The following is a 72089-nucleotide window of genomic DNA, read 5'->3' as shown; positions in this document are numbered from 1 at the left end:
CACAGCACTATTACGAAGCCATCGACTACACTCCCTCTACTGTGCCTTGTATTCCCGCGACTCTTGCAGGCTGTAACTGGAAGCCTGTATCTCCCGCTCCGCTTCACCCATCTGGCCCAACCCCCCACTTCCCAGTGGAGTCTTGATGTAGTGAAGACTGAACAGAAATATGGCCCTTGAACATGTCCGCCCATTGGAGGGGACTTGGGCTTGCCATGAAACACTCCAGCAGGCAGTAAGCGACAGGCCACAGTGGGGGAGAAAATCTGATCCTCAAGTAGGCGTGGGTGACCTTCTGAGGATTCTAAGAAAAGCTTAAAGGTACTTGGAAGGTGAACTGAGATCCCGGTTTAGGCACCGTCAGGGAAATCTGAGCTAGTGAGGTTGAATTATTCCTGATAATGAGAGCTCACACTGGGACCATTCAGCTGAGGAAGTAGAGAAGTGGGTGCTCGAGAAACAAACTTTAAGAGGTCACATGATCTCTTTCCTTGTTAGTGGCAGTGTAGAACATCCAAGACTCTCCTGAAAAATTCCAAGTGATGCCAGATCTTCTGGTCTGTGTACTACACCTTGAGCAACAAGGAATTAGGATGACATGGCCGTAGATCCCTTAAAACGTAGTATTGGGTGAAAAACTGCCCGGACTTCAACTATAATATTTGATCGCACTGCTCCTTGCTGACTTTCCATCTTCTTGAATCCTCTGAAACCTCCCCCTCATTGTGAAAAATGAATCTCTCCCCCCAATATTGTTGCCATATTTGTGTGGCCCCTGAAAACAAAGAGAGAACAGCCGTGTGCAAAGGAAACGTCTGGGAGGCAAAGCGGTCTACTTTGCAGAAGGAGAAGAATCAGCTTTGCTTCAGGAGACATTAAAACTAATCATAGAAACAAGATTTTGAACTTTCATTATGTTTGACCTGATATTTGATGTTCCAGAATGACTAGTAAATGAAAGAAGGTAGAAAATGCTAAGAAGTCATTTTAATATGATTTCTCCGCTCCTTTAATCCCCACACAAACTGCCTAGGGTTCTGTAGAGATTTTAACGCCATCAGATCAAAATGTGTGCCCACAGGAGACACCCTGGTGAGCTCCTAGATCTTCTGATTATTGCCATCGAGGGCCTGTGGCAAGGCTGTGAGGGGTGCGGTGGGAGGGGGGGGCAGAAGCTACAGGAGTAGGTGAGGGGTTAGAGAGAATGGAAATGAGCTCACCCTAATGACAGACCCTGCACTCACTCAGCCTCTGGCCAAGGAGCTCATTTTTCTTCCTTTCAACATTATCAGAGAATCTCCTCCATTCTCCTCCAGCATCACATTCCAAAATCTCACACAGAAAACCCCTCCTGACCACCGACCCTAAACCACAAGGCACTCAGCGACCAGGACGCCCGCAGAAATTTCACATGATGCTCAAGCACAGAGAGATATGCAGACCCACCATCCCCCTTGGAAGGCGGCATCCCAGAGGAACACTACACTGACTCAGGTTCACCCCCCAGGTCAAGCTCTGCCCCCCGCCGCCTGCCTCACCCCTTCTTGCCCCTGCTACAGTCTTCAAGTCCTGGGGCTTCGGCTCTCCAACAGGAGTAGTTTAGTACTCAATTCTGAAAAGTTCAATACTCCTGCCCACTCAGGCTCTAGTAGGTTCTCTTCAACACTGCGTGAAGAGAAGATGTGTGCACACAGCACTTCTCTTCAACAGAGTCCCAAGCCCTGCAGAACAGTATTAACCACAGAGCCAAAATGATGGCCAACTGGCTTCTTTTGGCCAGCCAGGACCAAGCGAGTCCTAGATGAGAGAATGTATGCCTTGCATGTAGGTAGCCGGAAAAGCAGCTGACTTGTGCAAAATGCAGCCCGGTGGGATCTACACTGGGACAGCTGACTGAGAAAGGAATTTTCTATGACCCTTCTGTTTCTGCCTGCCTGACAAGTGGTTCCTGTCTCCTTCCATCTACCAATCTTTCGTCCCTCATCTATTAAACAAAAACGAGGAAGTTTATGACAAAAGCCAAAAATCCAACTGACCCATCAAAACAAAAATGAGATGACAAGGGTCTGGATGGGAAAACACTGAACTAGACTATGGGACAGTCATTGGAATCAGCTTAGCTCTGTGCTCCTGGTAGCCAAGGCAGAAAAGGTGATCTTATTAATTTTAAAACCCTTTTTTACAAAACGTGTTTATTTGAGAGGCAGCATGAGGGAGAGACAGAGAGAGAGAGTGAGCACGAGAACACAAGGTGGGGGGAGGGGCAGAGGGAGCAGCAGACTCCCTGCTGAGCAGGGAGCCCGGGGGCAGGACTCCATCCCAGAACCCTGAGATCAAGACCTGAGCCTAAGGCAGCTGCTTAACTGAGCCACCCAGGCGCCCCAATTTTAAAAGTCTTATAAAAGGAGTCACATTTGTTCACAAACAGAAACAAAAATGCCCCTTACCTCTAAAAGGATCTGTCTGTACCGTTGGTTTTCCCAACTTGATTAAATCAGAGACAGAGACGTCCTACTGTCCCTGGAAAGTGGTAGCAGCAACACGGAGGATCAGAAGGCCACTGTCCTGGTTCTGGACTTTACAGACACCTCTGTGATGACAGTCAAGTCTACAAAATCATACTTCTGGAATAAAAATGAATTAGTGGGTATGAGCCGTCAAACAACCCTAACCATGGACATCTCCAAAAATGGCAATTATTTCAGTATTAGCGTCCCAACCCGATGGTGGGAGCGTCCATGTTTGTTAGATATGGGGTCGGCGAACCTCACGTCCTGAAATCCTCCCCTTCCATTTCTTCTTTTTCCTTTTCCCCGAATCAGGACAAGGTTTGCTTGTTTGTTAATGGTAACTATTGAAACTTGGGCTTTGGGGACATTTTAAAAACACAGGTAACATAAAAAGAGCCACTTGAACCATTTTTTGAAAAGATTTTATCTATTTGAGAGCGAAAGAACAGGAGCGGAGGGAAGGGGCAGAGGCAGAGGGAAAGCAGCAGACTTCCCGCTGAGCGGGGGGTGGGGGGGTGGGGGGGGGGCTTGATCTCAGGACCCTGAGATCATGACCTGAGCCGAAATGAAGAGCCAGACAGACGTTCAACTGACTGGGCCAAGGCGTCCAACCACTTGGACTGTTTTCAAGTCTACAATTCTGCAACCTCACCACCGCCCTGGATCCTTCTAGAAAGAGAGAACCTACAGGAATTATTATTTTTCTTAGGGCTTATATCTATGTGTCTCTTCAAAAGAGGTCGTGTTTACTGTAAAAGAAGGCAATGAAGGATTTTCAGAGAGGAGAGATAATGAGACCAAGAACTTGGCCTACTTAGAAACAAGTGAATCGAACACTGGGTGACTTTCTAATGTCCTTAATATAACCCTTGGTCTCCCTTCTGCTCTCCTTGGGGCATGGAGAAAGAAGCAGGAGATTCAGAGGTGCGACTCTGCCACGTGTTAGTAGCGTAACTTTTCTGCTATTATCTTTTCGTCTTTCCACCTTATTTATGTATTTACCCGTCAAATGGGGGTAGTACTATGGATTCCAACGTTGCTGTCATTTAAATGAGGTAATACACAGCGGGGCCTGGGTGGCTCAGTGGGTTAAGCAGCAGCCTTCGGCTCAGGTCACAATCCTGGGGTCCTGGGATCAAGTCCCGCATCAGGCTCCCTGCTCAGTGGGGAGCCTGCTTGAGTCTGCTTCTCCCTCTCCCTCTGCTTCTCCCCGCTGCTTGTGTACTCCTTTCTCTCTGTCAAATAAATAAATAAGGTAATACACATCCGGAGGGATCTTAAAATCACTGCACAAATTGGTTATCATTTATGTGAAGTTGTGGGTCCCAGTAATATCATTAGGTTGCAATTGTGTGCAGGACAGGGTCTGGGTCTTGAGCAAATAGTGGTTAAATAATACGGAGGGATGAGATCTCCCCGGTTTTCCTGAAAGTTCTTAATATAGCCAGGCTAAAGAGAAGTAAAACCTTCAAGAAGAAGTAAACACATTAGATGAGAAAGTGTCAGTATGTGTGTGGTCTCTTGCACTCTGGGTCCCAAGAATTAGCATCAGGACTAGAGCTCAAGTCATGGGCACTCGTGACCTCACACAAACTTCCTGCAGGGTGATTCGGAAAAGGGCAGAGAAACCGCAAAACCAATCACACCTTGACCCCAAATTCTAAGTCGAAGAAGTGATGAGAAACATCCAAAGACACACGCACATTTATGGTCATAGGGGTGTTTTGTAACAGAAGGACAAGATACCGCTTTCTCCCCCAACAAGAGAGACTGGGCAAATCAACCATACGTGTCCAGACAACAGGACACAACCAGCCACAACATTTTAAAATGACAGCATAGAAGTGTCTTTATCAACCAGGAAAGATGTCTGGAATGTCCTCAAGTAGAAGACCAAAAAAAATAAATAAATAAAAGAGTGGCAAGCAATTCACGCAGAATGAAGGACACGTGTGTCGCAAAATGTTAACAAAGATCACCATGAAGATGACCACAGCATTTCATTTGGTTGAATTTTCGCCTAATTCTGTAATACGCATGAGTTCTTTGTGTGACTTTAAGGAGAGGGAACAACAGAAAAAGAAAAAAAAATAGTCCCAGATAAATGCTTTAAGGGATTTGGGATGCTTTGAAGACACATGAGGCGTCCCAGAGAACAAAGCCTCATATTTAGACACTCAGCCAGGCTGAGGGAGAGCTGAAGGGATGCTAGAACCAACCGGTCAGCTGAGGAGTTTCTGTCCACGGAGGCATTAGGTGAAGGAAAACACGGGTGCCCCCTGCCTCCGACTTCCGCAGCCAGGACCACAATGACCTCTGGTTATCAGCATCGGCCTCTTTTCTCCTCCATTTGAGGTCTGGGCATTGCACGAAGCAAAGAGGAAACGTCTGCCCTCTGAGTCACTCTGCCAGGTCCCCAGCTGGAGACCCTTGCCTCTCCTTCCCTTTTCCCAGAAGAGAAGAGCTTGGAGACCTCAGGGCAACCCCCCAGAGTCCGTGTCCCCCTAACCGTGAAAAAGACCACAGTCCAACGCAGAGGGCCTGCAGGATATCATTGCATCAATAATTTCCTCCTGCTTAGTAAACCCTGAGGAAAATCTGAGGGCTGGATTTTTTAACTTTGTTCCACCAAAAAAATAAAAAGCGCTCTCAGTAAGGGTGGCCGAGAAGTGTCGCTTCTGTTTTTTTGCAGTTGTGACATTTTCCGGTTGAAAATTGCTTCATTATCTACGGTGTCCTTTTGGCTTCCTCTCTCCAGCTTTTTGGCTTTCTTGAGAGTCCTGAAATTCCCCCAAGCTTCTAGAATGTACAAGCTTTTTAGAGAATCCAAGCCACGATTGTGAAAGTATTGAAAACTCTCCATAGCATGTCCTTTCTCTGAAAAATGCCTGCATGCTGGTGTCTCTCTAATGACCTTCAAGCTCATCATGGGCACAGATCCCCCTCAGTCTGTGCAGAGGGGTCTGGGATGCTGGCAATTCCAGGAAAGACCTAGACCAGGTGCCCGAAAGAATAAAGACCCTTCAGTACAAACATCTCATGGGACCCAAAGCTCTGTTGGTTTGGTTGTTTGTTTGTTTTTATTAAATATATATTTTTTAAGTTTCTATTTAAATTCCAGTTAGTTAACATACAGTGTTATATTACTTTCAAGGTTACAATATAGTGACTCAATACTTCCATACATCACCCATACATACAGCAAGGGCCCTCCTTAATTGTCATCACCGATATAACCCATCGCCCCCTACCCACTTCCCCTCTGGTAACTTTCAGTCTGTGCTCAAAGAGTTCTGGTTTACAAAGTTCTGGAGAACCAGGCTCAGATCCTTCTGAGCACGAAAATACTGTTCAAAGGCCAAGTCCAAAGCCAGGCCTTTAAGACCCTACGTTGGGCCCTTGCTTACTTTCCTACACTCTAGGGGAGGAAGGGAAAAGAGGAGGAAGAGCCGTTGTTGGTGTTTGGGGATGAAAAGTACTTTGTTCTAGAAGGTGAGAGCATAGGCTTAGCAACACAGTATTAGTAATGCCACTCATTGGGTTGATGAATCTGTTGGGACTCTGAGTTCCAACTAGGAAAAATCCCAACGTCAGTAGCTGCTTCAGCAAAGGAGAGTTCATCGTCTCAGGGAAATGCAAATGTCAGGGCTGGGTCTGTCTAGAGACGTCATTCGGCTCAGACGATGCCAGGAATCAGTCAATCTCTCTCTTGCTAACTATTCGTCTAATTTCCTCTGGGTTGGCTTCCTTTTCGGTGTGCTCGCAGTGCCGAACTCCCAAAGAATCCTGGCTTTCACCCAAGCGGATTAAGGAAAGAGAGCCTCTGTCCTTTTTAAGTGCTCCACGGTAGCCGCAGGACCAAGTCATGTTGGACTGACCTGAGTCGGCTGCTCCGTAGGAACAGCTCATGGGGTTTGGGAAATGAAAGCAGCCGATGGGTCCGGTTTGGCCCATGCACCCTCCTGTGCCAAAGGAACATTGTGATGTTTCCAGAAGAAGGAAGAGATGGAGGCCCAGGGCCACCCAGGCGCCCCTGAACTATATTGATTGAACACAATCGGACCTGTGGAGTTCAAACCCGTGTTCTTCAAGGGTCAGCTGTACGTTCCTACTTGTATATGTTTAAAGTGTCTTGGATGTGTGTATAAACAACCTTAATGAACATGGTAGCAGGGACTGGTGTATGTGTATGTGGGGGAAAGGGGCGCTGGGAATGGAAGGGAAATTTCAGCAATTTCTCTGGTGCAGTTTTTCCTGAAAGAAAGTACTATGAGGGGTGCCTGGGTGGCTCAGTCGGTTAAGCTTCTGCCTTTCGCTCAGGTCATGATCCCAGGGTTCTGGGATCGAGTCCCACATCGGGCTCCCTGCTCCATGGGAAGCCTGCTTCTCTCTCTCCCACTCCCCCTGCTTGTGTTCCCTCTCTCGCTGTATCTCTCTCTGTCAAATAAATGAATAAAATCTTGGAGGAAGAAAAGTGTTATGAGAGCAAAGGAAACAAAAATGGGGGTACACTGGCTTATGATGTTACCCCATAGATCCACAAAAGAATGAAACATGTACATGTATTATTCAAATAATTCAGTAACTGAATAATAATTTAATAGTACAAAGAATTTGAGGGCGCCTGGGTGGCTCAGTGGGTTAAGCCACTGCCTTCGGTTCAGGTCATGATCTCAGGGTCCTGGGATCGAGTCCCGCGTCGGGCTCTCTGCTCAGCAGGGAGCCTGCTTCCTCCTCTCTCTCTCTCTCTGCCTGCCTCTCCATCTACTTGTGAGCTCTTTCTATCAAATAAATAAATAAAATCTTTAAAAAAAAAAAAGAATTTGAATAGTCATACAATTCTATGGAAAACTGGAGGAGGCAAAAGAGAGAAATGCATTTCCTAGTGAAACCAAGAGGAAAGGAACTTCACTTGTAGCACTGGGGGGGCTGGTTAATAAAGATGTCTTGGGACGCCTGGGTGGCTCAGTTGGTTAAGCAGCTGCCTTCGGCTCAGGTCATGATCCTAGCGTCCTGGGATCGAGTCCCACATCGGGCTCCTTGCTCGGCAGGGAGCCTGCTTCTCCCTCTGCCTCTGCCTGCCATTCTGACTGCCTGTACTTGCTCTCTGCCCCCCTCTCTCTCTGATAAATAAATAAAATCTTTTAAAAAAATAAAAAAAAAATAAAGATGTCTTGATCCCTTTCAGAGAATATAACCTTTTCACTCCACCCTCCCAGGAGCGAAGTTGTGTGCAAATGGGATATTTTCATTTACTTTATTATTATTATTATTTTAAAAGATTTTATTTATTTATTTATTTATTTGACAGAGAGAGAGAGAGAGAGATCACGAGTAGGCAGAGAGGCAGGCGGAGAGAAAGGAGGAAGCAGGCTCCCTGCTGAGCAGAGAGCCCGATGCAGGGCTCGATCCCAGGACGCTGAGACCATGACCTGAGCCGAAGGCAGAGGCCTAACCCACTGAGCCACCCAGGTGCCCCTATTATTATTATTATTATTTTTTAAGTAGACTGTGTGCCCAGCAGAGAGCCCAACACAGGGTGTGAACTCACCACCCTGAGATCAAGACCTGAGCTGATACCAAGACTTGGACCCCCTAATTGACTAAGCCACCAGGCACCCCAAATGGGATATTTTTAAAAGAAATCATTGGAAAATCCTGAATGGCTTGATGGATGTAGGGTTGATCCAGACCTGGGATTTGCTTCAAGAATTTTTTCCTTTCTTTCTCTTGGCTTGTATGGACTCCTTCCATAGTAGAAACACAATAGCCAGCATTTATTTTCTAAGCTTTGGAGGAACAATTATACCTGGGCCAAGGAGCCAAGAGGCACAGGAAGAAAAAGGCATGTAAATAAATGCTTTAGGCGACTTCTCAAAAATTCCTGAAACATGCCCAGAAACGTGGAATTGCAGATCTGCTAAAGAGAAAGGAAGTGTGGGAACAAGGCAAAGGTGAACAAAGACCCTCATGAAAGAGAAACCAAAGTCCACGTTCTTCTCAAAGGGGAAAGAGACTAGGAATTCAAATAACTGTTCTGTTTATTTATTTGTTTGTTTGTTTTACTCAGGCTCCACACCCAGCATGATCAAGAGTCAGACGCTCAACCAACTGAGCCACCCAGGTACCCCTCAAATAACTGTTCTATTAACTAAACACTCCTATTATTGCAAAATAAAGAGTTGCGGGGATGTTGTTGACATCCCAGGTATACTTAAGAAAACATATTTTTAATTAGGAGAAAGGCAACAGAGATGACATCAGTTACTTAAAAGAACACAGGGGTCCTCCAGCACCGCTTGGGAAACTGTTTTTAAAAATGTGCTCTCATCTGTTAAAAATGGAAATTGAGGAATGGAAGGACTCCTGGTGCTTTGCTCCAGAAGAAGTCCCAAGTCAAGGGGGGCAAAGGATACTTCTAGAACGCTACCGTGATCACAGACGGGACTGCCCTGGCTTGATCCTGAAGCTTCCCCAGGATCCCTGATCAGCTGGCATGTCTACCCCATCATCATGGGCAACAGGAACTATACGATTTGGAGTTCAGTTAGCCCATAGCTCCCCTTCTCTCAAGGGGGTCTTAGCTGGTGCATCCAGCCTTCTAGAGAAAAGTGCGGAAGAAGGATGAAGCCAGCTAGGAAATCACGCACTAAAAAGAAAGGGAAGGCAGGGAGCAACCTTTTTTACCGACTGTGTGTGGGCACTCACAAACATCGTCCTCTGATTTAATCCTTACAATAGCTCATGGTCAACAGAGACAGGAGGAATGAAACAATGAGGAAACAGGCATCAGGAGGCTAAGTACTTGCCTGAAGCCACTCAGCTCCCGCAGGTGACTCCATGGGGAGTGGGGGAGGGGGCACCGAGCAGTGCTGATGGGGGAGGGGGTTCGCAGCTCATGCTCTCCCACCTGCTCCTAACCTCACTTCTATTGGGGCCAACCTAATTTCACACTTGGCCTGTATTCCCTGGTGCTCAAGTTAATTTGTAAGATTGCCCTACTTTTTTTTTTTAGACAGTGACTCTATTTGAAGGCTCTTCGTCACAAGGGCACAAACATCTTTTCTAAGTGTGTACTGTTTCTGCTAATTTGGGGAGACTGGAAAAAGCAGGAGGGCAGTCTCTGACTCACCGTCTTTGGCTCCGTCCATGAAAATGAACCCTGGAGATTGCCGAGAAGAGAGACAACGAAAGGCATGGCTCGGGGGCTTACCCTCCAGTGGGTTGCAGACCTGGGAACGTGGCTTCCGTCTGACCCAGAAACCGGGCTTCTACAACCGAAATCTGTTCAGATGCTCGTCAAAAAAAATCTCTGCCTCTTCTCCCCCCGAAAGTGCCTCTGGAGCCTCAGCAGATCTCGGCTCAAATATTCCAGAACACCTCCTCCCGTTGGCAAAGGAGGACTGAAGCTGTCTAATTTTAGGGTCTAACAGTTGGCAGGCAATTAAAACTGTATTTATGATGGGCTTCAGAGGAGAATAATTTATTTATGGGTAAATTAGGATCATTGCAATACAAACATGCTCCCACGGATCAGGAATTCGCTCTGCTCAACGCAGGGGCTGTAAACGCTCTGCCATTTTTACAGTATAGGGCTCCCTGTCGCAAAACAAGCAAAACGATCTGACACTTCTAGTCTACTTTCAACATTGGTTGGGGCATCTGGGTGGCTCAGTCAGTTAAGCGTCTGTCTTTGGCTCAGGTCATGATCTTGGGGTCCTGGGATCGAGTCCTGCATGGTGCTCCCTGTTCAGCGGGGATCCTGCTTCTCCCTCTCCCTCTGCTGCTCCCCCTGCTTGTGTTCACTCTCTCTCTGTCAAATCAGTAAATAAAATCTTAAAAAAAAAAAAAAAAGAAAAAGAAAAAAAAGAATGGGTGCCAAACACTAAAGCAGAGAGAGTCATGCTGTATTATTTACCTAATGGGAAATCAAACAAAAATAAACAAAATTGCTCACACTGGGCTATATTCCCAGACGTCATCCTGAGAACGAGGTTTCTGTAATCTTCCTCTCCGCCTTCGATTTCCTGTTTAAGAGTCTTTCGAGAGAATGTCCTCACCTCCGCCACTGCCGTTTCACAGAAAGGTACAAAGCATAAAAATAAACACAAGCATGAGTCCCTTCCAACGCCAAAACTGTATTGCAATGTTCTATGTGGGGTAAGATATTTTTTTAACTTGTTTTTATGTCCTGATGTAGAAAAAAGTCTAAACCCTCAAGCTAGGATGTAGGATGTATTTGTATAACTTTCCACTATATGATCTACTCCCCCCAGATTAAGGACAGATTGGTAACCTGGGACTACACACTTGGAGTTATGTGTCTCTGTACCTTTTTTTTTCTTTTGAGAGAGAGCGAGCTAGCAGGTGGGGAGGGGCAGAGAGAGAGAGAGAGGGTGAGAATTCCAAGCAGGTGCCATGCCCAGCCCGGAGTCCAGTGTGGGGCTTGATCTCCCGACCCTGAAATTCTGACTTGAGCCAAAACCAAGAGTTGGACGCCTCACTGACTGAGCCGGCCAGGGAACCGTCTTTGTTTTCTTCTCTGCCCCTGCTCACGATGACACGATAGCCCAGGTGTGAGTAGTTACACATGATTACCATCTAGTCCCTGTATGGTCAAACCCATTCAAGTACAAGGAGAAATGCAGAGCTGATAATTATCCCAGACCACCCATCCTAAATGAGTACGCAGACACCCTCCCTCCACGGGTCAGTCTTCATCACAGAACAAGTTCTGTTTTGCTTTGTTTTCAGGGAAACATTCATTACTGTAGGAAACGATCTAGCTCATTGATTTGCTTCCTTGTTCACTGCCTGTCTCTTTTTACTTCGATGGGCTTCCCATGACATCAGGAAACATGTATTTCTAATTCATTCCTGTGCCCCCAACCACCTAGAAGAGAGCCTGGCACATAATGGAGATTCGATAAATGTTTGCCGAAGGGAGGAAGGCCCTAATGACTTTGGAAAGTACAAACAGTGGGTCTAGGAGCGAATCCCTCAAGAGGGCCCGTGAGAACTTTAGAGTCTTGTAGACAGAAGGAATCTCCTAGGCCATTCAGAGTTGGCAAATTTGTGTAGAAGGACCAAAGAGTAAATATTTTAGGCTTTGTGGGTCACATGTCTGTGCGATGATTACTCAAGTCTGCCATGATAGCAGGAAGGACCAGAGACACTATGTACATGAATGGGCATGCTGGGTTCCAACGAAGCCGTGTGGACAAAAGTGGTTGGCGGCACAATTCGAAGACATCTGCACCCCTATGTTTATTCAGCATTATGTACGGTAGCCAAGATCGGTAGCAACGCAAGTGCCTGCTGATAGTTGAACAGATAAAGAAGATGTGATATATGTATATATATGTATATATGTTATCATATATGTGTGATATATATGTATTATATGTATATGCATATTATATGTCTATATAGATATATGTATATATAATATATAATATATACACACATATATATTGCACAACGGAATATTACTCAGCCATAAACAAGAATGAAATCTTGTCATTGGCGACAAGGATGAGTCTAGAAGGTATAGTCCTCCGTGAAATAAGTTCAACCTGAAAAAGACACTTTACATGTGAAATCTAAAGAACAAAACAAACTACAAAACAGACTCCTGATACAGAGAACAAACTGGTGATTGCCAGAGGGGAGGCCGGAGAGGGGATGCAGCGAGAGATGGAAGGGGAGGAAGAGGTACAAACTTGCAGTGATAAAGTCAATAAGCCACAGAGATGAAAAGCGCAGCCCGAGGAATACAGTTTTCAGACGGTAATAACGGAGTGTGGTGACCACTTATCGCGGTGAGCACTGAGGAATGTACAGAGCTGCTGAGTCAGCATTTTGTAAGCTTGAAGCTCATACGACTATTGGTCGACTATACTCCAATAATAAATAAATAAGTAAGTTAAAAAAAAACACATAAGGAAGTTAAGAACCAGGAAAAAGAAAAATAAAAAATAACAGTCTGTGACAGGCTGAAGTCTGCTGACCCCTTACAAACCCACGGTGTCCAAATGGCTTTCTAAGAATACGTCTTACTTTTTGGACAATTGAAGGACATATAAGGATGTTACTCTGAGGCTCTTTATAAAGCTAAATTTTTTTCAACTTAAAAACCGTCTTTTTAAAAATTTAAAAAACTTTTTTATTTTTAACTTATATGTAAATTATATATACATACCCATATGTATTTTTTAAAATGGGCTCCACACCCACGGTGGACCCCAACAAGGGGCCCGAACTCATGACCCTGAGATCGAGATCTGAGCAGAGATCAAGAGTCAAATGCTTAACCAACTGAGCCACCCAGGTACCCCCACCTGTCCTTTCTTTTTTTTCTGAGTATCTGTCCTTCCTAGTTTTTTGATCATCAAAACATTTCTTCACATAAATGCTAGTGATGATAAATTGATTTTGTAGTGTTAAATGCTTTCTTAGAACAACAAAAGTGGGCACCGTTAATCAAGTGCCAAGATATATTTTGGACATTTTTCCTCTCCAAGAAATCCAGACAGCTGAGAAAAGACTACGGTGCTATCCTACACACCCACCTCATTCGACAGCCAGGTTCTCATTTCCAGTCGAGAGAGCCCTTTCTATCTTGGGAAAGCAGGGGACGTTCGAAGTTGACAGAATCAGGGAGGTCCGGGGAACTAAGCACCAGGAAAAAGCCACCGCACCCCACGGGACTGTCTGGGCGGCTCACGGGCACCCCTCCGGTCTGCTGCACTCCACCTATGTTAGCAGGGGCGAAATGCCAGGAACTGCCTCGCCTTGCCCCTGGAGAACAGGCCTCTAGCACCACGCCTGTCCAAAGAACTCTTCCCTTCCCCCTCCAGTGCCCAGGGATCGCCTTTACTCCGAGCTCCTCCGAGCCTTGCATGGAATCCCAGGGTTGGCTGAAACGAGGTCACTCTCGGGACCCTCCCTGCGAGGCAGGTGGAGAAATGAATGTTTAACCCTCCAGCCACGCTGAACGGCAAGTCAAGACAGAAGGAGAACGAATGGGGGCTGAGTGAGCCCGGGAACGGCACCTTCCAGGGGAATCCTGAGCTCCAGAGCTCTTCACCGTTACCTCCACACCCGTCCAGGCTACTCCAGAGGATGGGGGGCTCTGAACTGAGGATCTCTAGCATAACCACATTTCTTGGAAGAAGGGTAGCCCCTCACCAGGTGGGTGAAAGCCACACACAGAGAAAAGTGGAGAACTGGGAAATAATTATCCATGTAACTCAGATCTCAAAACAACTTCACCTGATCACTAAGGCAAAAGGGGAGAAACGAACAAAGAGCCTCACAATGCAAATAATGGCTTCAGTCATTCTTGGCACGTGCAGACATATCTTTAAGCCGTGGACTTGGGGAGGGTGGGCTGGGAGCTGCTTCTTCTAGGCACACGTTGGCTTCTCCACGCGGCTCTCAGAGGCGCTCAGTCAGTTAAGCGTCTGACTCTTGATTTCAGCTCAGGTCATGAGCTCAGGGTGGTGAGATGGAGCCTTGCGCTGGCTGCATGCTGGATGTGGAACCTGCTTAAGATTGTCTCTCTCCTGGGGCGCCTGGGTGGCTCAGTGGGTTAAAGCCTCTGCCTTCGGCTCAGGTCATGATCCCAGGGTCCTGGGATCGAGCCCCACATCGGACTCTCTGCTCAGTGGGGAGCCTGCTTCCCTCCCCTCTGCCTGCCTCTCTGCCTACTTGAGATCTCTGTCAAATAAATAAATAAAATCTTAAAAAAAAAAAAAGCTTCATAAGTTATTAAAAATTAAAAAAAAGATTGTCCTTCTCCCTCTGCCCTCCTCTCCTCTCCCTCTCTCTCTAAAAAAAAAAAAAAAAAATCATGATCATTGCTTTGAGGTAAGAGCTGGAGAGAGCACACTTATATAAGGAAAGTTTGCCTTAAATAAAAGTTACTTGATGGGCTAGTTCCTGTAATCAGAGACCCAAGTAAATGCACCAAAATGTTGGTAGTTGTTATATCTGGATAGCAGAATGGCAAAGGCATTTGCTCTTTCCAAATTTTCAAAATTATGCATATACTATGTATTTAACCTTTTTTAAAGATTAATTTATTTATTTCAGAGACAGAAAGAGCGCAAATGGGGGGAGGGGTGGACTCCCCGTGGAGGGCAGAGAGCCTCACAAAGGGCTTGATCTCATGACCCATGAGATCATGACCTGAGCTGAAACCTAGAGCCGGACACTTAACCGACGGAGCCACCCAGGCACCCCTGTACTCAACCCTTTTAAAAACCAGAACTATTTACTCTCAAACAATGTATCCGTACACAGATAATTCTTTTTTAATTTTAAATTTCTACCCCTTTGGTAAATATTTGTAGCTCATTAAGCCCAGGATGATATCTAAGACACAGAGGCCCCCAAAGATGTTTGAGATATGATCCTTTTCTCAAGAAGCTCACAATAGGATGAGCACAGTTTAGTAACAAATGACGTCATTGCAAGTACTCCAGAAAGCATCAAGTGTTCTTAGAGATATTTATGGTAACAGAAGCTATTCATTTGGTGAGGAAAGCCATGTGAATGCTGGTTCACACATGTGATCCTTGGATGCACGGACTTTGTTACTCAGAGAGGGGCTGAGGGTTTGGGGAAGAGGTGACAGAAGCGCATTGCATCATAGGGAAACAAAACACAAAAGCAAAGCTGTGCACACAGAGCAAGAAATGTTTGCTGAGAATCGCAGTTCAGCGGTGTCCCTGATTTCTTAATAGAATCCCGTGACCAAAAATACCATTTGTGCGTGCTTGTGTAACCAAGTCCTCTCCGGGCTTGAAACACATCAGAAATGCCATGGTCACTGAATCCCCTAATGAAATGAATTGGGACGAAAGATGTTATTTGGGCTACTCAAACAAATCACCACCAGGCCTGATAGCTTAAGCACAACGGACATTTACTTCTCATGGCTCTGGCGGCTGGAAGTCCAAGATCAAGGAGCTGGCAGATTCAATGTCTGGGGAGAACCCATTTCCCAGTGAGAGACTGATGGCCATCTTTTCCCTGCATCCTCACTGGGGGGAAGGGATGAGGGATGAGGCACTAAATCCCGCTCCTCAAGACTGAACCACTTCCCAAAGGCCCCACCTCCAGATACCGCCTTAGGAATGAGGTGGATTGGGTTGCAGCATATGGATTTTAGGGGGACACAAACATCCAGTCTATATGAAGTGTTACGTCCTAGGATTGGTGAGCAGCAGGCCAAAGAGATAGCGCTTGTCCAGCCATGAGTGGATACCATCACCCTCCAGAACTACTTTGTCTATTAAGCGTTGCACCATTTAGAGGTGGGGACAAGCCACGTACTCATCACTCTTTCTTTAGATGAACGCGAATATTCCCTCCCAGGCCTGTGGTCCATTTCTAGTCAAAGAGGCTGGGCAGAGTGCTTGTCTACACAGCATCCTGAAACCCATCTCTCCACCAGCGCTGGGAACATTTGTCCGTGGCAGCCCCTGGAATGGGGTTTGCATTCAGGAGATGCATTCACAAGGAAAGAGTCCCAATCACCTACAGCTAGGTTGCAACTTAATCATGTTAAGTTACTTACTTAATACTAACTACATGGGGTTTATATCTACTGATCTAAACGTAGGTTGACCAAAAAAAAAAAAAAAAAAAAAAAATAGGAAGCATGTTTACAGTTGGGTTCAGACATACACAGAGAGTGCTGACGGATCCCCAGGCTCTGAGAGGAGCTAGCTTTCAGGGTCAGAGAAGCCTCTGAGAGCAGATTCACAATTTAGCAGCGGCCCTGCAGACTCCAGAATAAGGCCTGATCATCAAGGGGTAAGCGGTTGCAGAGAGACAACACTTGAACCCTTCTGCATCCAGCTACTTGGGAGGCATATCTGTGCTCCAGGGAGGAAAAGCCTTGTGTATCAGGACTGACAAAGCTCTCCCCCTCACTCAGACCCTACAATGAACCAGAACTCTCCGAGGGGTAGGGGAGATGGTGTACCCGAGTTGGCTTTCTTATTACATGCTAGGGGAGGCTGAGAGTTAGATAGGATTCATGAGAAAGACTTTGGTTCAATATATGAAGACTTGTTTGCTTTTTTGTTTAGTAGATAGAGAGTAACATCCACAGAACTGTTTAATCTTGCCAAGAAGCAAGCTCCCTAGTGCTGGAAGCATTTGAGTAGAGACTGGAAGACCAGCACTAGATGGAGAGCACCAGGCCCACCTCTGAGGTCCCTTCTGGGCACCTATGGCTCTAGCTGAAAAGTGGGCTAGAAGGGGCCATTTTTATTTGCTAAGTCTGTTCAGCCCTGAGTGTGAGAAAGTGTTGAGAGCATGCCAAGAAATCAACCTTCGTACCTCACTGCATTGTGGGGACAGTTAATTCTGTGTCAACTTGACTAGGCCACGGGATGCCCAGGGATGAAATTAGGATTTCTATCTGTAGACTTTTAACAACTGATTAAAATTTTCATCTGTAGATTAAAGCAGATTGCTCTCCATAATGTGGGTGGGCCTCATCCAATCAGTTGAAGGCCTGACTAGCACAGAGAGACTGACCCTCCTCCAAGTGAAGGAGAACTCTCCAGCAGACTGCCTTTGGACCTCATCTGCGCTATTTACTCTCCTGGATCTTCAACTGGGCTTGTCACCTTCCATAATTGTGAAAGCCAATTCCTTATAAACCTCCTACTGGAGACAGAGACAGAGTTCTGTCTCTCTGGAAAACCCTTATGAATATAACCTGCCTTATCAGTCTCCTGTGCTGACTCAGTCTCTGCTTTCCAATCTCTAAACCTTGAAGCATTCCAAAGGTCAGTCCTTGGTAATCTTCCCTAGGGACATTTCTCCAGAGATGAGACCAGCCAGGCCATAGATTTAAGTATCATCCTCTACAAGCCATTGGTTTTATAGCCAGCCCCAACCTCCCCCTGGAGTTGCAGACCAGACTACACTTTGTGTTTCTCCTTGGATGTCCAGAAAGATCTCGAATTTAGCATATCCAAAACAGAACTCGACCCTCCACCACCTCTCTCTTCCTTCACTCCCCCATCTTAATTAACAGCACCACCATTCACTCAGCTGCCAAGGCGGAAAACCTAGAAGGCATACTTGAGGCCTTCTTTCTCCTTCATACGCAACCTCCAAACTTTAGCAAGACCTATGAGCCATTCTAAAATAGTCACCACTTCTAGCCACTTCCCATCATCCTTACTATCAAGCTCTGCTTCTACTCTTTGTTCCCTCCCATTCTTCTCCTTGGGGCTGTGGCACCATTTTTTAAAACATGAAAATGATCACACGACCTCTGTAGGCAAGACCCTCCCATGGTTTCCTGTTTCTCTCAAAATAAAATCCCAACTCCTTCCCAGGGCCTCAAAGGGTGCCTCCACTCCTCTCCCCTGACGTTATGTCCTCTGGCTCTCCCACCCTTGACCTTCCTGCTTGACCTTCCTGCTGTTCCTGGAACACTCAAGCTTATCCCCACCATGAGGCATTTACCGTGCCATGTCCTGTGCCTGAAACACTCTGTCCCCAATTTTTTTTTAATTTTTTATTTTTTATAGTCATATAATATATTTTTATCCCCAGGGGTACAGGCCTGTGAATCGCCAGGTTTACACACTTCACAGCACTCACCAAAGCACATACCCTCCCCAATGTCCATAATCCCATCCCCCTTCTCCCAACCCCACTCCCCCCAGCAACCCTCAGTTTGTTTTGTGAGATTAAGAGTCACTTATGGTTTGTCTCCCTCCCAATCCCATCTTGTTTCATTTATTCTTCTCCTACCCTCTTAAGCGCCCATCCATGTTGCATCACCACTTCCTCATATCAGGGAGATCATATGATAGTTGTCTTTCTTCGCTTGACTTATTTTGCTAAGCATAATATGCTCTAGTTCCATCCACGTTGTCGCAAATAGCAAGATTTCGTTTCTTTTGATGGCTTCATAGTATTTTATTGTGTATATATACCACCTCTTCTTTATCCATTCATATGTTGATGGACATCTAGGTTCTTTCCATAGTTTGGCTATTGTGGACATTGCTGCTATAAACATTCGGGTGCACGTGCCCCTTCGGATCACTACGTTTGTATCTTTAGGGTAAAAACCCAGTAGTGCTATTGCTGGGTCATAGGGTAGTTCTATTTTCAACATTTTGAGGAACCTCCATGTTGTTTTCCAGAGAGGTTGCACCAGCTTGCATTCCCACCAACAGTGTAGGAGGGTTCCCCTTTCTCTACATCCTCTCCAACACCTGTCATTTCCTGACTTGTTAATTTTAGCCATTCTGATTGGTGTGAGGTGGTATCTCATTGTGGTTTTGATTCGTATTTCCCTGATGCCGAGAGATATGGAGCACTTTTTCATGTGTCTGTTGGCCATCTGGATGTCTTCTTTGCAGAAATGTCTGTTCATGTCCTCTGCCCATTTCTTGATTGGATTATTTGTTCTTTGGGTGTTGAGTTTGATAAGTTCTTTATAGATTTTGGACACTAGCCCTTTATCTGATATGTCATTTGCAAATATCTTCTCCCATTCTGTCAGTTGTCTTTTGGTTTTGTTAACTGTTTCCTTTGCTGTGCAAAAGCTTTTGATCTTGATAAAATCCCAATAGTTCATTTTTGCCCTTGCTTCCCTTGCCTTTGGCGATGTTCCTAGGAAGATGTTACTGCGGCTGAGGTCGAAGAGGTTGCTGCCTGTGTTCTCCTCAAGGATTTGATGGATTCCTTTCTCACATTGAGGTCCTTCATCCATTTTGAGTCTATTTTCGTGTGTGGTGTAAGGAAATGGTCCAATTTCATTTTTCTGCATGTAGCTGTCCAATTTTCCCAACACCATTTATTGAAGAGGCTGTCTTTTTTCCATTGGACATTCTTTCCTGCTTTGTCGAAGATTAGTTGACCATAGAGTTGAGGGTCTATTTCTGGGCTTTCTATTCTGTTCCATTGATCTATGTGTCTGTTTTTGTGCCAGTACCATGCCATCTTGATGATGACAGCTTTGTAATAGAGCTTGAAGTCCGGAATTGTGATGCCACCAACTTTGGCTTTCTTTTTCAATATTCTTTTGGCTATTCGAGGTCTTTTCTGGTTCCATTAAATTTCAGGATTATTTGTTCCATTTCTTTGAAAAAGATGGATGGTACTTTGATAGGAATTGCATTAAATGTGTAGATTGCTTTAGGTAGCATAGACATTTTCACAATATTTATTCTTCCAATCCAGGAGCATGGAACATTTTTCCATTTCTTTGTGTCTTCCTCAATTTCTTTCATGAGTACTTTATAGTTTTCTGAGTATAGATTCTGTGCCTCTTTGGTTATGTTTATTCCTAGGTATCTTATGGTTTGGGGTGCAATTGTAAATGGGATGGACTCCTTAATTTCTCTTTCTTCTGTCTTGTTGTTGGTGTAGAGAAATGCAACTGATTTCTGTGCATTGATTTTATATCCTGCCACTTCACTGAATTCCTGTACAAGTTCTAGCAGTTTTGGAGTGGAGTCTTTTGGGTTTTCCACATATAGTATCATATCATCTGCGAAGAGTGATAGTTTGACTTCTTCTTTGACAATTTGGATGCCTTTAATTTCCTTTTGTTGTCTGATTGCTGAGGCTAGGACCTCTAGTACTATGTTGAATAGCAGTGGTGATAATGGACATCCCTGCCATGTTCCTGACCTTAGCGGAATAGCTTTCAGTTTTTCACCATTGAGAATGATATCTGCGGTGGGTTTTTCATAAATGGCTTTGATAATATTGAGGTATGTGCCTTCTATCCCTACACTTTGAAGAGTTTTGATCAGGAAGGGATGTTGTACTTTGTCAAATGCTTTTTCAGCATCTATTGAGAGTATCATATGGTTCTTGTTCTTTCTTTTATTGATGTGTTGTATCACATTGATTTGTGGATGTTGAACCAACCTTGCAGCACTGGAATAAATCCCACTTGGTCGTGGTGAATAATCCTTTTAATGTACTGTTGAATCCTATTGGCTAGTATTTTGGTGAGAATTTTTGCATCTGTGTTCATCAAGGATGTTGGTCTATAGCTCTCTTTTTTGATGGGATCCTTGTCTGGTTTTGGGATCAAGGTGATGCTGGCCTCATAAAATGAGTTTGTAAGTTTTCCTTCCATTTCTATTTTTTGGAACAGTTTCAGGAGAATAGGAATTAGTTCTTCTTTTAATGTTTGGTAGAATTCCCCCGGGAAGCCATCTGGCCCTGGGCTTTTGTTTGTTTGGAGATTTTTAATGACTGTTTCAATCTCCTTACTGGTTATGGGTCTGTTCAGGCTTTCTATTTCTTCCTGGTTCAGTTGTGGTAGTTTATATGTCTCTAGGAATACATCCATTTCTTCCAGATTGTCAAATTTGTTGGCGTAGAGTTGCTCATAGTATGTTCTTATAATTGTTTGTATTTCTTTGGTGTTAGTTGTGATCTCTCCTCTTTCATTCATTATTCTATTTATTTGGGTCCTTTCTCTTTTCTTTTTGATAAGTCTGGCCAGGGGGTTATCAGTTTTATTAATTCTTTCAAAGAACCAGCTCCTAGTTTCGTTGATTTGTTTTATTGTTTTTTTGGTTTTTATTTCATTGATTTCTGCTCTGATCTTTATGATTTCTCTTCTCCTGCTGGGTTTAGGGTTTCTTTCTTGTTCTTTCTCCAGCTCCTTTAGGCGTAGGGTTAGGTTGTGTACCTGAAACCTTTCTTGTTTCTTGAGAAAGGCTTGTACCACTATATATTTTCCTCTCTGGACTGCCTTTGTTATGTCCCATAGATTTTGAACCATTGTGTTTTCATTATCATTTGTTTCCATGATTTTTTTCAATTCTTCTTTAATTTCCTGGTTGACCCATTCATTCTTTAGAAGGATGCTGTTTAGTGTCCATGTATGTGGGTTCTTTCCAAACTTCCTCTTGTGGTTGAGTTCTAGCTTCAGAGCATTGTGTTCTCAAAATATGCAGGGAATGATCCCAGTCATTTGGTACCAGTTGAGACCTGATTTGTGAGCCAGGATGTGATCTCTTCTGGAGAATGTTCCATGTGCACTAGAGAAGAATGTGTATTCTGTTGCTTTGGGATGAAATGTTCTGAATATATCTGTGATGTCCATCTGGTCCAGTGTGTCATTTGAGGCCTTTATTTCCTTGTTTACCTTTTGCTTGGATGACCTGTCCATTTCAGTGAGGGGAGTGTTAAAGTCCCCTACTACTATTGTATTATTGTTGATGTGTTTCTTTGATTTTGTTATTAATTGGTTTATATAGTTGGCTGCTTCCACATTGGGGGCATAGACATTTAAAATTGTTAGATCTTCTTGTTGGACAGACCCTTTGAGTATGATATAGTGTCCTTCCTCATCTCTTATTATAGTCTTTGGCTTAAAATCTAATTGGTCTGATATAAGGATTGCCACTCCTGCTTTCTTCTGATGGTAAATTCTTTTCCACCCCCTCACCTTAAATCTGGAGGTGTCTTTGGGCTTAAAAGGAGTTTCTTGGAGGCAACATATAGATGGGTTTTGTTTTTTTTATCCATTCTGATACCCTGTGTCTTTTGACTGGGGCATTTAGCCCATTAACATTCAGGGTAACTATTGAGAGATATGAATTTAGTGCCATTGTATTGCCTGTAAGGTGACTGTTACTGTATATTGTCTCTGTTCCTTTCTGATCTACCACTTGTAGGCTCTCTCTTTGCTTAGATGACCCTTTTCAATATTTCCTGTAGAGCTGGTTTGGTGTTTGCAAATTCTTTCAGTTTTTGTTTGTCCTGGAAGCTTTTAATCTCTCCTTCTATTTTCAATGATAGCCTAGCTGGATACAGTATTCTTGGCTGCATGTTTTTCTCGTTTAGTGCTCTGAATATATCATGCCAGCTCTTTCTAGCCTGCCAGGTCTCTGTGGATAAGTCTGCTGCCAATCTAATATTTTTACCATTGTATGTTACAGACTTCTTTTCCTGAGCTGCTGTCAGGATTTTCTCTTTGTCACTAAGACTTGTAAATTTTACTATTAGGTGACAGGGTGTGGGCCTATTCTTATTGATTTTGAGGGGCGTTCTCTGAACCTCCTGAATTTTGATGCTTGTTCCCTTTGCCATATTGGGGAAATTCTCCCCAATAATTCTCTCCAATATAACTTCTGTTCCCCTTTCTCTTTCTTCTTCTTCTGGAATCCCAATTATTCTAATGTTGTTTTGTCTTATCGTGTTGCTTATCTCTCGAATTCTCCCCTCGTGGTCCAGTAGCTGTTTGTCCCTCTTTTGCTCAGCTTCTTTATTCTCTGTCATTTGGTCTTCTATATTGCTAATTCTTTCTTCTGCCTCATTTATCCTAGCAGTGAGAGCGTCCATTTTTTATTGCACCTCATTAATAGCTTTTTAAATTTCAACTTGGTTAGATTTTAGTTCTTTTATTTCTCCAGAAAGGGCTTTTATCTCTCCCGAGAGGGTTTCTCTAATATCTTCCATGCCTTTTTCGAGCCTGGCTAGAACCTTGAGAATTGTCATTCTGAACTCTAGATCTGACATATTACCAATGTCTGTATTGATTAGGTCCCTAGCCTTTGGTACTGCCTCTTGTTCTTTCTTTTTTTTTTTTTTTTGTGGTGAATTTTTCCACCTTGTCATTTTGTCCAGATAAGAGTATATGAAGGAGCAGGTAAAATACTAAATGGGTGGCAACAACCCCAGGAAAATATGCTTTAACCAAATCAGAAGAGATCCCAAATTGTGAGGGGGGAGAAAGGGGATAAAAAGAGGTTCAGAAAGAAAGAAAGAAAGAAAAAAAGGAAAGAAAGAAAAGAATTTAAAAAAGAAAATGAATAAAGAAAAGTATAAAAAAGAAAATATATATATATTAGATAAACTAGTTAAAAAACGTTAAAAAAGGGTAAAAGTTAAAAAAAATTTTAGCAGGAGACCAAAAAATGAAAAAGAAAACAAAATTAAATTAACTGCAAGACTAAAGAATCATAGGGAGATAGCCATGAATTCCGTGCTTTGCTTTCTCCTCCTCTGGAATTCTGCTGCTCTCCTTGGTATTGAAACCGCACTCCTTGGTAGGTGAACTTGGTCTTGGCTGGATTTCTTGTTGATCTTCTCAGGGAGGGGCCTGTTGTAGTGATTCTCAAGTGTCTTTGCCCCAGGCGGAATTGCACCGCCCTTACCAGGGGCCGGGCTGAGTAATCCGTTCGGGTTTGCTTTCAGGAGCTTTTGTTCCCTGAGCGCTTTCTGTAGAGTTCCAGAGGACGGGAATACAAATGGCGGCCTCCTGGTCTCTGGCCCGGAGTTGCTGAGAGCCCGGGGCCCCACTCCTCAGTGTGCCCTCAGAGAACAGCGCCCAGTAACTCCAATCTGCCTGACCTCCGGCCGGGCTCCGAGCTCACCGATCCTGCGACCGGTTCAAGGTCACCCCGAGCTGGGAGCTCACTCCTCGGCTCTGTCTCTGTAGCCAGCTTTCCCGTTCTAATACCTGTAAGCTCTGTGACACTCAGACACCCCCGACCCTTCTGTGACCCTGCGGGACCTGAGGCCACGCTGACCCCGTGTGGGCTTCGCCCCGGTTTAGCCTCTGGAGCGATGTCCCTCAGCGGAACAGACTTTTAAAAGTCTTGATTTTGTGCGCTGTTGCTCCGCCGCTTGCCAGGAGCCGGCCCCTCCCCCCGGGGTCTATCTCCCCGTCGCTTTGGATTCACTTCTCCGCCGGTCCTACCTTTCAGAAAGTGGTTGTTTTTCTGTTTCCAGAATTGCTGTTCTCTTCGATCTGCCGATGGATTTGTAGGTGTTTGCAATCTTTAGATAAGTTATCTAGCTTATCTCCTGCTACGTGAAGTCGTGAAGTCGTCTCAGCCTGCTACTTCTCCGCCATCTTGACTCCTTCCCCCTCTTTTTTTTTTTTAAAGATTTTATTTATTTATTTGACAGACAGAAATCACAAATAGGCAGAGAGGCAGGCACAGAGAGAGGGGGAAGCAGGCTCCCTGCTGAGCAGAGAGCCCGATGTGGGGCTCGATCCCAGGATCCTGGGATCATGACCTGAGCCGAAGGCAGAGGCTTTAACCCACTGAGCCACCCAGGCACCCCTGTCCCCAAACCTTCATGATGGTTTTCTCCTTCCCAGCATTCGTGCCTTAGCTTCGCTGTTGTCTCCTTAGAGGTCTTCCCTAATGCAGGGTCAGTCCCCATTTCTTCCCCCACCTTCCACCCCAAAACACTGCTTTCATTTCTCCACAGCACTTATCCTTGGCCTGAACCAGGCTGACGTCCTGATCTGGGGACCCACCTGTAGAAGAGACGGGGTTTCCAGACCACCCCAAACTCATCCAGGGAGCACCATGGGAAATGGCTGCCTCGTAGCCCTTCCACACCTCGACAGGAAGGGCAAGGGACATGGGTCTCCAGAAGACCTGACCCAGGCATGCTTGCTGCACGGGGACAGGAGTGAAAGCAAAGTGCCCCCATCTTAAGGGCAGGCTGGCCAAGGTGGAGGGGGCAAGCCTAACCAACTCTATAATCAGAGACTATCTTTTGTTGGGAGTAAGGGATGGAGAAAAGGTCGGCTAGTGACAGATCCTTCACGGAAACCTGAGGCCAGGGGAGGAGGGAGCCCTCAATTAAAGGTACTAAAAAAAAAAAAAAAAAGAAAGAAAGAAAGAAAGAAATACTGTTCAAGGTAACAGGCTGAAAAGCAAGTAAGTTGGCTAAGTTGACTAGTTTATCTCCACAACAGCGTTCTATCTTGACTCGGTGCTGGAAGGCATGCAGGCTGGGTGGCGGCATGCCTGACCCATGGCGGGTGAGAGCGCACCATGCCCTCCCTCACCCCCAACACCTCTTTTACAGGAATTTGGTTACATAAGCTAATGATCTTCCTACTCCTCCTGTCTTTCATGTCACTCACAAATTAACTTGCCTTTCTCTTCCATGGCTTTATTATCCTTCTGCACATCTGTGAATGCCTCGCGGAAACTGTAGGTTGTGACTGCAACCAAGGAAGCAAGATGGAAGCAACTTACCGGGCTGAATGGTACCATGTTGGAGGTGCTAATAAAAAAATTAAAAAAAAAAAAAAAAGGAAAAAGAAGAAAACAAAACGCCTTCTCCTTCTTCCATCCTCCCCAATGCACCTTCATCCTGCTCCTGGTCCTGAACGCGATGCTGGGCCCTGCTCAGTGGCTCTGCAGGGCCGGGGTCACCCTCGCCTGATGGGTGCCCTGCGTTTGCTCCAGATCTCCACCTGTCTCCCGACAGCAAATCACAGGTCAGAGGGGGCATTTTAACGCACCGTGCACACGTTCGAAGACAGAAAGAGCAACACAAACTGAAGACGGGTCTTCCAAAAAGTGCACAAGGCAGGGAGTTGCCGCTTTAAAGCACATGTGATGAAAACATGTGGGAAAGAAAGCAGCCTTATGTGGAGTGAGGATACGTCTGCCTGAGGACATCCTGGGAACCGATGTGCCATCTCAAGCCATTTCTAAACACAGGGTTTCTTAACACCATCCCCGTCCGGAGCCTCACCTCTAGCAGAGTGGCTGAGGAGCCCGAGAGTTTTTCTATCTTTCTTCCGCTCGGTGGTCAAGCCCCGCTTTGACTCAAACCAGGACTTGTTACTAAAGAGGTAACAAGGCTAAGGGAGCCGATACTCAGGAAGGAGACGCTAGATCTCGGCAATGGGCACAGGAATGAGGCTATTCTGGGGATCGATGTGACTGAGTGCAGCGTGTTCTAGTCATTTCTCCTCTGTATTCAGTCTATGGGGACAGAGCGTCCGATCGCCCTCCTTTAGGGAATGGTCAGTGCGACAGTCCCACTAGGAGGGACAGGGGGGTCTACCCAATGTCATCAGGAGGCTGCCACCAAAAGACAAGCCGTGGGAGATACAGGTGGGGGAGAGGTGCATAAAGGTCCACTCCAGAGCCCCAAGGGACTTTACGGATGGAGGATGTTTTCAACTTAATCAGGTAGTTTTTAGGTATTAATTTTAGGACAGTGACTCATTTAATACATTAAGAAAAGCCTCTTGCGTGATGCCTTGGCTTAGCAGTCAGGAACAGCTGCTCCGCTCGGGGACTGTCCTGAATTTGTACTGGACAGAATAAGCTGGGTGCTGCTGAAGATACTGTCCTCCCCCACCCCCTCTCATTACCTGGAAAATTCTCTTCGTTGACTTCTCATGCTATGCATACCGCATACTGCACTTGTGCTTCTCTTTTTCTGTTTTATGATTCAGGTGTATCTCATGCACGTGCTCCTTAGACACCCCTAGGTTGACTATAGTTACTCCCCTCCCCCCTTGGCACTATTGTTATTTTAGGAAGAAGACGTACTCCACATGTGGATCGTTAGTCTCCCGTGAGTCTCTCAGTAGGCCATTTTTTTTTATTTGTTTGTTTGTTTACTTATTTACTTATTAAACAGGCTCCACACCCAGCAAGGAGCCCCATGCGGGGCTTGAACCCACAACCCTGAGGTCAGGACCTGAGCTGAGATCAAGAGCAGGGATACTCAACTGGCTGAACCACACGGGCGCCCCAGGGCCAACAATTCTTTAAATTGGCTTTTTCCTCGTGGGTTTTATTTTTATTCTCCTTATTAGCCAAGGGCATTTGTAGGGCTCAGGTATTTGTGCCTTTGGGTTTGTTTCTTTCTTTCTTTCTTTCTTTTTAGAGATTCTGACAGCTGAGGGAATAGTTGCTCTTCCCTTTTTGAGACAAGACTACAGTGGTAATTTTAAGAGAAAACAGTGTCAAGCTGGGATGTTTAAAATCCCATCGTCATGCAGAGCCGCCCTGTGCGCCCCTGTGCGCCCCGCCAGTCGCTGGGGCTGTGCTTCAGCGGTGCGAGGAGCACAAATGGGAGGGAATCATCCGCGAGGGTGGGTTTGGTTTCGTAACTGCTAAGGAAGTGACAAGTCGCCAAGCACTATGTTTAGAGTCCCCGAGCGAGTCCTCTTCCCCGCCTACTCATCATCCAACCCATCAGCAACCCTTTAGGGGCTCTGTGTGAACGCCCGCCTGCACCCTCCTACTTCCCTCTCCCGGACCAGCACCCTGCGCGCAGCCACAGCCGTGCCCCGCACCCTGGGCGCATCTGCCACAGTGACCGGCCTCCTGGACGCATCTGACCCGCACCCTGCAGGCACCCACCACTGCGACTGGCACCCTGGGCCCATCCGCCACCGGGACCGGCACTCTGGGCGCAGCCACCACCGGGACCCGCACTCCGTGACCCGCATCCTGCCGCGCAGCTGCCACCGTCTCCCATCTGGACTGTGGCAAGAGCCTTCTAAGTTCTCCAGCGCCGCTGTCAACCACCACTGCTCCGGGCAGCAGCTGAGTTCTCTTTCAATCACACCCAGCCTGTCAACTGGGGGACAGCCCCCTCTAAGGGTGTCCCATCACAGCAGAATAAAATCCAAACCTACTCCTTCCTCCTCCTACCCCACCAAAACGGCCACCAAGTCTGGATACAGAGCACCTGACCACCTCTCCCACTCATGGGCTGGATCTTTGCCATTCCTTAAATAAACAAGCCAGAGCCCCCTCAGGGCCTGGCTATGCTGGCTCCTGAAGGCAGGACAGCTTTCCCCATTGTCTCTCCGTCTCTCCTTCTCCCTCTCTTTGGTCTGCGGTTGCAGTGAACTCGCATCCTGAGCTGCCACCACCGTCCCATTCCTACTCACTCTCCATCCCTCCACGTTGCTCTTAATGTTTCCTGCAGAGCATGTAATCTAGCTGAAATTACTGTATGGGTGTCAGTCTCCAGAAGACAAGCGCCCCAAGATCGGGAGCTCTGGGGAATCGCTGCGGCTGCCCGTCACACGGTATGCTCTTGGTCAAGATGTGTGGGACGAACAGATTCTCCAATTTCTGAGGACAAGGGTTTCCTCCCGTGAGCTACTTAGGAGTCCAGGCGTCCTCCCCGAGGAGACTCTTGAAGGCTGAAAGGTGAGGAGGAGTGTCTAATGGGGAGGGGCCCTGGAGGTCCCAATCGTGTCACCGAGGCTCCTCTGTCGTACCAGACTTGCAAGGTGACTGAGATGGTGACCATTCCAGCAATTCCCTGCTGCCTGTGCCCTAATGGTCTTTGGCAAGAACGCACACTCACTCAAGAACACCCCAAACCAGGAGCACCTGCTCTTCCTCGAGGGAAACCAGAACTCCAGGCCCGAGCTCGGACGTCACAGACTCTGTCCGCAAACTCACCCTGACCTGACCTACTCAGGTCACCCTGACCCTACAAACTCTACAAACAGGAGCCCATCATGCGGGAAGGACCACGGCAGGAACGCTGCATTGTGGGTCAGAAAATCTAGGTTTGAAGTCATGAGCACTGACACCCCCAGCCTGGTGACTTTGGCCAAACGTCTGATGAGCTTATTCCCTTCGCCAGGCAGAAGAGATGATGCCACCCCTGTTGCAGGTTCTGCGGGGGCGCCGGCAGGATCTGGCTGCGGGGGGAGCCCAGCCCACGGCCGGAGCCCAAGAGCTCAGCACACGAAAGTGCCTTGTCATCCTTCAGACCCCGTAGCTCTTTTCCCTCTGTCCTTCAGACGCTCGAGAAAGAAGGATCTGGCAGCATGCCCTCCATGCTTTCTCATCGATATCTAGGCTTTTCAAGTTTGTTTTCTTAGCTTCACATAATCAGATGAGTTATGCCTAATCAGCCAGAGATGTGGTCTTCTCTGGATAGTAACAGCTTTCGATTGTGCAAACACATTGCCTCTGCTGCATTTTATCCTCAGTGCAAGCTGCTTGCCTCAGAATGTATCAGGAATTCTGTTTCTTAGCAACACCCCTCCCACAGGCCGGGGAAGACGGAACATAATTCCCTCTGGGCATTGGGAGTCAGCTCAGAATAGGGAAAATGTGGCCAATGTCCCCTTCGAGGCAGAATCAGAAATCAGCCACCTTTGAAAGAATACAGCGGAGACCCTTCAAAGGAAAGCTTCTGAAAAGCTTAACACATTTCTCATCCTGGTCCCTGTTGCTAGGGGGCTGATTTTTAGAAGGATTACAGAATTTTAGTGTACGAGTTTGAGCCTTGTTCTGCCTGATTCAGAATTAAGAATGAAGCTTTTCTGGAGCTGAGCTCTTTCCCATTACTACCTCCAAGTCCATCTTCCAGGAAAGTAGAACAGCTTTCTTAGCGGCCGATATCGGCAGCCCTCTTCAGTTTTAGAGTCTGGATTTCAGAAAATAAAAATTTTACACTTGCAATCAAGTATAGGATAAGTTCGTGGTGCATGTCCAGTTCGCCGGAAGGTTAAAATTCAAGCAAATCTAGTATTTATCTTCTCACCTACTTCCCCACCAGCTGGTGATATTAGCTTCTACATATGAGCAAATTATTATGTCCCAGACGTTCTCTATTTAGCTCCTTAAGGGCTTCATTTCCTCCTCCTAAGATCCGTGTGAGATCGGTATTATCAATTCTCATTAACTGTAGATCTGAGGCTTCCAAAAGTTAAGTATCAGCCAGCACGTGGAGACTCATTCACTTAAGTGATGACGTCAATCTTTACTCTCCTGTATTTTACTCATTAGTCCCCTTTGTGACTTTGTGTTCTGCTCATCGCTGCCTTTGACCTAGTCTGCGACATCCAATCGAGGGAATAAATAGACCCACGTGTGACTTTTACATTTCTAGAAAAGGCAGTGTTCCGTTGTACACGCTAAGGGCACGTGAACACATCTGTAATTACCACTCAACCCTTTGACGCTGCACTTGGACGCAACCAAGAGGATATACTGAATGAATCCTACCCAGGAAACAACCAGCCGACATAACAAGAAATTCCAATGGCTCTGCCTTATTTTCTGAACTGACCAGCTTCTCGGCCACCAGCGCCAAGGCGTTTTTCCCAACTGTTTGAGGATCAGGGTAATTTACTATGTCTTCTCCGTGTCTGCGATTCTGTCATGTCCCCTGGGTAGCTAGGAGACCGGCAAAACAAATGTGGTCACGATTATTTAAAGTGTGTTCCCATCTGATGGGTCTAATTTTCTCTTAGACACCTGACGTTTGAATGGCTATCATATTCTACGACTAAAAACAGCCTTGTGATTATCATTTAATAAGCCATCCTTAACTTCAGCACAAATACACCAGCAAATACACTCTCTGGTTGCTGTCGACCCAGGGCAACAAGCACGTTACCATTTCGCTCTGCGTTCAATAGTGTCTTGAGAGGGCTCTCTCTCCCTATTTATGTGTGTGTGTGTGTGGGTGTATGTATGTGTGTGTGTGTGTGTGTATAGATATATCTGTAGATCTCTAATATATAAAACATGTATGTAGGGGCACCTGGGTGGCTCAGTGGGTTAAAGCCTGTGCCTTCGGCTCAGGTCATGATCCCAGGGTTCTGGGATTAAGCCCCACATCGGACTCCCTGGTCAGTAAGGAGCCTGCTTCCTCCTCTTTCTGCCTGCCTCTCTGCCTACTTGTGATCTCTGTCCGTCAAATGAATAAATAAAATCTTTAAAAAACAAAAACATGTGTGTATATAGTATATATCATATATAAATACATATTTATATACTTATTATATTAATATATTTGTGTATATATTTAACATAGTACATAATTTATACATTTATTTATATATGTATTTATATTATATCATATACAATATACATTATATATTTATATAAATATTATACATTTATATATTATTGTATGAGATTATAATTATATATAATTATATATATACATTATATTATATATATATATATATATATATTATATAAAATGGAATGCCAGAATTCCAGTATTCTGGCACAGTGGAATGATGCAAGATCCATTAAATACACATTTCTTCTTCTTTTAGCTACCCTGAGATATCAGCCCACTGTTAGAGGTGTATGACACTCACTTAGAGGGTCATGAAATGCTCAGTTTTTCACAGACATGTAAATCAGAATAAAAACAGAACTTGTACTTTGAACACCCAAACAGCCCACAAGTGAATTTTTCTAGTAAAGGAGAGAAAATGTGCTATGGGAAACATTCACCCCCTCTTTTGCCCTGGACGTTGCAGGCAGGCTCACAGGAATGAAGTCTACGGGCTGTGACGACAAAATGAAGACCTAGTACCTCTCTGTGGGTCAACAGATTCTCAGCCCCAGATCTTGGCCTCATTACAGGTTGCCCTAAGCAGCTTCGTTTTCTACGGCGGAGGAGGGAAAATGATGTTCTCATTCAGAAGTGAGTCCCGTGGGCATGCCCAAGGTAGTCTAGGATAATCCCGTGCTTTTTTGATCCATTGACCAAGTGTAACTGACTTCCAGGGAGAATATCAATATAAGAATGACCTTGACTCACCTCTGACTTACAAAATGGGACCCCCGCTGATCACCCTCAGACTTGCCACCCATTAGACTGAAAATAAGGCGGGTGGTCTTGCTTACTCCAGGTGTTCTCTAATTACAAGCACCTAGAGATAGATGGCAGATAAACCCACCACCCCTCCCCACCTCAAAAATTTTTTTTGTTTTTTAATACATAGCCAAGCTGGAAGGAAAGAAAAACTCTCGGGGTGTCTAGGTGGCTCAGTCAATTAAGTGTCTGCCTATGGCTCAGGTCATGATCCCAGGGTCCTGGGATCAAGTCCTACATGGACTGGGCTCCCTGCTTTGCCGGGAGCCTGCTTCTCCTTCTCCCTGCCACCCCCCCTGCTTGTGGACTCTCTCTCTCAAATAAATAAATAAAATGTTTAAAAGAGAAGAAGAAGGGGGAGGAGGAGGAAGAGAAGAAGGAAAACTCTTTAAGTTTCAGAAATGAAGAGGGGATGCAAAGCCAGAGATTAAATGCACAAGCTAATACCAACATGGATGGTGGTAGGGGGTTCTCATGGCTGGGGACTGAGGGTTCCACACCCACAGAAGGCAGCTCCGTGAGTCCATTCAGACCGGGAGCCGGATCTGAATTCTTCACATCATGTCCGGAGCCCTGGAAGACTAGTCCTTAAGTATAGGGGACCAAGAAAACCTCAGCCTCAAGGAGCCTTTCTGGTATGTTCATTACTCCACATCAGGTTAAATAACAAAAGGTTCTCCCGTGAAACTAACTTGAAGCCAATCCACTGTGCACAGGATTCAAATTAGTTTCACCCTCTTCTTAGAGGGCGCTCCAGCTCCACTGAAACTTCAGTGTGAAAATGAATTCTGGAACCCCTGGGGCCCTGGTAGCTCTGTAGGGATATTTCCTAGATGCAGAGCTCTCACACCTGAAAAACTATCACCTGCTGAGGACAGCTGTAAAAATAACATTACCCTCTTCAGAAGGAACAAGGCATTACCAAGAGAAAGCACCATAGACAGGAGAATTCACCCACGAACTTGAGACAGTTTAACGAAAAGGAATCATGAAGTAGGAATGTTAACACAGGGCTCAGGAGAAACTGAAAAAGGAACAAGGATACTTGAACAAAAGGGAACTTCTAGAAACAAAAAGAGATGCAGTGAAATTTAAGAACTGGACAGGCTGGACAGCAGATGTATCTAGGAGACCTTGGAAGTAGTGAAGGGAGGAACGGTTCAGGAAAACGAGAGTCTAGTACAGAGACGGTGAAGAGGTAAGAAAAGAGACAATGAAGAGATCACAAAAGTCAAACAGGTCCCGTAGGCGTTCCAGAAGGGGAGACGGCAGAGAATGAGGAAGAGTCAACACACAAAGATAGAAAAGGGGATAATCTTCTAGAACTGAAGAAAGATACGAGTCCACAGGTTGAAGAATCACACTGAGTCCCAAGCAGGATAAATACATAAATCCCAACCTGGTCACATTGTCAAGAAACTGCAAAATGCTGAAGACAGAAAATAACAGGGTAAATGTGAGAGAAAAAGACACTAAATCCATCACCCACAGTGGAACAAAGAATGACCGCACTTCTCCCAACTTTAGAGGCCAGAAGACAATGGAAGAGTGTCTTAGAAATGCAGAGGAGGGGAAACGCTGTCCATGGAAAAGCTGTTAATATACATCTTTAAAGTGTTTCTGCATGGGGTGCCTGGGTGGCTCAGTCGGTTAGGTGTCTGCCTTCGGCTGAGGTCATGATTCCAGGGTCCTGGGATCCAGCCCCATACTGGCCTCCCTGCTCAACAGGGAGTCTGCTTCTCCCTCTCCCTCTGCCCCTTCTCCTGCTCTCTCTCACACGTGCATACTCTCTTATAAATAAATAAAATCTTCCAAAAAAAAAAAAAAGTGTCTCCTGTAAGCTAGAAAGAATTTTCCCCAAAAGGAAAAAAATGGGCTGCAGGTAATGAATAGTAGTTTGCAAGACTGGCAAATAAGCACGTTCGAATATAAAGGAGAACAAGAAAGTGATTCATGTGTATGGGAGGAATGTTAAATCCCAGCTGACCCGTCCTTGGAGGTGGGCAATGACCGGAAATTCCAGAGGGAGGGGACAGGTGTGCAAACATCCAAGGGTGTGCAGAGCTCTGTTAAGCCAGCGTGCATGTCATATGGGTTTTCTCAGGCTGCTAGTGATTAACCACAAGCTTGGCTTCCAACCACAGCAATAGACCACCCCCCCCACCACCACCACAGTTGTGGCAGGCAGAGTCCAAAATCAAAATGTCAAGAGGATTAGTTCCTTCTGGAAGATCCGAGGAAGAATCTGTTTCCGTGCCCCTGTCCCAGCTCTGGTGGGCTGCTCCCAGCCCTTGGCAAGCCTTAACCTATAGCTACCACTCTCTGATCTCTGCCCCCATTTTCGTATGACCTTTGCGTGTGGCTCTGACTTCACAAGGCTTCCCCTGGCTTCCTGTCTCTCAAAAGGACACTCTTCTTTGGATTTAGAGCCGATTCTAATCCAGGATGATCTCATCTTGAAATCCTTGCCCTATAAATATATCTGCAAAGACCCTTATTCCAAACAAGGTCACATTCTGAGGTTCTGAGTGGACATATGTTTGCGGACTACAATTCAACCCGGTATACATGTTTAAAAAAATGTAAAAGCAGTCACTAACTAAGTTTTGTTCTGTTTTGTTTTAAGCATAACGTAAAAATTCTAAACAAATAGAATAAGAAATAAAGAGAACAATCTCCCTGAAGGTATGAAAGGAGACAAAAAGACCAAGTAAAAGTTGGGCAAAAGATGATGGTAGAAATCCAGATGAATGAGAAATTACTTTAAAGGTAAATAAGTTGAGACGCAAATATTAAAAAGACAGATTCAGATTTGGTTAAAAATGAAAGAAACCCAAAACAACATATACCACTGCCGATGAAAATATTTACAGACCTGGGTAATATTCTCTTTACTATCTTGTTGGCACCATAGCTTCACAGAAGTACTACATTCTCATTGGATTAAGGTCCTGGAAGCATTTTTACCTGGGTCAACATGTAGAACAGACTATAAGGGCACCCGAGAAGCAGAGTTGGATAAGCGTCTGACTCTTGCCTTCAGCTCAGATGGTGGTATCAAAGTCGTGAGTTGAGCCCTGCATCAGGCTCTCTGCTCAGCACAGTCTGCTTGAGATTTTCCCTCTCCCTCTGTCCCTTCCCCTGCACACTGTCTCTTTCTCAAATAATAAATCATTAAAAAAAAAAGAAGAACAGACTAGAAACAGAGGCTACAGAATAGAAAAAAAGGAAAAACACTGCTTTCAACACTGCTTCCCCCCATTCTCATGGTAGCTAAGAAGTCACTTTTTCTGGATCAGTTTCAGGATTGTTTAAAAGTAGTTTTAGATGGCTTAAAAGATTAACAAAAGGTTCAAGCTGCGAGATTTATTTTTTGATCCTTCACTCATCTTTATTCTTCTTCCAATTCCACATCTTAGTTAAGAGAAAAAAAAAAAAAAAACTCTGAAATTCCAGACTACAGAGAACAGATCTTGTTACTGAGCCGGGTAGACTCTGATTTTCAATCGTGGTGAGCACACATTCTGAATGCACAGTATGGGCCAGATTTAACGAGTTCGGAATACAAAAAAGGTCACTTCCATGCACACACACACACATTCAAAGGACAGCTCCCACGATTTTATGTAAGAAAAAGTACACGTTTCAAATAAGATATAAAGTACAAATTTTAGCACAATAATGATGTCAAAAAGATGAAGAAATTCAGCTGCACTGTGTACTTTTCCTCTAAACCTCATTTCAATCAAAAAAGGAAAGAACCGATCCTAACCGTGTGAACTAGGGTTTGATGGGGGGGGGGTGGCGGGGGTTAGCGGGGAGGGAAGGAGCACAAGTAATATAGAAGCAGTTTTCATTCAAGATCTCTCTCAGTTTTGGAGCGCCTGGGTGGCTCAGTCGTTAGACATCTGCCTTCAGCCCAGGTCATGATCTCGGGGTCCTGGGATTGAGTCCTGCACTGGGCTCCCTGCTCGGTGGGAAGCCTGCTTCTCCCTCTCCCACTCCCCCTGCTTATGTCCCCTTTCTCACTGTTGTCTCTCTCTGTCAAACAAATCCGTAAAATCTTAAAAAGAAAAATCTCCATTTTTATTAAACCTGAAAGTCAGAACCGCCCCCCCCCCTTTCCTGTGCTCTCCAGATCTGTTGAAAATTGGCTTTGTTTGCCTCTCCCCTGAAGACTGTTTATATCCCTGGCTCACTGGATCAGGCTTGATGGTCAACTTATTTACTGAACGTGTGACTTTATGTGTGAAGTGCCCCCCAATTTATTTTCCTTCCACCATAAAGGCTCTTTCTCTTAACTTTCTGATATGTTGACAGACTGGAGGAGTTTAAGTTCTGCGAGTCGGACCCAAGTGTCCCTTCGTGTCGTAATGTATGCACGTGTCGTAATGTGTAATGTGTGCACGATACATTTAGTTGAGGCCTAAAGAAAAGCCATGTGTTGAGAGGATTATTACCGATTCCCTTATTTGGGCTTTCAGCACAAATTGCCTAAGGGGTTGGAGTATGCAATCAGGGAGCATAATATCATTTGAATAAACACCCTTGAAAAGCTAATTCAAAGCAAGACTCCTCCCTAAACTTGCCCCAACCCCCGGCCAACCACCCTCAAACATCACTTCGTTTGTAAGGCCTATTCAAGTGGCTGGCAGACTAATTTCAGCAAGTGGAACGTGTGATTCTATTTCAGGAATCACAGCATCTAAATTTAACGCGGAAAAAGCGGGGCAACGGGCAAAAGCAGGGGGAAGATACCAGAGTCCGATCAGCGGGCACAGGGAGAACAGCGTGGGCTGGCAACAGGTTAAATGCTCATATTTCTACTTTTGTACATTATGTCTCTTCTCCGTTTCCTTGTTTTGGACGGTGAGCCACAGCTTTGCAGGCAGAATCTTCCATCGCACACAAGTTCTGTCGCACACGAAGGGTGCAGCCTTAAGTAACCTTGGAGAATGATTGTTGGATTGGATACGGCAAGGCCGAGGACAGAGAGAAATTTTTTAAAAAGAGAGAAATGTATTTGAGCCCTGTATTCTGGGAGGTTGATTTCTTGCGGGGGTACTGGATTAGCATTTCTGAAACTGCCTTAGTCGTCCACCGGGGCTGAAAAAAATAATCCATTACAGATAATAGGAGTCGGGTTTCTCACAGAGACAGAAGCTGCAAAGAAGCAAAAGGGAGAAAGCTGGGATGAATTCTGGGGAACTGCAGGGGCAGGTGCGGACAGAGGCATGAACTCAGATGTATTTTTCAACACTACAGACGGAGAGGTAACTGTAGATCGGGCTGTGTGCCTGGGACAATGTATACTCAAGCACTTCTGACCATCAAGTCTTGGGTTCTGAATACCATTCCCCGATAAAAGGAATGGGGCTCCTTGGAGAAACAGCAGGTTCTTTAGGGCTGGGGTGAACAAATGCAAGACAAGCCCGGTGTATTCTGTCATGACAGAAAGTAATGAAGCCTTGGGGCGCCTGGGTGGCTCAGTCGCATTAAGTGTCTCCCTTCGGCTCAGGTCATGGTCTCCAGGTCCTGGGATCGAGACCCACATCGGGCTCTCTCCTTGGAGGGGAGCCTGCTTCCTCCTCTCTCTCTCTGCCTGTCTCTCTGCCTGCTTGTGATCTCTCTCTCTCTCTAATAAATAAAATTTTAAAAAAAGAAAAAGAAAAAAAAAGGAAGGCTCAAAAGGAAAAGAAATTCAAAAAGATGTGGCTCACAATGACCAAAGCTGGAACGATTTGAGCAATGAAACATAAATTATAGTATGCGATTGTAACACACAGAAATACATATCCATGAGACTATGGTGAAAAATGACTAAATGAGGGAGAAGGGACAAATTTCCCTTCTTTTAAGAATTCCAAATAACAGGGGCACCCTGGGTGGCTCAGTTGGTTAAGTGTCCAACTCTTGATCTAAGCTCAGATCTTGATCTAAGGTCATGAGTTCAAGCCCCACTTTGGGCTCCATGCTGGGCATTGAGCTTACTTTAAAAAAAAAAAGAGAGAGAGAGAGAATTTCAAATAATATATGTAGATACCCCCCCCCTAGGAAGTAGAGCTTAGTTCCCTTCCTCCTTGAGCAAGACTTGAGCTTAGCAACTCACTTCCAAAAAATAGCCTATGGAATGGAAAAATGAAAGGTGTCCAACAGAGAAAGAAATCTGGCAGACGCCATCATAACCAAATGTTCAAGGTTAATATCACCATGTTGGCATCACGTAATGCCAGATGAGACGTAATAAGAATGGTATAGCACCTCTGTGGTAGTCTTCCCTAGAAAATCACGCCCCCAGGAAAACAGGAGAAAATACCAGATAGATCCACACTGAAGCACTTTCTACAAGATATCTGACCCATACTCTTGATCATGTCAAGGTCTAGGAAAACCATCAGAGGTTGAGAAACTGTTATGGACAAAGGAGACATGATGACCAAAGGAAAGGTGGTATCTTAGACTGAGTCCAGGGACCGGAAAAAGGACTTCAGTGGAAAAACTGAAGTACAAATTAAGTCCATAGATTTGGCTAACTGTATTGTACCAACACTAATTTCTTAGTGTTGACAATCTAGGTTTCCATAAACAGATACCGCGTACATCGGATGTTAGTGTTAGGGGAACCTACATCATAAGGACACACAGGAATACTGCCTACCACCTTTTCAACTCTTCTGTAAATACAAAATTACTCCAAAACATTTTGTCGGAGTATGCAAAGAAAAATATCCTATAATCCTTACTAATTGGTACACGTCGCCTGTGAAATAAACAAGTCACAATTCGACTACGTACTGAGAGCCTGAGAGGACTATCCCTAATTCTCCCTTAACACTCCAGTATAAACAGGTCACACTCACTTAAATTCATTCTTGACCTAATTCTCTACTCAGCATCTCCTGAATTTTAGCTACCACCCACTATTTTAAGAATTTGCTTGTCCTGAAAGAATTTTGAGATTTAAAACGGAACGGGAGATCGAAAACACAACTTAGCATTAACTGTGTATAACGGGAGGCAAGAGGGGTGGTTTCCTTTTTGCTTAGCTCCCCAAGTCTTCCATAGTGAGTGGATATAATCATCATTTGGCATAGTGCCTGGTACAGCAGAAATTCGATATTATCAACTCAACAGTGCACTGGTATGGCAGGAACTATTAAAGAATCGAGGCGGAGATGGCTCCCAGAACTGTGCCCCAGCCTCCAGCCATAAAGGATGGGGTCCCCGTGGGGGTGCCATCAAGGCTCTGTGGACCAGAGGCTCCAGTGGGAGCTGATGATCCTCATGAAGTCTGCCAAGGAGGGGATTTCAGCCTCATCTCTGCAAATGGGTGGAAGGCATCCCCAAAAGTCTGGGGAGCCCTGAGGTAGCAGCTTTCCCTGGGGGTCCATAGTGGCCGCTGTCACAGCGTCCCTGTGGGGGGAGCCTCCACGCCCTGCAACTCCCCACCACAGGACCACCACAGTCACAGCTGCCTGGACATCCTGGAAGACAGGAGAACTGCCCTGTTGTAATGTCAAGAACCATCCCACTCTCCAAGCAGAGCGTGCTGCAACACTGGCAGCCCTTTGTGAACATAGGGTGGTAAATTCTGGAAACACCCACAACTTTGAGGTACCTGCAAGAAACGTCCTCAGAGCAGGTGTCCCTGTAAGAGGCTTGAACCTGGCTGTCTTGCCTCACTCCTTATGTTGTCTTTGTATTTTTCCCTAGATGTTCTGTTATTTCAAGGTGTGGTGCAATTTTTTCTCTTCGGTTTTTTAATAGTCTTCAGTTCAGCCCTTGTAATAAATATATTAAATAAATATATATATAATTTTTTAAAGATTTTATTTATTTGAGAGAATGAGATAGTATGAGAGGGGAGAGGGTCAGAGGAGGAAGCAGACTCTCTGCTGAGCAGGGAGCCCTATACGGGACTCGATCCCAGCGATACGGGACTCGATCCCGGCAATCTGGGATCATGACCTGAGTTGAAGGCAGCCACCTAATCAACTGAGCCACCCAGGCACCCCTATGTTAAATAAATATATTTTTAAAAAACAAGATAATCAAGGTGTCAGGTATCTGCTAAGTTTTTTACTTTTTAAAAAAGATTTATTTGCGGGGCGCCTGGGTGACTTAGTGTGTTAAAGCCTCTTGTCTTCAGCTCAGGTCATGATTCCAGAGTCCTGGGATTGAGCCTCACATCAATTACTTAAGCACGAACATTCTGGAGGGTGTTGTGCTAAGTGGAGTTAGTCAGAGGAAGACAAATACCATATGATTTCATTTCCACATGATATCTAAACAAAACACACAGATTCTTAAATGCAAAAAACACACTGGCGGTTGCTGGGGGTAAGGGGGATGGGCAAAATGGATAAAGATTAAGGAGAAAGAAAAAAAAGGGACATTCTGATAGTACAGAGATGGAAAAAATGAACAGAAAGTATCTTGAAGAAAAAACATCCTTAGGACGGAAGACTTTTTCTTTATCAAATTCTCAAAAATGTAATTTTCTTATCCTTACACATTTGGAAGATTTCCTCTTGAACGCTGATGGTGGACGTCCATAGAACCAAGGGGACGGAAGGCTAAGGTTTAAAAGGATTCTGTCGGGAAGATGACCAAGTCTGTACTTGTAACTGGTAATGCAGTTTAAGGATTCAAGCGGGGAAATCTGATACAGCTGGATATTTCCGTTTATGGTTAGATAACCTCTAGTTGGATAATATAATATATATTATATATATAAGATAATATAATATTCTGGTCGGAGCATTTTTGGACCTACTAAAACTTTTTGTATTAGGAAATTTACATACAAGACGACAAGGACTACCCAGATTTGACCATCAAAAAGTGGAAATGAATTGATGAAATTTACCTTCACGGTATATTGTATTTACTATTTTATAAATACTTTATAAATATAAATATTTACATACTTGTATTTAAATGTGTATTTCTGACATACTTCTGATACTGAATACCAAACCAGTTAAAATACAAGAGTAGGAGTTAAAAGCAGCCGCTCTCCCATGCACTGAACAACAGAAGCCTTTCTATAACTTAGTGTCTGTGGTCTTCACTGGAAAAGAAATCAGAACAAACTGTACAAAAACCATCTTTTTTTACATATAAGTATGAACAATAAATGCTCTAACACTTCTCATGGACCGTAAATTACCAAGTAGGTATTTTTTAAAACAGAAGCACACCATCAAAGCATTAAGACGTCATCAATCAAAGATGAATTCATACAAGGGGTGCCCAACCAAAACCCGACTCTTGGTTTCAGCTCAGATCATGACCTCAGGGTCATGCGATCAAGCCCCACGTAGGGTTCCATGTTCAGCACAGTCTCCTTGAGGTTCTCTCCCTCTGCCCCTAGCCCCCCCACCCTTCCCCCTCCCCCCACACACTGCTTTCAAATAAATAAAAACTTTAAAAAAAAAGTTAATACAAATACGCTTGTATTTGGTGCAAATTTAATTTTATTAGACCTTACAATGAATGTTGTGGTGTATCATTTTCCATTATGTGACAATTTATTGGCTGGCATCTGAATACAGTACTTCTGAAAAATACACAATGGGAAGTGACAAAAGGGAGAAACTAGTTGTTTAGTGATATATGAAGGTGGAAAAAATAAAAAGAAAAAAGAAAAATGAAAAAAGGATGAGGACCAATTAGTTTCTTTAGGATCTAACTCTAAAATGGTTAAAGTTCCAAGCAATAATGCTGCTGTCGCAGTGTCCGAGAAGATGGTTATTATCTCATCTGGCCCCCACAGTTCTGATAACTACAAGGATCGTTTTTCCTCTAAAAGTCAACCTAAGGTTTTAGCTGGGTGACAGGATTTTGAAGAGCGACCTTTTCATATATAATTTAAAGAATTTTCCCAAGTCACAGTAGATGGGGGTCTCTAAAATATTATACAGTAAGGTAGTCACTTTACAAATAAGCACGTAACTTCAAAGTCAGAATGGGCACCAGGTTGATTTTTTGCTGATTTGGGTTTTATGCCCCTGTCAGGTTTACAGGTAAGAAAATGACTCTTTTTAAAAAAAAAAAAAATCTAGAATCCACTTGTCTTTATAAAGTAGACTGGTATCTCAACTGAGCAAAATGACCATTTCTTTTCCAGGAATGATCACGAGGGGAGCATCTAAAATTCAGCAGGCCTCACGAGGCATTTTTACAGAAAGGGAATCAGAACTTAGAAACTCCAGCCAACATCACTCGCTACAGTGTGGTTTAGTTCCACTCACACCAGTGCAAGTAGCTCATTAAGTATTACTCACTTGTGGTTAAAAAAAAGTAACAAACGGACATATCTTTTTCAATTCAGTCAAAAACAATTTTGAGAATACTTTCTGACAAAGGCCTTCACAATGTCTGAGGTCACCTTTTATTAACCAACCTCCTCCAGAATGAAACTGTAGACAACTCTGAGCTATCAAACCACTCGATTTGTCAAGATCTCCTAACAGCATCTGGGGAGATGGCAAACAGAGGAGAGTCGTATCCTAACTGAAATAAGGCATTCCAGTTCTCGAGACTGAAGAACACTTCGAAGCGATCCATCTTTAGCGGTGGAAAAATGCTACGTGAAGAAATCCTGAGTTCCACTAGAGCCGCACGATTTCGGTTCACCCGTTGGATAGTGTGAAGTGTGCAGTACCAAACGAGCACGTGAGCCCTCTTCTCCCCGCCCAAGAAAGGAAGGGGAAATGCCAAATCACTGGAAAATTCCATTGCTCATCTTTTACCCCCAAATTACTGGGATCCACTAGTGTTGATTTACTGCACGTACAGAGTTTCCCTTTAAAGAAAAAAAAAAAAGGTTGCCCATGCATATGTACCAGAGGGTTAGAAGCAAATGATTTCAAAATGTTGATGTCTGCTATTTCTAGAATGTGTGTCTAAATAACAAATGGTTAATATATGTGGCAGCCCAAACGTTCCACCAAATTTGCCTGCGGTAAACACGGGTTTCAAGGCTCTTCATCAAAAGGCTGGAGAGCAACCATGATCAGTTACATCCCATTCACCCTTTTCGACAGTGAAATGCAATTCAGAACCTAGTAAAAACAGGATACCTTAAAAAAAAAAAATTAAACCTCAATTACTTAATCAGAAAGTAAGTCTAATGATTTTTATTTACTACTTTTCATCATGAGTTTTTTTTTTCTTGTTTTTTGTTTTACTGAATAAAGATGAAATAAACCTAAGGCAATTCTTTGCAGTGATGACTCTGTAAAGATCATGACATCAACCCTCAGGATAAAATGCGAGCAAAAACCCAAGTGGATCCAGCTCATTCAACTCACAGGTACACTTGAGTCTGTTTTTTCCTCAAACTAATAAGGAGCTTTTTATTCAGAACAATTTCATTAAGACATTTGCAGGGCAAATGTGCCGTCATACATTTTATCCTGAATAACAATAAAGTGCTGAAGGATAACTACCTGAATCTTCTTTAGTACTTTTCTCTTAATCTCTTCTTGAAAGAGCCCTTTCTGTGGCATTAGCGAAACTGTGTGAAAGGAACCGACAGAACCAAACCAAAAACAAGACAAAACAGAAAACCGTATGGAAAGAAGAGCAGAGCCAAGCTAACTTTCAGGAAGGGGACAGGAAGCACTGCAACCTTTTGTGTTTAACTAGGGTGACGAATAACCAAGACCAAAGTAATCCATGCAAGTTATTTGGAAAGGTATACCGAAGCTGGAAGGACGGATGGACACTGGTACTGACCTTGGATACTACGGCAGTAAATTGCATACGAAAATACCTTAATTATCCTAGATGCCTAGATCGGGCTTGGCAAGCACCGTGCCACTGACATGCTGTAGCTCTTTTTTGTAACTAAAAGTGATCTGCGGTCTGACTGCGGAAGAGTTCAATGTGACTCGTTAAAGCTGCATGATACACTCTGAGGTTAAATTGATGTGAATTCTCTACACCTAATCACATCATCAGCCCGAGCAGGACAACGCCGGCGGCATGAAAGGTGGGTCACTTTGTCAGGAGTCTTCCTTTTACAGCAGGTTATATTAAGACAACAGACCTAAATTCCAACTGGGTTAATGAGTTAGGAGAGATTTGTTTCCCAAATTTAGCACACAATACTTTCAGTGGATTAGAGAGAGAAACCTCAGAAGAAGAAGAAGGAAAAAAACAAACAAACAAAAAAAACAAAAAAAAACCCCACAGAAACAAATAAACAGAAAAGCCTAAGCTCAGGTAGCTGACCTATAGCTCTAAAAACTGTCATGCTACAAAGAGTACTACTTTCAAAACAAGGAACTTTGTAACAAATGTAACAGGTTTTGAGTTGAAGTTGACCAACTGCTGCATAGAAAAATGTGCTAACATACAACAGTCAAGTTTAAGCCGGTGCATAGAGAAGATAAAGCACTTATGGTAATTGCAAATGGTAACAGGTCCATAAAGGGTGTGCAACCTAGCATGGGTCCGTAAGGGGGGGGGGGAAGGATGGTAAGTAGAAATGGGGAGGAAAAAAAATCAAGTGGAAAGAGTGAAGAAGCCTGGACAAGAGAAGGAAGAAGCAGGAAAGGAAAAAAAAAAAAAGACCTTCAATTGTATAAAATTCACAAACCAGTAAAGTATAAAGACACCACTGAAGAACAGTGAATTTTGTCCCGAACACCCAACAGCAAACAGAACCAGAACAGGTAAGCCTTTGGCAGACAATTTAAGAAATTCGAGTAGGACATTCCATTTCTCAATAATTCACAAACAATATATTATATGGTGTATTTATATTAAATACTGGGAAACCAATCCTGGAAAGCTGATGCTTCTAATGCTTTAGCCAATGAGAGCACGAGGTGTCAAGCCAAGTGAATGCTGGTGTTCTCACAACAGTGCTCACTTACGAGGCAACTGTCAGCGATCCGTGCTTTCGACAGTGCGACGAGCCAGGCAGATTATCATCTGTGAAGTGAAACAAAGGTCTCTAGCTTTTCTGGGATATGCCCTTTGTAATATATTCTATGATTCACTATGACGCGAGCAGCAAGACACTGCAGGGTGGTGTGATTGATGGGCTGGATCAAATTTTTCGCGATCTCTTTCTCATCCAGCAAGTCACTAGCAGTCTGCTTGTGCAAGTTTGTGGCATCGAAGTGTGCACCTGATTTAATAAGGAGATTCATGATGTCGGGATGGTTGTTCAGAGCGGCGATGTGCAGGGGGCTGTTGTCATCAGAGTCTCTGACATTTACGTCGGCGCCACACTCGATCAGTATGGCCGTGACCTGCAGAGACGGGAATTTACACACAGGGTAGCGCCCTACGCAGGTCGTGTTCTTGTCCACAGCCAGATGAAGGGGGCTGAAGTTATTCTTCCCCCTCGGATGCAGCTTCAGAAACCTGTAGATAGTCTGCTTTTTGAAGTGGTCCTGTTCTACAGTACAAGGAACTTTCTCTAGCAAGCAAATCAAGTGCAAAATAATGGACAGAGCCTTGTTTAACTGCAATGGGTCAGCTGGACACTGAGTTTGCTTGATAGCTCGCTCTATTTCAAGGACACTTTTGCACAGGATGCCCATAAGATCATCAAACGTAACAGTGGTGCCCAGCAGGCCTTTAGCCCTATCCTGGAGCATAAAGGAGAACAGTTCCGCAAACGACAGCAAGCTGCTGGCGGTCATGGGGCTTAGAGGGTCCAAGTTGTTCTGCTGCATATCCAAAGCATACTTCCAGAGGTTGATGCATCGTTTGAAATTTCCAGAGTCCGCATAGACAGCGCCTCTGTATCTAATGTAATAAGAGGTATCGGGATGAGAGGGACCAAGAATACGTTCTCTGATCAATAGTGCCTGCATTCTCATCTCGTCGGGGTCGGCAATAAGACCTTCTAGCTCTTCCGCACTATTCACTTCCTTGGCATAATCGTAAGCCATTATCAGAGTCTGCGGTACCGGTTTGCTGATGATATTAGTCCTATCGCTGTACCTCATGTTCATGGCCTTTTTCCAGTATTTCAAGGCCCCAAGCAGATCTCTCTTTTTGTCCACAAATGTAGCTCCCAGGAGCTCTAGAGCATTGATCCGTTCTGTCTTGCTGGTCTGTGCATGGTGAGTCAGAAAATCCACAATATTTGTGTGACCGGTGACACTGGCTGAAAGAAGGGGAGTCATTCCATAACCATCCTTTTCCATCTTGGCACAATACATAAGCAGCATCTTCATGATGTCCAAACTTCCAGACTCTGCGCAATCATGCAATGCAGTATTACCTTAAGGAGAGGAAAGAAAGAGATAACAGATTTTGAGGGAGCAGGAGACAATGGAATACATGTATGTAGCTTAGGAACCTCATGAAAAGCAGGCAGCTCCAGGCTGACCTTAACGGGAATTTTTTTTTTTTTTTTTTAAGATTTTATTTATTTATTTGACAGAGAGAGAAAGATCACAAGTAAGTAGAGCAGCAGGCAGAGAGAAAGGAGGAAGCAGGCTACTCGCTGAGCAGGGAGCCTGATGCGGGGCTCAATCCCAGGACCCTGAGATCATCATCTGAGCCTAAGGCAGAGGCTTCTGAGCCACCCAGGGGCCCCTAATAGGACTTAAATTTGAAAACAAATGAGGAAAAAAAAAATGATCCACAGCCCCCAGGACTAGCGTGACACATTGCAAGGTTTAAATAAATACTTATAAAGTTTGTTGAATAAATGACCAAATTAGGCATGAAAAGATGATCAAAGTCACTAATGAAATTCAACTTGAATTCATGTCCTCTTGGGTTTTTTCAGTAGCGTTTGCAAGTGCATATTCTATGACTAAAAAGTGATGAAATGCAACTAACCAGCTAGTCAGCTTTGCAGACTGTCACATAACTTTCTGGGTAAGGGTCCACGTTTATAAGTAATCTCTAGTTTCATTCTAACAGGAGTCAGAAATTGTTTTTTCCATATTTCTGATTGCCAAGTGAACTTCAGCTGCCTTAGTCAAAATTCTCGGTGACAGAGTACTTTTCCTCAGAAAGCTCCCAGGAGAAAAACAAGTCCAGTAAAATGTGAAAAAATATGTGGGTGGTTCAACTGGAAATTTAAAAGGAGCCATCTGAAGTGTCCTTTGTAATGGATAATTTCCCACTGTAATTTAATTTTTTAAACATTCTCTGAAGCCATACTAAATGTTCCAATGCCGTCCAGCTCTTCCCACACGTGGATTCAAATGGACAACAGACACTGGCACATCAGGAAATGCCCGTATGCAACATACCAAGACATTCTGAGCACACAACTATTTTAGCTGCCAAAGTTTCATGCCAAACATCTTACTACTTATCGTAACAAAAATTATCACATAGACCTTTGGTATCACCCTACGGTGTTTACAGAAAATTTCTGCAGTGAGTCACCAGAGGCTGAGTGCAGCAGAGTTCTCGCAGGCTGGCACTGGTGTCTTTAGAAAGAGCTGCCTGCCCGGAGCCAGCCCTCGGTGGACATCAGAGAGCTGGTCTGTTCCAAAAACTTGCCCTCCAGGATAAGGGGAATCACTGTTTGTACAAACAATACAGTTTGTGCTTAATACCTGCTTTCCTCCCAGGGGTATCTCCAGGAAGGGTGCCCACCCTGAGCTCGGAGACTCCTAATGGGTCTCCCCCGGGACAGAAAAAGCCTGCAGATTCCTCTAAGCCACACGGTGCCTTTCCCCTTAGGATCCAGCTCCAGGTCCCTATCATACCACGATTCCCATGACCAGCTGACTCACCTCCAGAGACAGAGAAGGCCTCAGGGGACTAGAAAGTAGCTGAAACCTGACCACTTCCCATAACAAATTTGTGACTGAAATTTCAAAGAGCCAGTTACTGCACCTTGGGACCTGACTCTCCCCTGGGTCATCCTGTGGAGACTTCCACAGCACCTACACAACTATAGCACTACCTGCACACATTTACTCTGACTCAGGATTTCATAGTTCTATAATGGAATGGTGTTGGACAGAACGTTTTAGCCATGCATCTGTAAGCAAGCACTGCAAGAGCCCAGAGCCTCTCCCTACTAACACTAATGTTCATTTGTTCAAAGTAATTTCAAGTAAACACGGCTATTATGAAATGTGTTTTTAAAGCTCTTTTAAATTAAGAATCCCTTTTCCTCTAAGAGACAATATAAGAGAAACAGGAGGTTTAGATGGCATTCTGCTCTGTACAATCACATAAAATCAAGAGTAAGAATGCAAGAGAAGCCAGTTTTTTAAAACTACTGTATTAGAATACACCAAACACTGAAAAAAAAAGAAACGGTTTCTCTTAAGATAAAAAAAACCTACAGAATAGTTTCATATCTAGTAATGGCAGAAGCGGTATGATCACCCTCCCCGGTAATAACTTAAAAAGCTGAAAATTTTATTTTGAAAAATCTGTTTGTCAGCATGTAAAGAGCTAAAAGGAAGACAACATACAGAAGAAGAAAGAAAATCAGAGAAGTCCAGAACTAAGGGAAGCTTCCTCCAATGGCCTCTTCTGATTCTGGAACCAGCAGCTAAAACACTGAGTGGAGCTTTTGACAGGTAGGCAGGGCCAGAGGAGAAAACTAGAGTCCAGAACCCACTAAAATGGGAACTTTGAAACCCCCCATATACTTTGAGTTAGAGCTCTGAAGAACTGCACCCTAGTCCTTAAAGACAAATTACAAACCAGCTATTGGAGGGACCAAAACCCAATTTAAGATCATGTCAATATTGAACTAAAGAAATTCAGGGGGCACCTGGATTGTTCAGTCATTAAGTGTCTGCCTTTCGCTTGGGTCGTGATCCTCGGGTCCTCAGATTGAGCCCCACATTGGGCTCCCTGCTCGTTGGGAGGCCTGCTTCTCCCTCTCTCCCCCCCCCCCCCCCGCTTGTGTTCTCTCTCTCACTGTATCTCTCTCTGCTAAATAAATAAATAAATAATCTTTAAAAAAAAAATAATAATTCAGGATTGCTAGTTGAAAACAGACAAAAGCCAAAAGCAAATACAAATGCTACTTACAGAAAAGATTATCTAGACAATACGTATTTACTAGGGTTCAAATTATTTTTCATATTCTATCTAATGTTTGATACCCAATCAAGGAACCCCAACACAAAATCAAAGGAAGTTAAGAACTGATGGAAAAGCCCAACAGAAGATCCTGATCATACAGTCATCAGACACAGACTTTAAAACAGTAATTATGCTGAGCTAAGTAAGAGATTAAAAAACAATTCTGAGAATTAGGCAGAACACTGGAAACTACAAAAAGGCACAGAATGGATGTTCTAGAACTGAAAACCTCAGTGGGTGGCTTTAAAAGCAGATTACGCACAGCTGAACAGAAAATGAGTGGCTGGAAAAATCCGTCAGATGAAAATATACAGAGAGAAGCATTGAGATGACAGGCTGGCAAAGCAGAGACAGTGAGAGACAGAGGGAACGATGTCAGAGGGCTAATACTTGTAAACCAGAATTCTAGAGGAAGAAAATGGGCTCAGAGCAATACACAAGAGATAAAGTCTGAGAATTTTCTGAAGCTGGTAAAGTATTAACATATAAATTTAATAAGTTTTACACACACCAAGAAAGAGAAATACAATGAAAATCCCCTCAAGGCACACTCCAGCAGAACAGCTCAGCGCTCAGGCAGGCAAAGGGAAAAACTTTACAACCAGAGAACAGGTGGAAATGACCTACACAAGAGAAACAATTTGGCCAGTGGCAAAGTTCTCACCAGGAACAGGAAGCCAGAGGCCAACAGACTTGAAAACACTAAAGGAAAATAACTGCCAACTGAGAATTTTATACCCAGAGCAAGAATCAATGTGAATGAAGTACTGTTTCAGGTAAGAACGAAAAAGAAAACCCAAGGTATTTATTACCAGCCTACCTAGTACTGGCAAAAGGATGAGGATGCACATGGAAGCACAGAGATACCGGCATAAGCATCAACAAGAGGGGTAAATCTTGGAGAAGAAATGACTTCAAAAATTAACAAGCGTCTCATAGGGCTTGAAATACACAGAGAAGTCAAATGCTTGACAGCAAGAGCATCAAGGTAAGGAGGGCAATTGGAATTAAAGAAGGAAACTCAGAAATTTATGTTATTCCTTTGGTAATTCAAAGTAGTACAGTAACCACTCAAATAACAGAGGATATGCATCTCATCACTACATACCCTCTAATACAGAGAAAAAAATGAAATAAGAAAAAAAAATTCAAAGGCAGACAAAAAAAAAAAATCAGAGACAAAGAACACAAACCAGGTAGGACAAATAAAAATCAGAAAGTCAGAGATTAAAACCCAAACAGATCAGTAATTACATCAAATGCAAGCAAACTAAATGCTTCCTAAAAAGACACAAATTCTAAGACTGAAAATAGAAATATGCACAACTGCTTAGAGGAGATAAAACCTTCAACACAGGGATAGAAAAAGGCTGAAGTGAACAAAATAGAAAAAAATTATACCTTATTAGATCCTATGCAGAAGTGAACCATAAATAAGAAAGCTGTCTGATACAAGGAGACGTTAAGGCAAAAGGCATGGTTAGAGATATAGGGAAACATTTTACAAGGATATAAATAAAATACAAAACAATATAAAGATACAGTATTTCCAAATTCGTTTTTACCTAAAACACAGGTTTGAATTATGCAGAGCAAGAATCAACAGAACAATGAGGAGAATGAGGCAAACCCACCATTACCAGACACTTGAGCACACATTTCTCAGTAGCAAAGAACAAAACCAATACCGGTAGAGAAGATGTGAAACCATGAACAAACTTGATTTAACTGAGGTATATAAAGGAACACTGGACTCAACACCTGTGGAATGCCATTTTCTTTCTAGGATATATGAAAGAACAGACACAGGGACCACATTCTGGCCACAAAGTGAAACGCACAGAAACGGCAAAAGACTGATAGTACTGATTCTCTTCTAGGTCCACAATGCAAGGTAGAAAACACACATACCCCAACAGCAGCAACAACAAAACACTAGAAAAATCTCCACAGATTTGAAAATTAAATACATACTGCTAAATAACCTATGGGTCAAAGAAGAAACCCAATGGAAAAAGAGAAAATGTTTGTAACCAGATGAAAATGAAAACCTTAAGTAACAAATCCTGTGTGACGTGGCTCAACCTGTGCTTCAACGTGCACCCTAGAGAAGAAAGGCTTTAAAAAGCCCTTTAAAAAGATGGCTCAGTTTCCATCTCAAGATACTAAAGGAGAAAAACATTAAATTAAACCCAGAGAAAGTTGAAGCAAATCATAAAAGCAAACATAATGGAGAGGAAAAAAGTATCCATATGTTAGCACAGCATTTTTTCTCTTTTCCTGAGTCTTACGTATCAGCAGTTGCCCCCTCGTTATCTTATATTCGTAACTAGGCAAAGCAGAGAAAATACTTATACAAATAGAAAGCAGGGAAGTTGGCAGTAAAACAGAAACCCCTGTCTCCCAATCATCAATGTAGTGTACTGTGCATTCCTGGGGTCATATTTTAAATGCTAGTCATACTAGAATCTGATGAGTAAGTTCTACCTAATAGAAGGCAAACCTCATAATGGAACTCCCCCATCACGTGCCTTTCCAACTCAACTGCTTCCATGCTTCCTCTAAAGATACAACTGAAAACCTTTAAGATGGCTTTCAAAATTCTACAACACTGCTTTTCAAAGCATTATCCCTGTAAGGCAGGAGGGCGATGAGGAAGAAAGCCAGAGCTTCAGAAAATGTTATATGAGTAAAGCTTAATCTCAGTTACTGGGAACACACACAAGTACACTATCGGAAATGGATTTGAGAAGACTGAGATCTTATTTGCCTACCCTACCTGCCCAGCCTCATGTCTCATCGTGCCCAAAGTGAATGCTGCACTGTGAATCTCTCCAGGAGCTGGCCAACTTTTTCTATGAAGGGCTCGATGGTATTTTAGGAGGCTGTAATGTCCCTGCTGTAACCACTCAGCCCATCCGTGGCCAGGAGTATCCATTGGCAATACATCCAATTAATGGAGATGGCCTTGTTCGAACAAAATTTGACTTATGGACACTGAAATAGGGCCTCCAGGGCATATTCATGTGTCATAAAGTATTCATCTTCATTAATTTTTTTTCCCCAGCCATTAAAATACAAAACATCTTAGCAGTCAGGCAGAACAAGAACAGGAGGTGGGCAGGCTTTGGCCCCTGGGCCCTAGTGGGCCAACACCTTCTCGGAGACATCGTTAATACCTGCCAATCACACAGCTGAGACCCTACTTACACTTCCTGTTACTCCATCCTAAGTGTCCCTCCCAGCACTGGAGACAGGCCTGCTCACTTCCACCTCCACGCCTCTGCTCTTCGTTTTTCTGCACTCTTCTTGTTTTTCTGTAACTTTCTTCTTCACCATTTTAACTTCTTGTCCTTCAAGTTTCAAAAGCAACTTCCACGGCCTCAAGACACTTCATTGTTTATAGCACACCAACTTGCATTTTGAGGATGCCTAGTGAATAAATGTGTCACTCATTCTGGTAGTTATTCCTAATACATGAACTATGATGATATTATATAATACCTTATAACAGTACAATGTTACTGCCACACACATCAGTTTTCTTGCCTAAATTGGTCTTCTAGTCCGAAAGTCCACAGATCCTATATAGTTTGTCCTTCATACCCCAACTAGCAGTTACCATACTACTAAGGCTAAGGCAAGAGTCTTAAATTTTTAATACTTCATTATCACAAAGTGATTCAAACTTAGCTTCTGAAAATAAAATAAGTTTAAAAAGTAAAGTCTTAGGAGAGAGATCATAACTACTCTAACAAGCATATGACCATCACACTTTCACACCCTCAAAGCCTGAAAAAAGTTTCTGAATACAAGTATAGTGATCTGAAAGGGCACATGCACCTAAATGTTTATAGCAGCAAGATCCACAATAGCCAAACTAGATGCCCATCAACAGATGAATGGATAAAGATGTGGCATATATATATGCACGTGCACACACACACAGTGGAATACTATGCAGCCATCAAAAACCCCACGAAATCTTGCCATTTGCAATGACATGGATGAAACTAGAGGGTATTATGCTTAGCAAAATAAGTCAATCAGAGAAACACAATTATCATATGATCTCTGATATGAGGAATTTGAGAGGCAAGGTAAGGGGTCATGAGAGTAAGGAGGGAAAAACGCAACAAGATGGATCAGGGAGGGAGACAAACCGTTAAGAGACTCTTAATCGCAGGAAAAAATTGAGGGTTGCTGGAGGGAGGGGGAGGAGGGAGAGGGTGGTTGGGTTATGGACACTGAGGAGGGTACGTGCTATGGTGAGTGCTGTGAACTGTGTAAGCCTGATGATTCACAGACCTGTACCCCTGGGGCTAATAATACATTATGTCAATAAAAATAAATAAAGTTTAGAAAAGAGAACCTTCAGAAACAAGCGAAAAAAAGTTTATGAAAATGAAATGAAAAGTTTAATTTTAAAGCAACTATAACTTTTGTCTCAGGTCCAAGTCTCTCTATAGAGATGTTTTGATAAAGTTACAATCAGTCCACAGATGACTGTCACCTGCTTTTTTCCCACATCTTGGTCATTTTCTCCTGTTAAGTGACAAGTACATAGTCTCCATGAACTTCACAGATACTATGTCATCATTCTTAATGGCTTTATGGTAGAAGTTCAAGTAAGGAGGCATGGCCAAGTTCACATGAACACTCCCCTGGCCAATGGACATCTGCGCTGCTTCAGAATTTTCACTACTAAAATGAATGCTTAAAAACCTTAATGACAGATAATAGGTGATTGCCAGGGGGTGGATTCAGGAAAAGGGGCTGACTGCAAAGAGGCATGAAGGAACTTTCTGCTCCATCTTTGTTGCACTGGTGGATAAACTACAGTATATGTTTATCAAAACTTACACAACTATATACTAAAAAGGATGGATTCTATTGTGTATAAATTATACTTCAGGGGCGCCTGGGTGGCTCCGCAGGTTAAAGTCTCTGCCTTCGGCTCAGGTCATGATCCCAGGATCCTATCGGCTCTCTCTGCTCAGCAGAGAGCCTGCTTCTCCCTCTCTCTCTGCCTACTTGTGATCTCTGTCAAATAAATAAATAAAATCTTTAAAAAGAAAATTATACTTCAATAACTAAATGACAAAAAAATTAATGCCTAATTTAGAATAAAATCACAAGTGTATGACAGCACAAGATACATCTCCAAATCATTCCAAAGGAATCAGGCAATCTTTTAAAAAATCCACTTTTACAGTATTCTTTCTGGCACTAGAGTTAATTTTGAATTTTAATTTATATTACTTCTGTACCTAGGTATATAGGACATTTTTCCATGTCTGTTTACAAACTTTTTTTTTTTATGACAAGTCTATTTACGTTCCAGTTTCTGGAGTTATTAGTCTGCTATATTTGCTCTATTAACTATTTCACTCAAGAGGGCTATGCTTTCAGGAGGAAATGCGAGTTCTCGTGAAAAAATGTAAAAAGATGAATTTAAAAATCAAGTTACTATGTTCTTGTGACCAGTCTGTGCTAAGTTACATGCCAAAGACCAATAAAATCATATTTATTTTTGCTAGGTAACATCAGTGATTTAGAATTTTGGTGCATATTACCATATGTCAAATACTACTGAATATTCAACTCAAGCATTTTTCCTCAGTTATGTGCCTCTATGTTTCCACAATATGAAGGAAGATTCAGTAGCTCTACCTCATAATGTCTTAATTTTGTATCCTCAGAGTGAGAAAGATAATTAAAAAACTGAACTCATGGGGCGCCTGGGTGGCTCCGTGGGTTAAGCCACTGCCTTCGGCTCAGGTCATGATCTCAGGGATCTGGGATCGAGTCCCACATCGGGCTCTTTGCTCGGCAGGGAGCCTGCTTCCCTCTCTCTCTCTGCCTGCCTCTCCATCTACTTGTGATCTCTCTCTATCAAATAAATAAAATAAAATCTTTAAAAAAAAAAAAACTGAACTCATAAACTTCAAAAACAAATACTACCAGGCGTCTTAGATGAAATTAAGGCTATTTAGCACTGAAATTTAATTAATCCCTTAAAAAAAGAAAGAAAATAAACACTATCTTATACAATTCTCAGCATCTGACTCAGAACATGTTCATTTGGAGAAAAAATAAAATTTCTGACACTGAATTCATTATGGAAAATTCTCATGATTTCTCAAAAGACATGCTTGTTAAATGGACATGTCTTAAAAAACCAAGCTAATGGTTCATGAAGTGTTAATTCTGTTAAAGTACTTACACAGAAAGTTAAAATCATAAGATCTAAATATACTAATTTCAACTACGTAACTTAACCTTGAAATAGTGCTAAGAAAATCTGGAAGAATAAAAAGTAGCCATATTCACGGAGATGCTTCTGGGATGGATACTAAAGGAAGGAAATGACACAAGTGCTCATGGTTACCAGAGGGAGGTGGGTGGGGGATGGGGAAACAGGTGACAGGGATTGAGGCATGCATTTGTGATGAGCACCAGGTGATGGATGAAAGTTCTGAATCACTAATATTATACTGTATGTTTATACTGGAATTAAAATACTTAGTAAAACAACAAACCAACAAAAAACATGGTAGTATCTCTCTGAAAGCGCCAATCTCAGTTGCTGTTAATTCTAAAGAGACTTGTAATCTTTTGACAGCAGCCACATAACAGACAGGGATTCATGCAGGTGCCTAACAAGGGAATCAAGATTTTCCTAAAATAAGTAATCCAAAAACACACCAGGATTTTGAGTAATAACTAGTTGGAGCCCTAAGAGTTCCATTGCTCCAAACCAAATGTTTGGGTTTGACTAAATAGTAAGTAAATGATTGTTTGCATAACATTGTTACCAATCGACTAACTACTTAAATCCTATGAGAATTTCAACACATAATTTATAAATATCTCAATTTGGGTAAGATTACTTAGATACTCCAGGATCAGAATTAAGTCAGTTTCTAAGCCTCTCCCAATTTCTATTTTTAATGATACAAAAATGTTCTCACAAGGGCTGTAAAATGTTTTACAAATACAAAATGTCTATTATAATTTAAACTGCTTTTTCTAGAAATATCATTTCAACAGATTCAGCTACCTCGTAAAGTCCTCACACAGTTCAAGTTTTGTGTGTATGTGTTTTAGTTAAATACAGTTGTGCTTCTCAAACTTTAATGTACACAATCACCTGAGGATCACAGTAAAATGTGGATTCTGACTCAACCAATCTACGTTGGGTCCAAGGGACGCCTGTGCTGCTGGTCTTTGTTACCCGGAGCACTAGGAAATAGATGAGGAATATCTAACAGCTATATCATGTAATACGAAAATAAGGTTAAAGAAAGGTTAGGTCACAGCCTGTTTTACACCACACAGAAAATGAAACTTCACCATTCCTTTTTATGCTAAATGAGAACATCAGATGCCAGAGCATGAAAAGGGTGTGCTGTACAACTAGATTCCACAGTTTGACCCACAGAAACGTTCCGTTCCTATCTAGGTAGTAAAGGGTAGCAATAAACCCTGCAGTGTTTTCTTAACAATTTTCTTGTTTAAGTCAAATCTAAGTGAGCTACAGTTGCATATTTCAAAAAAAATCGGCTTGTAAAATAAAATCCAAGTTGTTGTAACCAATACCTTCAAAAGAGCAGGGAAAAAAAACCAATGTAAACTGGTACAACCACTGGGGAAAACAGTATGGAGGTTCCTCAGAAAGTTAAAAATAGAAATACCACACAACCCAGTAATTCCACTTCTGAGTATTTATTTACCCAAAGAAAACAAAAACACTACCTCAAAAAGATACATGCACCCCTATGTTTATGGCAGCATTATTTACAACAGACAACACAGGGAAACAACCTAATAGTCTGCTGACAGATAAAGAGATAAAGAAAATGTGGTGTATATATATACAATGGATTAATATTCAAACATAAAAAGAATGAAATCTTGCCATTTGAGACAAATGGATGGGCCATAAGGTATCTGGTAAGTGAAATAAGTCAGTCAAGCAAAAAACAAATATAGAGGTTTCGCCTGTAAAAAAACAAAACCAAACAAACAAATCAAAACAGAAACTCATAAATACAAAGAATTGGTGGTTTCCAGAGGGAGGGTGTGAGGGAGGATGGGTGAAATAGGCGAGGGGGATTAATAAGTAAAAACTTCCAGCTATAAGAGAAGTCATGAGGATGAAAAGTACAGCAGTACAGCAGAGGGAATATAGCCAATAACTCTGTAATAACATGGTATGGTGACAGATGGTAACTACGCTCACTATGGTGAACACTGCATATGTTTAACTCAAATTACTATGTTGTATACCTGAAACTAATACAATATTGTATGTCAACTATACTTCGATAAAAAGGAAGGAAGGAAAAGAAATGGGAGAAACATTTCATAATTATGTCAGGTTTTACCAAAAAAATTAAGTTGGTGACCAGTACCCATTTCACTCATTCCTCTTCTTTTGACTGGTGTATCTGACACTCTGTTACTCTTAACTTCCCTCGTTTTCTTAAAAAAATTAAATTTACTAAAAAAAAAAAATAAAGTGAAAAAACAATCTATGGATTGGGGAAAATACCTACCAATCATGTATCTGATAAAGGACTTGTAGTCAGAATATATAAATAACTCCTACAACTCAGTAATAAAACAATAACCCAATTTTAAAGATTTTATTTTTATTTATTTGAAAGACAGAGATCACAAGTAGGCAGAGAGGCAGTCAGAGAGAGGGGGAAGGCAGGCTCTCCGCTGAGCAGAGAGCCTGATGCAGGGCTCAATCCCAGGACCCTGAGATCATGATCTGAGCTGAAGGCAGAGGCTTAACCCACTGAGCCACCTAGGCGCCCCAATAACCCAATTTTAAAGCATGCAATCAACAAGAAGACACTTCTCCAGAGAAGATAAACAAATGGCCAATAAACACATGAAGAGATGCTGAACATCAGAACCCTGAAGAAACACAAACCAAAACCACAATGATACCACTTCACACCCACTACGACGGCTATTCCCAGAGAAGAGTAATAACCCATGTTTGTGAGGGTGTGGAAAAACTGGGACACTTGTCACACTGTTGACAGGAATGTGAAATGGCACCGCCGAGCTGTTCCTTAGAAGGTTACACAGAGAGTTGCATGTCACCCAGCAATTCCACTCCTCCATGTACGCCCAAGAGAAATGAAAACTTACAACCACCCAAGAACTTGCACATGAATATTTGTATCAGCCTTATTCCCATGAGCCAAAAAGTAGAACCAATCCAAATGCCTGTTAACTGATAAATGTGGTCTATCTACACAAGAGCTTATACAATAAAAAGACTAAAGCAATAAAAAGAAATCAAGTACTGACACATGCTACAAAATGGGTGAGCTCCGAGAACATCATACTAAGGGAAAGAAGCACACCACGAACCACATACTGTGCTTCCATTTACACGAAATGTCCACCACAGGCAAATGCAGAGGGACAGAAAGATTAGTGGTTGCCAGAGGTTACTTCAGTCGCGGTGGGGGAGGTGGGGGAAATGAGAGTATGTATTACTGGATATAGGTTTTGTGGGGAAGGGGTGATAAAAAGGTGGCTGAGGAAATGGCCACACAACCCTGTGAATACACACTGATTTGAACACTTTAACGGGTGAAGGGTATGTGAATTGTGTCTCAAAGCTGTTTTAAAATCAACGTACCTGGGGGCGCCTGGGTGGCTCAGTGGGTTGAGCCTCTGCCTTCGGCTCGGGTCGTGATCCCAGGGTGCTAGGATCGAGCCCCACATCGGGCTCTCTGCTCAAAGGGGAGCCTATTTCCTCCTCTCTCTGCCTACCTCTCTGCCTACTTGTGATCTCTCTGTCTGTCCAATAAATTAAAAAAAAAAAATCAACATACCTGTGTCTCTGGTAAAAGTGCAAGTTTTGACCTTTAGAAGCAACCACTAAAGGGTCTCTTACTGTAACTGACTTGCTGGAAATGCATAAAAAGAATTCTCACCTCTCCTTTTTAGCCTACTGTGCTTGCCATCCATTCTTCTTCAACTCTAGCTGGGACTTCTAAGAGGCCACTTCTAAAGATGGGGAGGGGCCTGCGATTCAACTACAGAAAAATCCTGATCCCAAGCATTTTACTCCTGGAATAACTAAATGGTGCATGTTAAGGGAAGAAGTGGGAAAGGGGAGAGAGAAACACTTCGGATATCTAAGGAGCACTAGAAGGCTCCTCCACTTAGGGTATATTTTAACACCAGAGACACTCAAGGACAGGAGTTCAAAGAAAACGGAATCAGAACAGAACCGAATACGAACTGTGCCACGGTAACCACGTGCCTTCCCTTCATTCATTCTCTGTGTAAGGCAGTGAGCTGGGAGCATATGGCAATTTAACAGCTGAGGCCCTTGACACTCATAACAAAGTTAAAGGCTAAAAACATCTGCATCCAGAGGTAAGCTGAATTCTTATGACTTGAAGAAATCAGAAAGCGCCTGGAAGATGGGTCTTGACATCTAGTGGAATTTTAAGGCCAAGAGGAACTGAACTAAGGGATCCGGACTACAGCAACCAATATTTAGTGTAATTGGGTGAAAATTACAAAATGTCAAAGCATCAACATTGTAATTCAGGCTTCATTAAAACTCCCTTTCTGGCCATTCTTCCCCAAGCGTGGGGGACAAAGGCAAGACACACGTTTCTGGCAGATTTGCCCTCATGTGACTTCTTTACCTGGGCCTTTCCTCACCTCCAGCTTCCACCACGTACATTCCTAATGACTCAATAGCATTAGCCTCCAGAATGCCAAGGACTTCCTGAACTGCCTTTTACTGAAAACTTGTTTTAAGAAACAACTGTAATCTACGAAAATCTGATAAAGATGTACTCGGTGAGGGAACGACTTGTCCCCAACGGTAAGTGAAACACACTTCGAGCAGCTGAAAGGGCAGGAGGGCTCAGGAACTACTTACTTTCTCCAACTCCAGCTCACTTGTGAGGATTCACAGCTCCAAATCCAATCTCCAGGCCGAGTGGGACATGGAGGGTAATTCCCCACTGCACCCAGTCTACACACCTTCTCTTCTACCCTGGGGACACGGAGAAGTATGGCAGGGGAGACAGAAAAGACGAACGTGCACATCTTGGAGGGACAACCTGATGCCTGTAAGTCATTTAAACATTATTATCAAAACGAAACACACACAGGCCACAGAAGAGAAGGAAGTTTTAAGGCCCTCTCCCTAATTGTTCTCTGAAAGTAACTGTGTGGAGGCTGACCAGCAGCCGAGAACACTGGAAAGTCAAGAAAGAATGGACAACTTCTGCCTCCAACACGCAGAGAGTCCTCAAGTAGAGTGAAGCCTACCAATGGGACAAAGGTCATTTTCTTTGTCCCTAATCTTTTTTTTTTCTTTGTCCCTAATTGGGGACAACCGTTCTTAATTTAGAGGGGAGATTTTTCTTACTTGAGATTCCTCTGCACTTACAGTGCATTAAAAAAATAGTAGTAATAATAGGATTTCTTTTCACATTTTCTTGACTGAAATACATCCATACCCTAAAATGCCTGTAATATGGGAGACAACTAATATAACATGCCTGTGGTTTGCTTTAAACGACTGCAGAAAACAAAAGGAAAGGAGAGAGAAATGTATTTTTTAAATATGTTTAAAATTTTTAGAAACAAAGTTTTAAAAAACTTTGGCAAATGCGGATAACTACTAAAGCAAGGTGATAAGTTCATAGTGGTTCCAGTCATATTCTTCTCTCCAGTTATGCAGAAATTAGAAAATTTCTGTAATAAAAAGGCAAATAAACTGCCTGACCTAGCTCTCTCTCAAACCCTTTTAAAGCCAGCTCCACTTATGGGCCTACATGAATTCTCCATTTCTGAAGACCAGTAATGCTCATTTTTCACGATTACGGCCTTAACTTCTTAAACTTCACATCTGCAGGTATGGATTTTATTTCTGGAGTGAAAGAAGAGCAAAACAGTCCTTGCCTTCAAGGAGCTTATAATCCTTCCTCTCTTAAATCCAACCTACTTCATTCAACAAACTCATATACCAAAATCCCACTATGGCCGGACACTCTAACACATGGATACAAACACCAGGTCTCTAGTCTTAAAGAGCTCACAATGTAAAAGAATTAGAATGCAGTTAGGTGGGTTTCCCTACAAAAAAGGAAAGAAAGAAGAAAGAGAGGAAGGAGGAAAGAAAATAAAGATCCCAATTATTTCTCAGCTGAAAACTTCACTAGCTTACCCCCCGCCTAAAGAATCAAACTTCTTTACCTAGAAGTCAATGTCCTTCATAATCTAGCCCTGAGTGCCCTGGGGTCCAAATATGCTGACTTTTCCACTTCCTGGCCCTCCATGCATATTTCTCAATGTGCCTTTCCTTAGACCATTTCCTAAGCCTTTAAAACTGTATCCAGTGCACTCTACAGGTCTGAACCCTGACAATCCTTTCAAGGCCCAGTTCAACATCCCCATAAAGATCACAACCCTAAAATCCATCCCGCACAGGTTCACATTCTTCCTTCAGCAATTAACAAACGTGACGTCCTGTACCTTCTCACAGCCTCCACAATGCTCACCACAGTGCCCTGCCTACAGAAAATGCACAGTGATTGTCTTATTACCAATACCCTAATAACCTCTGGATATTTAAACAGATGAACCCATGCTGGAGGGTAGCCTGTTCTCTAAGGGTCAGTCTTCCCAACCCAAGCCAGAGCAGCTCTTCTGCTGGTCTCTAGTACTCAAATCACTTTCAGCTGCTCAATTCCCAACAGAATCTGGGTGCAAAAACAGAACTGAAGGGCCAAAATCTCTTACCACGGATCCTATTCTGAATCCACCAACAACATTAAAACAAAACGAAACAACAAACCGAGCGGAAGATGACGGTAACCATGATGTGGTGAAATCAATGTGGAAGCTCTGAGATGAGCTTGCTGAATCACTTCTCACTTGGGGTCTACGTTTTTTGTTGTTGTTGTTGTTGTTTTTTTAAGATTTGACAGACAGATCACAAGTAGGCAGAGAGTCAGGCAGAGAGAGAGACGGAAGCAGGCTCCCCCGCTGAGCAGAGAGCCCGATGTGGGGCTTGATCCCCGGATCCTGGGATCATGACCTGAGCCGAAGGCAAAAACTTTAACCCACTGCGCCACCCAGGCGACCCTGGGGTCTACGGTTTTAAACAGCAACCCCACTCTCCTGTTTCACAAATCAACCACTGTGCTCAACTGGAGAAGTACTGGTAAACGTCTCCAAGGTTTTCTCCTCTTTGTGAACGCCAGGGGAAAAGAGTGAGAGCAGGGTCCCCTCAAGTACCGAGATGGTTGGGGATAAGGTAATTCCAAAAATCAAACACAAGGAAGCACTGAGGCCACGCTCTGCATACTGTGGCGCAAGGACCTGCGGAGGAGCCTGTCTCTGTGACAAAGCTGTGAGCTGGAGAGCGAGGAAACAAGGACTGGTTATGTGGTCTTACTCAGCTCTGTCTATCCTCAATCTAAGAGCCTGGTACGCTGAGGGACTCAGGAAGTGCTCCCTTAATTAGGGAATGAATTCCACCTTTGGTTAAAACCTGTTCGAAATGCCAACAGCCTGTTAAAAAGTCATGGGGGAAAAAAAGGTTAAATAGTATATTCAAATGCCAACTGCCTGTTAAAAAGTAATGGAATGTAGAAGTCACGTGCAATTAGTATTTAAGCAGACCAAGCAAAATCTACTGGGGTTTTCCTTCTTCACAACCATTTCCAACAGCTGACATATACCATTTCCTAAGAAACGGTTCCATTTCATCCCTCATTTCATCACTCTTTTCTACTTCTTGGATAGAGCAAAATGGGGGGGGGGGCGGGGGGAGATTCCTTTCCTGCTGCCCTATCAGATTGATCCTTCACCAGTGTTCCTGCCTCAGTTTTAACTGGTCCCTGCTTTTTTATTACACATTAACCCATAAAAAAAAAAAATCTGGAGTCAGTGAGAGAGTGATTACCAAAGAATGGAAGCTTCGGGATCAGAATGGGGATGGGTGCATATACATCCTAATCTGCCTCCAATTTAACTAAGTCACTGTTGAAATTAAAAGAGACCATAACAGGTAAAAGCACTGCACACAAAATTATATACATATGTATGTATATACAGACATACACATATGTACGTATCATATATCTGTATGTCCATAAAATTGAGACTATCTGAAAATAATTTTTGAAAACTGTTTTCTCATGTTATGTGTAATTTTTTCGAAAGGCACAAGTACTAGACACTGATGGGGCTGGGGGAGGGGAGGAGGTGGAAAGACTCTAGAATTAGATCGTTTGACCACAACCTCACATACAAGGCTGTATGAGGATGGTGATGAAAGGAACATTCGTCCAAAAAAGCAAAGGTAATCAGTCAAGTTAGATACCACTCAGTTCATTAGGGGGAAAGAGGAGGAGGAAAGGGAAGTAGTACTACTGTTCAGGGAAACAGTACCACTACTCATCTCTTCAACGACCTAAGAGTTTTTAAAACAACTTCACCTAAATATGTAAGTTCGACAATCTGTATGTTATTAGGCTAATGAACGAAAAGCCCAAAACAAAGAAACAAAAAATCCAACAAGCCTCAACAAACGGCCATACCTTTTAATGCTTTCTCTACTAGTAACGATTTCAAAGCATTCCTCATAGTTAACATGGTCATGTAAATAGTAACCGTTCTCTTAAGACTAGCATTCTTTAAAGGAATGAATGTTTAAAACAAACAAAAATGTCACTCAAAGAGATGATCAGGAACAAATGAAAGAATGTCTACGGAAACTCGTTGTCTCCTACTGAAAAGCCAGAAGCAACAGAGAACTCCATTGGGAGAGTATGTGGCTATTGAAATTGGGAGCTAAAATTAATGCCATTAAAGACATTACTGATTAAGCTAAAAAAAAGACTATAGAAGAGCATATAAAATAAAACTACATACATGTATCAGTTTTTCTCTAAGTGGCATTTGGTAAGATTTTTTATGTTTTCTCCAGAAAAAAAAAAAATTACAGAAAATCACAATGAGCCCACATCATTTCATATCAAAACTTTAAAAGAAAAAAAAAAAGATTCTACTAATTTGAGTAAATTCTTCCAATAACTATGTCCTATCCCATAATGATGTACTTGAGCCTCTCTGAAAGGCAATCAGACACCATCACAACAACAACCGGAGTCTTTGAGTCAGCAATCCCATTTATTGGTATCTACCCTACTGCTCTTCTCACCCAAGTGTGCGAAGACACACTTGTGTTCAAGAATATTTACAGAATCACGGCTTACACTGGATATGCCCTAACTTTCCATCAAAAGGGCCTAGATAAATTATGTGGATTCATACAATGAAATACTGTGCAGCCGCTAAACTGAATGAGGCAGCTCTGTGTGCTGGAGTTCAATGCCATCCAAGATAATCTAAGGTTTAAAAAAAAAAAAAAAAAAAAACCGCAACCGAAACTGTATGTATCAACTAACAGAAGGGAAAGGGGGAAGAAAAAGACAAGTCTCTGCACAGACCATCTCCAGGACACACAAAACCCCATAAACAGGGCTTATAAATAGTGGCTGCCAGTGGGTTGGAAGTCTAGAAGTCAGATGGTAAGATTTGTCATTGGGAACGCCGTCAATCAATTTATATTGTTTGAGGTTTTTTGTTTTGTTTTGTTTTGTTTTGTTTTGTTTTTTTACCATATAGGTAGGCTACTTTTTAAGTTTTAATGGATTTTTTTTAATGGGGCAGTGGATTACTTTGCTGTTGTATAAATAAATACGCTGAAGGAAAAAAAAAAAATTTTCCAAGTATCAAAACAGGCGATCAAAACACCTGTTTTTAAAAGTTTCAAAAAAAGTCTCTCAACTATCATTTTGCTGCTTTAGGCTTATTACAATCCCTGAAAATTACACACAACTGTAAACCTGAGCTCTTCTTTTGGACAGAGGTGTTTACACTGTTGCTAGCCAACAAATCCACTTCTGTCTAACCTAGCGCTTGTCTGGCTCTCAGGATTGTAGCAGTTTTTAAAATCTCTTTTCTCTCCTGCTATATTTAATACATGTTCTAATGTGAAAGAATTTTCTATTGGCCACACAATAAATAGAGAATAAGGGAACGGATTTTCTCCTTTTCCACTGGTATTAATCCTTTCAGGTCAGTGTGGCCTGGCCTTCCCCGACAGAGTAACAAACGAAATGCCTAGCTAAGACACATAAGACAATGACTCACTAAATATAGTAGTTTCTACTCCACCAGTGTTCTTAGGGGGGAAAAAAAAATCAAAGCTAAGAAAATACATTACACTGAAGTATATTCTCAGGTGGATTCAGTGCAAGCCTAAGGGCTCTGATCAACTGCCACTAACATGTCCTGTAACTCTGGGGAGCCCTGGAATTGGAAGGGCCTCCAAATCAGAGACAAAAAATGCTCCTTAACATCGTGACCAAGGTCCTTGTACCACACTTGCGCAAAGAATTCTCAAACACGGGAGAAACGACCAACAAGGTTTGCTGGAAGGGACACCTCATCAAAACAGGTCTGTCAATGCTGGCTGACTCAGCAGCCGCTGTTTATAGTTAGGGACCAGACTTCCTGAAAATAATGGCAAACACTTAGAAAGCCAAAACGAAGAAGTTGGACTCACCTTTCACACTTTTTCTATTAACATCTGCCCCCTTTTCAAGCAAATACTGAGCAATCTCTTTGTGTCCTTTGTAGCACGAAATCATCAAGCACGTATGCCCGTGTCGGTTGGACACCTCCAAGTCGGCTTTGTGTTCCACAAGGTACTTCACGATTTCCAGATGGCCATCGAAACAGGCAGCTCGAAGAGGAGTGGAATTGGTTAAAGTTGTGTTGTTGACAGATGCTCCATGGTTTAACAGGGACTGCACCACCTTCAGATGTCCCGCTGCAGAAGCGGCCCACAGCGGGGGAGCCCCCTCGATGGTTTCGCCATCAAAATTGACAGAGCCCCCCACTTCTATGGAGGCACTGCACTGTTCGAGGAGGAACTCCACCATGTCAAGGTGCCCATACCTGGCGGCCATCAGGAGTGGCGTGGCTCCGTTTGTTTTTTCCGAGATCAAGGAGGAAACCTCCTCTTTGGATTTGCTGGCCAACAACTTGGTGAGAAGCCGCAGTTTGCCATCCCGAGCTGCGTTAAACACTGCTGTCTTTAGATCCATTTATGTCCAGTGGAAAGGCTGCGCTTTCTTTATCCCTCAAAGCAAAGCTCCCGCTTAACTCTATCGACACAGGCAAGAGTGACAGGAACCAAAGTTCAACGTCAACCGCTGCACCCCAAACGGATATAAAACCACGGAGAGTCTGTCGCCTTACTGCCTTCCGACATCTGACCACCAGAGCACCAAACTAGAAAAAGGAAAAGGAAGAGGAAAAGTAGCAGGTTCGAATTTTCCAGAGGTGAAGGCAAAAACACTGGGTTTTCTTAATTCTTACTCCCAGGTGGCAGGGGTTGGGGGGGGAGGGTCGTACTTTAGGGACGACTCAAGCCACCCAAACACGCTGGGAAAGAACACAAAAAGGTGCACACCGACCCCAATGTTCTGGGGGCAGGCAGTTTCTCTTCTATATGCGGTAAATTGAACACTCCAGGCAACCGGTTTTCTCGCCTCCTAAGCAGCCAAGCTTTGTTCTAGTTTTTGCTTTGCACACGCCCAGAGAGAGTACAACCGAAAGAGGCAAGAGCCGCGGGTCCAGCAGTGTTTCTCTCTCTCACATCTGCAGAGGAGAGCGAGCCAAGGGCGCCAGGCTCGAGGCCTCGCGGTGGCCAGACTGGGTTTCGCGAAGGAACAAAAAGGTCGGACACACAAACCGCGGCCAGCCGGCGCCAGAGCCCTCGCCCTAAAGGTTCGCTTTCCTTACAAACTACTCGAGGCTCTCAGGAAATCCGGCCGCCTTCTAGAGAACTTCGCCCGCCCCATTTCGATCCGTCCCCGCACCCCCTGCCAGGGACCGCAGGTTCCCCAGACCCCCGGGCCCCCTCCCCCCATAACCTTCACCGCCACCTTCTCCAGACCCGGGCAGCTCCTCCCCGTCCTCCCCGAGCGACCACGACCCCCGCCCGGCCGGCCGCCGAGCCCGGGGCCTCCAGCCCGCCGCCCGCCTTCCGCGGCCCGAGGGCGCCCTCCTTCCCCTTCTCGCCCGGGCCTCCCCGCGGGAAGCCTCAGGCCGCAGCCACTACCTGCCCGGGGGCTGGTCCTCTCCGCCGCCGCCGGCCGCTGGGGCTCGGGCCGCCCCCTTAAATGGAAACCGTTGTCCCCGCCGCCGCCCGGGCCGGCCTGCTCCGCCTGCAGCCGCACAGCTCCTCCATGCCCCGCGCCCCAGAGGAATGAATCCGGCCGCGCCGTTCGCCCCGCCCCGCCACGCCGAGCCGCCTCCCGCCCTCCCCGTCCGCGCGGGCTACAGCAGCTGCAGCGGATGCCGCGGCGGATGGTGTAATGGGCTGCGGGCCGGGGGCCGGGCAAGCCTGAGCGAGGTTTCACATCACTGACGCGGCAGCCGCGCCATTGGGCCGGGGGAGGGCGGCGGCCGCCGCGAGCAACCGCGTAGGGGCGGGGCGGGGCGGCCAGCCCGGCGGAAGACGCTCCGGCGTGAGGCACGCCGGGGGGCGTGGCCCCACGAGGGGGCGGGGCCGTGGGGCCCCATCGCCGCGCGTGTGCCCGGGTCGGTGGAGGTGGTGCGGACGGGTCGCGGGCTTCTCCGCTCGGGTTTCCCCGCGCCTGTTTCTCGGGAGGCTGGTTGGCGGGACCTTCGGCTCCCACGGCCAGAACTTCCAGAAGGGTGGCAGTTCCTATTCCTCTCTCACACCCATCAATGCTCTCGGACTACTCTTTCTCTCCTTTGGGTAGAAACACACCGAGCTCTCAGATCTCGGAAAAACAGAAGACCAGAAAAACACTAGAAACAGAAATAGGAGGAAAAAGATCCGTTGGGGAGGCTGCCAGACATGATTTTTTTTTTTTAAGTAAGGATTCTAAAAGGTACAAAGTTTACGAAAAGTGGTAAAATTTCAGAGCAGTGTTAAGTCAGCAAGGTCGAGCTCCTGACAACAGTAAAACCAGCACATGAGTGCAGAGTCTTATCACACAGCAGGAGGAAAACTTATCACATTTATGACGTTAAGATATGGGATGTATGAAACTAGCTTGAAGAAGAGTGTAAGCATGTTGGGAATGACAGCGTAGTGAATCGTGATGAGTAAATAGGGTTTGAAAAACTGATCAAAAATTTAAAAAAAAAAAAAAAAGGGAAAAAAAACTGATCATCAATCTCTTGAACACTTTCTTTTGGGGAACTTAAACTCAAACCCAGTTCCTTGAGTACCACCAGGGGAAAGAGAATATTAGGTTAGACAGATTATCTGACCCCAGCCTCACAAAAGTAATCATTATTTTTGAAGTCAGACATTTCTCTCTCTCTCTCTTTCTCTCTCACACACACACAGAGAGAAAATCACAGCTTCATTTTTGCTTACTGACTCACAGTGTTGTTGATAAATTTATGTACTTTTGTAATTGATGTAGTTGGGTTGTAGTTGTAGTTATAGTTGTAGATGATGTAGTTCAGTGCATAACTGAAATCATACAACTACATATTTTGCTTTTTCCCCTTACCATACTCTAAAGATTTCTTATGTTTTTACAGTCTTAATAATCATTTTTTATTTAGGTAGTCAGTACACAGGCTCCACATTGGTACCCCAAAATTCAGGTTACTAGCATTGAAAAGAAAATATAGAAGAACAGAATATAAAGGATCAGGGCAGCCTTCTTTAACAATCAACCAGCCCAGAGGACTAGCTGTTTTATCCTTAGTGTGCATGTCACAGTTCTATACTCCCAAGGTGCAGATAAACGCCAGTCACAAACCCCAAGCAAGACCTAGCCTGAGCTGATTTGTCTCTCTTACAAATTCAGTAAGATGATGTAAGTGACCCGCAAAATGGGATGTGCTCCCCCTGGGGGATTTTCAAGGGGTAAGTGCACACTTAAGATCATTTTAAGATTGCTTGTTTTTCAATCTTCAACTTGCATCCATATTACTTCCAGAAACTGATTTGCTGCTTTAAAGAATGCGGTCAAGTTGTCTGCCTGTTTCCTTTCCCAACTGTATCACCATAGGCATAGATTTTCCAAATTGTAAAAAAAGGAAGTGGGGGAGAGGAAGGCTTAACCCTCATTCACTGAGAATCTTAAAAGGGTGCCTTATTCCAGGGTGTAAAAACTTCAGGGAACCTGTGTCAGTTTTCTATCTGGACTTTAAAAGACTGGACTGTGTGGAGAAAGTATGTACTTCTAATGGCTGTGTAACAAATTCTTCTACAAGTCATATGATTTCCAAATAGTTGCTTTCAATAAAGGATGGCCTAGAGATCACTAAATGAGTTGTATAAGTTAGAAGGAGTTCAAAGAATTGAAAAGTTCAAAACGCCTTACAATCCCATCTACTTATTAATGGTAAAAACATTCTTAGAATTTACAAAAATGAAAAACAGAAAACCCTGATGCTAAACTATATCTCTTTCTTGTAAGAAATAGTATTCAACAACAAACACATGCAGTAATTGTTAAAAAAAAAAAAAAAAAACTTAGGTCTAATTTTAAAACTTTGTAATATATTTTATATTATTTTGAATACTTGATTATTACTAATAAATATGATATCTCAATCTAGAAGAAAGTGTTTCAGCACTTACAGTCTTTTAGCCACAGGAAAATTACAAAAACTGAAGTTTAAATGTATATATTTTCTCACTGCAGAGAAATATAGTAGGGTGATAGAAAAAATACATCCAAACACAGAAATGCATGAAATTAGGATATAATCCTGAAGGGCAAGAATGTGAAATGGAGTTATAGTGTAAAGAGAAAAATAAACTAGGTAAAATATACTGTAGGTAAAGAAGAGGTTTTTCTTATATTTTTAAAACGGGGAGTAGTAGGCATAATGTCTATGGTGTTTAGATTGTATTGGATTCATTCAAGAGAGTGACTATTCCATTTTAAAATGTCAATGTTTACAGTATGCAGGAAATTGCATTCTTTGCAACTACTTAAACTTCCGATGAAACGTTTTAAATGTTAACCTAAAAATATGCAAGAAAGTAAATAGTATGTCCTATAGTAAACAGAAATGTTTAAGGACCGCTAATTTTACTCATCAATCCCCTATTGGAGGTCGTCTCCATTTCTAAAGATTTCAGCAATATTTGTTCTTCATTTTTTTTTTTTTTTAGTTTTTACTTTTCTTAAAGAACATCAACTAAAATACTTTATTTTGTCGTGGTTAAATGATCTTACATTCTTTTTTGAAACACCTGCCTCCTCTCAACCCTTTCTGAATGGAGAGGAAAAGCTTTTGGTTTGGCTGGGTTGGTTGGATAGGGATTGGTTTGGTTACTAAAGCTTTGGATTCTGGTTTAATCAGCAATTATTGCCTTCCTAAAAGCCTCAGAATGCTCTGGGGGGTATATACCAAGAAGAACGCTGGACTCAAGTTCTAAGGAGCCTCCAGATGGTGCATGTGGGAATCAGCGGACTGGAAAAATGGGGAGGGACCCAGAAGGCTGGGGCATAAAATGAGGAGCCACTGCCAGGAGCCAAGGTGAATACTCGGTCTGCTCTGAGGGGAGTCTGGTGTCACCTGCACCCACAGCTCTGATTCACTGGCCTTGTGGGAGACCCAACACTTTACAAATGCCTGGGAGGGTACCTCCCTAGGAGGCCCCCAGGACACTGGGAACCCAGAGGCAGCACGACCCCATGCCTGAAAGGGTGATTGCAACCAACTGGACTAGCAGCGGGAGGGCGCCCTTATTATGAGAACAACACACAATTTCAAGCATATAGGTTTTCTTCTTTTCATGTATTTTGGGATAAATTTCCAGGGGCTGCATTATGGAATTTCCTTCTGGCTTCTCATATATATTGGCATTCCGCTTTCCCAAACAGTTGGGCAAGCAGCAAAGGAGTATGCTGAATTCACCAAACCGGGCACCCACTACAGATTACGTTTCTTCAGTTCTTGCTAGAATGTGGAAAATGATGCATCAAATTTCCCCAAATTTGCCTGGCCACCCTTGTGATTTGGGGGGATGTCCATATAATCTCCTGTAATTAGTAGGGTATTCCTTTTACAGTTTTCCTTCTGGAGATTTTTTTTTCTTAAGTTTATTTATTTTTAAATAATTGCTACCAACCAACCCAACGTGGGGCTCGAACTCATGACCCCGAGATCAAGAGTCACACACTTCACTGAGTGTGAGGTAGGCAGGCGCCCCTCTCCTGGGGATTTTCGAATGTTTACCTCTTGCTGGCCTCTGCTTAAACCAGAAACCTCCATGAAACAGTCCGCTTGCACGGTTTTTATGATCTTCATTAATTTGGTCTGATTTGAGTGAACAAAAGAAGATACCTTTTGTTTTTAGTGGCAAACTGGGCAGCAGTTTAATTCAGAAAAGCATGAAAGGAACCTCTTTCAATGAACAGAAAAGTAACACGAAAATAGCACAGAGGTGCCCCATGCCATTGAGAAACCTATTTAATCAACACCGAACATGTGTCTGACCAGGGTGCGAAGGATTTTAACTGTTATAAATCCACTCATCATATGCATAGTTATTGAATCGTATTGTGTATTCTGTTGGAGGCTGAGTGAATATATGATCCCTGCTTTCAAAGAATTCATGGTCTGTGGGAGAAATGTAGCTATAAACAGATCGGAGTGAATGAGATATGTATATAAACAGCCACGAGGGCCCAAGGGATGGAGCTGCCAAGGCTCCCAGACTCCTTGGGCGAGTCTGGGAAGGAGGTGTGGTTAAACCGGATCCTGAAGCATGAGTGGGAGTAGGCCCAGCCAAAAGGCAGTGGGAGAAGGGAGGGAGCCCAATGGAGAAAGCAGGGAGCTGATGGCCCCTCCCTTCTTCCCCACTCCCCCCCCCCAGACACAGGGTGGGACCCTAGGCAACCTTCTGAATGTGGAAAGCCCTCACTCCCCACCTCCCACAAAGTGCATCATAGTTCACCATTTCCAGTTTGTGCAACTCCACCAGAATTCACATTCTCTAGGTCAGCGGCCCTCTTGGGAGGTTTTTGGAGGAGCTAGGCTGGGTGGATGCAATCT

General features: G+C 43.6%; 1 protein-coding gene across 1 annotated transcript; it reads right to left on the bottom strand.

Annotated features, from left to right (window-relative positions):
• Positions 1-41351: 41351 nt before the first annotated feature.
• On the bottom strand, positions 41352-67494 carry FEM1C (fem-1 homolog C). The gene is made up of 3 exons (XM_059416105.1): positions 67147-67494; positions 65584-66314; positions 41352-46149 (listed from the first exon to the last, which is right to left on the bottom strand). The coding sequence occupies exons 2-3, from the start codon at positions 66125-66127 to the stop codon at positions 44840-44842; spliced, it is 1854 nt and encodes a 617-aa protein (XP_059272088.1). The 5' UTR covers positions 66128-66314; positions 67147-67494; the 3' UTR covers positions 41352-44839.
• Positions 67495-72089: the final 4595 nt, after the last annotated feature.

Source organism: Mustela nigripes, chromosome 12, assembly GCF_022355385.1.
Source record: "Mustela nigripes isolate SB6536 chromosome 12, MUSNIG.SB6536, whole genome shotgun sequence".
In the NCBI taxonomy this organism is placed as follows: Eukaryota; Metazoa; Chordata; class Mammalia; order Carnivora; family Mustelidae; genus Mustela; species Mustela nigripes.
This window is presented reverse-complemented; position numbering and strand designations above follow the sequence as displayed.

Bases quoted from the DNA above. Each gene is read 5' to 3' on its own strand.
- FEM1C (XM_059416105.1), bottom strand. From the start codon at position 66,127: ATGGATCTAAAGACAGCAGTGTTTAACGCAGCTCGGGATGGCAAACTG. The intron at 46,150-65,583 runs GTGAGTCCAACT...CCTCTCCTTAAG, and splicing joins TAATAGAAAAAGTGTGAAAG to GTAATACTGCATTGCATGAT.